Source organism: Arachis hypogaea, chromosome 18 (genome assembly GCF_003086295.3).
Source record: "Arachis hypogaea cultivar Tifrunner chromosome 18, arahy.Tifrunner.gnm2.J5K5, whole genome shotgun sequence".
Taxonomy (NCBI): Eukaryota; Viridiplantae; Streptophyta; class Magnoliopsida; order Fabales; family Fabaceae; genus Arachis; species Arachis hypogaea.
Genome location: NC_092053.1, coordinates 104,368,807 through 104,440,895, shown reverse-complemented (window position 1 = coordinate 104,440,895; position 72,089 = coordinate 104,368,807). Strand labels below are relative to the sequence as shown.

Sequence of the window (72,089 nt, the reverse complement as noted above, 5' to 3'; positions counted from 1 at the left end):
GGAAGCTCTAGATGATCCCAACTGGAAAATAGCAGTGATGGAAGAGTGGCATACACTCAAGAAGAATAAAACTTACGAGATTGTAGATCTGTCACATAATACAAAATTGGTTGGCTGCAGTTGGAATTTCACCATCAAGTGCAATGCTGATGGAAGCATAGAGAGTTATAAGGCTAGGTTAGCAGCTTGGGAATTTACACAAACTTATAGAATAGACTATCGAGAGACTTTTTCTCCAGATGCTAAACTCAGCTCTGTGAAGATTATCTTATCTCTTGCTGTGAATTACAATTGGCCTTTACATCAATTTTATGTAAAGAATGCTTTCTTGAATGGGGAGCTAGAGGAAGAGATGTTCATAAAACTTTCACCTGGATTTGAGGCTAAACTATGAAGGAATAAAGTGTGCAAACTAAAGAAATCTCTCTATGGATTGAAACAATCCCTAAGAGCTTGGTTTGAACGACTTAAAATGGTGGTGAAGGGACTTGGTTATACTTAAAGCCAAACTGATCATACACTTTTCTATAAACACTTTTCTGTAACTTTAATAAATTAAATTACTGTCTTATTATTTTTCAAAAATTCCGTGTCACTTTTTAGTATATACAAAGCGTGGCGCTTGGCACTGATAATTGAAGCCCAACACCTTTAATGCATATATAATTTTTAGCAAGTCACAGGCACCTAACGCCAATTTTTGACGTCCAGCGCCTGTAGGGATTGATCACATGGCGCCCAACACCCATAATATATATAAGGAAAATAATATTTGTACACTAAAATCAGCCACTAAAGTATTTGTGTATAAATACATGTGTAGTTTAATTTATTTTCAACGTGTATTTATATTCCAACATGTATTTTATACTGGTGGCTGACTTTGGTGGCTAATTTTGGTGTATAAGTAGCATAACCCTATATATATATTGGGGTGTCCAGCGCCAGAATCACTTTTATTCATAATTAATACACTACAAGATTTATATTTAATTGAGGGGGTTTATTAGTATAGATTTTTAAAAACCTCCAAAATACATTTTATTTATGGCAATTTTTAAAACTCCCTCTAATAGTTAATTCATAATTGAGATTTAACCCCACAAACCCCCCTCTTCTTCTTAGTTTTTACATAATGAGACTGAGGGAGAGAGAAGAGAAGAGAATGATGACAAAACTCTAAGTTCTCCACCGCCGATTTCGCTACCGTTGCAGTCATCGGTTTTGCCACTATTACAGTCGCTGGTTCAGCTGCTGTTTCTGCCACAGTTGTTGCAGGAAGCTTCTCAATCGATCCACCTGCTCTATCAACATTATGTGTAACACCCTAACTACCAAAGCTCACGCTTCCGGCTGCGCGACTCTGATAGCTCGGACATTACGACGACTTTTATACTATTTAATACTAAAATATGAGCCTGTTTGAAACTTTAAACCGCAATACCGCTCCCAAAAATACTTTTGCTATACAACGTACATCAATACATACCATACAAGTTGTAAAAACTCATAAAGAGTACATCCATATATATACATACATATATATAAGTAATATTACAAACATAATCCAATACAATTCCTATCCCTCTTACAGATTATATCAAGATAAAGGCGAGGGTACAATAAACCATAACTAAAACAATATAGAGCATCACAACAACAATTAAATAAGCTCTTCGTAACTTCTGCGCCCATATCCTGAAAGGGGAAAAATGTAGGGGGGTGAGAACATCATCCTCGAAAGGGTTCTCAGTAGAGGGTTTTTGGAAATTACTGTAATAGGATACATGAAGATAACCGCACCAGTAATTAATAACTGTCTTATGCCTCTTTTCAAAAACAACAGTTTTCAATAAGGTAAAGTCGAAAATCTTTTCTGAAAGAGGAACCGTTCAATTCTCAAAAACACCAAAAGCCTTTCAAAAAGGTTTATCTATACTGAACCAAAATAGCATTTCATACTTTTCCAAACCAGAAACACAAAAATCGAAATCAACCATCGGTTCACCTCATTCTAACCACGGCCTTAGGCCCAAACAATCCAACCAGCAACCAATCACCACAGTCCAACAGAGTCCCAGTAGCAAACACAAATAGAAAGATGCAAGAACAAACAAACAGTCATTGCAAGTAGAACAATTAGCAATTAATCACATAGGCAAACCAAGTATAATATGCAAACCCAAACAATGTCACATAAATGCATATGATGCATGCCTGTCCCTAGTGGCTGATGATATCACCTGTCGGTTATAGAGCCAACCCGACAAGTCCTGATAGCTAACCATTGGATAGTCCCTCTGTCGCGCATCCCCAACTCGAGTTATACTCATCATAAACTTGATCATAATCATGATCCATATCCATCACCCTCACTAGTGAATATTTACGGGGGCGAGCTCATCCGGGACTTTCACAGTGCCCGGCCACACTTACGACATAGGGTCAACAGAGCTTCGAGTCTCAACCTGGAGCACGTGGTGGCTAGCCACTGCTTCCTCCCAGGGAAACCCTCATCTCCGATAGTGGAAGTGCAAAATCACAATTATCAATAATTCAGCATATACATGCATTCATTCTCATTCATGGATCAACATCCATCTCAGCCATCCGGCTTACGGTTCAGTCCAGAACCAGCCAATATTGATAATCACACACAGCCATTCCGGCTCATGGTTCAATCCAGAACCAGTCAATATTCATAATCATACATAGCCATTCCGGCTCATAATAAAACAGCACTTCCACCATTCAAAATCATCAGATTTATGAAATCGGCATTTAAGCCATAAATCATTTTCTCAATTCATTTCACTTTGAAATCAAGTTTTAACTCTTTTCAGCCTTGGCTTTAAAGATCTCATTTCTCAAATCATCTCAGGCTCATAAGCCACTTTTACTCAAGGTAAATTCCCCTTTTAAAACAATGCCACTCTTGGCATCCTCTTTCCAAAACTTCCATAATCATGGTAAGTTAAAAGCCTCTTTGAGATATTCAAAATCACCCATCCAACAATGGGATTTTATAATAAAAGTTTCTCGGCAGAGTCCCAAGTCTTTAGGGGAGAATAACATAACTCATTTCGCCAAATTCATTTAAAATCATTAAAACATTGGCTTTCCGATTTGAGTAATAAAATAGGATCTAAGCCAAATCGAGTCATGTAATCATTTACTTCTTTCAAAGCCGTTTCCTTTACTTAGGCAAAACCAACTTCAATCCCCGTGATAAGTTCTAGACCGTTTCAACTGTTCAAAATTGTTTTAGTCTTGCAAGAATTCAGAATTCAAGGAGTACTTAAAACCTTTCTCAAAACATTTCAAAATGAAGCTTGTCAATAGACATTCAGGTTCTTTCAAAGTCATTGAAACTTCTTTAATTGAAACCCCCAAGTCAAATTCAAAGACATAAACCCTTTTCACATTCGAATAGCTTTAAAACACAAGTTTCATCTAAATAACTTTCTTCTGAAAGAGATACAATGCCTTTCTTAAGAAGCAAGACTAAGTCACAATTTCCTCTTTAATAATTCATTTCAAAAGCATGAATCCTTCTTTCCTTGATAATTCAAGTAAAATAGTAGAAGTCTTTAACTCATCATTTTCCCAGACAACATTCCATAAAGACTCGGATTTTATAGAAATTTCGGCAGCACCTCCCTTAAAACTTGGACTTTGCCACCCGGTTCGGGTCCCAACTAAACTGTTTCACAATCTCTTTCAACAGCCCAATTTCCAAAATCAGTCCAAGGCAAGCCAAAATCCAATAGTCATCTCAATTCCATATTTCAAGAAAATCGTTTCAACATCAAATCATTATCAGCCGAATAAACTCATTTCTAAAGCTTTAAAGAAAAGGTTCAGCAACAATCATTTATCAAAAGCTAGATCATTTAAATCCAGCCAGGCTGAAATTAAGAGTGTATTCTATTTTACACATTCTCAAGAAAATCTATTCAATTCAAATCAATTTCCAACGATTCAACTCGATCTCAAAGCTTTAAAAGAATCAGTTTCAAAAGTATTTCGTTTCACAAAGCCACCCAACAGTCGAGTCAAACAAACACCCATAATCATACGAAACAACCAAACAATACATAGGACTGATACAATCACCAAATACACATCCTCACATCAGTACCCATATGTAATAATTTCAATATACAAAATATAGTTTCGGAAAGTGCCCCTACCTCAAAACGGAAACCATAACCTAAACTTGTTAACTGATTCCTTTTTGCTCAGCCTGAAATCACCGACAATTAAAACCTCGACCCTGCTTGCTCCCTCTCGAAAGCAGAAACAGCTACAAGCGGCATAAACAAACCGTATTCTACCTCCTAAAACCATTAACATCGCAATCACTTTACTACACGGAACATAACACCAACGCAGGGCTTTCGAAAATTGAACATGCTTACCGGAACGAATAAAGAATGCCTGAACTGAACAGCGGCGGTCTACGAACCGGTTTGGTGGCAGCTTTAATCGTGACCCGCAATTACCGGAGCTTGACCCTATGATACAAAACCTCAGAATCTCTGGCCAAACATTACAGCATATTGATTTTCAAGAGCTCCGGAATGAAAATGCTTACCGTGAGAAAGGATTAAAGACTGAATCAAACTGCAGAAGCTCCGGTGATGGTTCCGGCGACCACAACAGCTTATCCGGCAGCGACAACGTAACTTATGACAGCCACTTCATTAAATACAACAGTTTCAATGACAGATTCAGAGTAATATTGAATTGGCAGAACTAGGAGGAACCAGAAATAGGGCAAGCTCACCAAAACGGCAGCGACCAGAAATTCTGGTGGCGGCAGAGCAATTCCGGCGGCATAAACCGCAGTAACGGCGCAGATCTCCCCTCCAGTGGTGACGCAGGTAGCTTCCGCGCGACTCATCCCTTTCCCTCTTCTCTGTTCGCAGCTTCAACGGCGGCGGCAAGGGACGGATTTGACGGCGGCGACGCGACGGGCTGGTCAGTCAGTGACGACAGCGGACATGCACGGCAGCGCAGCTCCGCGCGGTGGGTCACACTCCCCTCGCATGACAGAGACGCGACGTCTTTGATGGCAAGCTCGAAGGGTGACTGGCGCGGCGGCGGTGATCGCGAGACGCGGTGGGACGAGGATGGACGGCGACCCAGCAGTGGCGGCTCCGTCTCGCGTGCCCTGGCTCGCGCTCTCTCTTCCACCCGTGACCATGGTCCACGGCTTCCTCTCCTTCGGCGGTAACACGACGGCGCGGCGGCAGTGCTGCCCACCGGCGCCTTCCTTCCTCTTCCCCTCTCCCTCTTCCCGTTTTCCTCCTAACCTTTTCTTTCTTCGTTCCATTTCTTTTTCAGCTATTGTTGCTGTGTTGCGGCTGGGTTTGGGGGGATTGAGTGGGGTTGATAGAGAACCGGGTCGGGTAATGGGTTACCGGGTTAGGGTTTCCTCATTTTAAAAATTAGGGTTAAGGGCATTATGGTAATTTCACATAAAATTGGGAATAATATAGTAATTGAAACCCAAATTAAATCCAACACTATTTGTACATAGAAAATACTATTTGCTCATCAATTTCACAAATTATTTTCAATAAAATGCCCAAATCTAAAATTTAGAAATAATATACTTAATTTCTTCATTTTCCAAAATAGCAGTAATAATATTTAAAATATTACTTATCTAATCCAAATCATATAAAATCCTTATTATTTCATAACTATCAACCTTATACTTTAAATATAGAAAATAATCCAATAATTATAAAATTGGATAATAATCATAACTTATCTCAAATCCAATAAATCAAAACTTGCCTTAATTATCTTTAATAAAATAATCTCTGAAATTAAGGCTATAAATAGCTATATGATTTGAGACTTGATCATAATAAGACTTTTCAAAAGTTCTGGGTCCTACATTATGGTTTTAGATCTGTTTGCTCTGTAGCTACGATTGTCGCTACAGTTTTTGCCGCCATTGCTGCTGCAGTTTTCTCCATCGTTGCCGCCGTAGTTGCCACGTCGAAAGCTTCTGAATTGAGCCACTATTTCAAATATGTTTTCTTTTCTTCTTTATTTTTCATTTGTTTTCGTGTGGAGTGATTCCTGTGGTTAAAGTTCTCTGACTCCACTTAGTTATTAGATAAAAGCAAAGTTATTGAACTATTTTATTTATGTATCTTCCATTTTGGTTCCTTACTCTCAAAATTAGATTTGACAGAAGCTGGTAACCGGAGTTAAATTTTGGAGCTGAGCACTTTCATTTCTTTTTGTTTTTACATCTATATATTTTCAAAAATTAGGTTAAAATACATATTCAAGAAATGTTCACATCAGAACAAAGTTAAATATTCACATTTTTTAAAGTGATAATTGTAATATTTAAGTATTTTTTTAATAATTTGAAGGGTATGAACATTACAACTAACCTATAATTGTTTATGCTTTCTTTGTAGCTTCAACATGAAAATAGATATTATAGAAGTGATATGAAAGGAATAAAAAGTAAGTTGAAGATAATGTCTGAGAAGTTCTTAGTACTATAACTAAAACATCCTTTCTTTCTCAGGGGAAAGCAGTAATGACATCAAAGAGCTTTATGCTTAAAACATAATGCAAAAAGCAAAGGTAAGATAATATTAGAATAGTAGTTTAACGTGAAAGTACTACTAGAAAACAGCAAATAAAAGGATGGATGGTGATGGCTTGGGGAGAGGTGTCTCCAATGGTCTTGCAAGTTCCACTCCCTTGTGTTCTTCCTTGACAACTTCCACTTCCATGCAAGCTTCTTCAATTTCAACCTCTTCCGCTTGGTAGTTTTCTTCCAGTTCAATCTCTTCTTCATTACTTTCCAAGGGTATGAGAGGTTGTGCACATTCTTCTATGATCTCAATTTCATGTCCAATGCGAGAGGATTCAATTGTAGATAGAAACTCATCAATGATTGAATCCATCTCTTAATCAACCTCTTCAAAGTCTTCAACTATGATATGTTTTGGAGGTTGTACACCCTCCTCAACTTCAATATTAAGCTTCTTAGAAGAGAGCTTTGTAATTCTACATTCCCATGGACTTTCAACATCTCCTAAATCTTCAACCACTTCTTCCTCTTCTTTAACAATCTCGGCATCTTCCTCTTGTTGCACTTCTTACCTCAACTCCTCTTCTTCACCTTGAAGTTCCAAGTTCGCTCCCTCACTATGCTCCTTGGATGATCCTTCACATTCGTCAATGGGAGTACTTCGGATGCATGAGCTTAGGTGGGAGGCCATGTTGTTAATGGCTTCTGCCATGGTAGCAACCATGACTTCTAGCTTCTTTATCTCCTTTTGCTTCTCTTCTTTCCTTTGGATATAAGAGCTAATATCTCTTTGGTGTTCTAGCATCAAGGCATGGAGAGTTTCATCCATTGGAGGAGGTGGTGGAAGAGAGGGTTCATTATTTGGGAGAAATTATTCATAATTGGTAGGTAGTTCATCTAGGTAAGGGTATGGAGATGGTGTATATCAAGGTGATTCTTGGGAGTAATGGTGGTTCTATGTATGGTTCATATGGCTCATAAGGTGGTTGGTATGGTGGATAAGGATTAGGATCATATGGAGGTGTTTGGTGGTAGGAGGCTTGTGAGTTTGGTGGATCAAAACTATATTGAGGAGGTGGTTCCATAGGCATATAGTGATTGTGGTTGACAACCATAATGAGGGTCACCATATCCATTAGGTTGATATGCATTAGGAGTTGGATTATACCTGTAAGAAACCGGAGGAGGTTATTGCCAAGAAGAGTGACAATTCCTTGAGGCTCCTCCCATCATTGATTGTTCCATCCTTGATGCATGTTGTCATTGTAGTTTCCATTTTCTATAACATAGTTTGAACCAAACTCATAGCCAAAGGGGTGAGAATTCATAGTGGGAAAAGAAAAACAACAACAAAAACTAAGAAGAGATAAAGAAAACAAACTCCTAAACCAAAACTAGCAAACAAACCAAAAATCAAGCTATTCACAATATTGACATATATACAATAACCAATAACAAGCACACATTGCAATTCCCTGGCAACGGCGCCAAAAACTTGAAAGAGTATTACTCTTGGTTAAGAATTTCTTCTCGGTTAGAGGAAATAACTTCGTTGCAAGTATAGTTCCAAACCGACAAGTAACGCTCAATTAAAGTTTAATTTTAGTTGTCACAAGTCTAACCCAATAAATAAAACCGAGAGTATTAGTCTCGGGTCATTCTCCCTAGGAATTGCAATCGAATGCTCAATTATTGGTTATGAAATGCAAGGGGGCTGGGTTGATAAAACAAGAAATTGAAAAGGCAAGAAATGTAATCAAACAACTGAATATAACAAGTACTAAAAGGAGGAATTCATGGCAAGGATTGAGAATTAAAGCGTTCTATCCTAGTCATTAATTACCATACAATGATTAACAAGAGCTAATCCTATTAAGTCATCTCCAATATCAGAAGAAGGTACAATGTTATCTTCACATTGAGAGAAAGTCAAATAAGACTTGTTAATATCAATCCAAAAGTCCTAATCAACTCATTAATTGATTAGCAAGAGATTAGAGTCAATGGAAATAATATTAACTAACAACTCTAGATCACCAATCTAAATTGGGTATTGATGACTCAATATTGCCTAATTTCTCTTTCCAAGCCAAGAATGCTCAAAAAGCTACTCTAACATCCAACCAAGCATTTTGTCAAACACTTGAAAGGCATAAAAGAAAAGCATCATAAATTGCAAGAATAATAAAATCTACAACTACCCAATTGCAAGAAAACAATAACAACAACTCAAATTAACAATAAAGGAACATAAAACATAAATTACATTAAAGGAAATTAAAATCAACAAGAGTGCTCATAAACATAAAAATGACATAAAAGGAAAATTAACAAGAGAACTAAGAAGAACAAAGATGTAAGGACAAGAAATTGTAAAGAAAACAAGATGAAAATAAGAATTAAAACCTAAATCTAAGAAGAAATTAAAATAAGAACCCTAATTTCTAGAGAGAAGAGGGAGCTTCTCTCTCTAGAACTAACCTAAGGCATGCTTCCTACACTAACTAATTGCTCTCCCCTTTTGACCTATCTTGAGTTCTACATCAAATAACCTCATAAATGTGTTGGATTTGGGCCTGAAAAGCTCAAAAATTGCCCCCAGTGTTTTCACGTTAATGGGGTCACGTGATCAGCATCACGCGTGCGCGTGGATGACGCGTGAGCATCGCTGGCAGATTCCCTTCTCACGCGTACGCGTGGGTGACACGTGCGCTTGGCTTGAATGTCCTCTTCACGCATACGCGTGGGTGACGTGTGCGCGTGGCCTTCAATTCTCCAAATGCTCATTTTTTCATGAATTCTCCACTTTGCATGATTTTCTCTTCACCTCTTCCATCCAATACTTGCCGTATGAATATGAAATCACTCAAAAAATATATCAAGACATTGAATGATATTAAAGTGAATAAAAATTGGCATTTTAAAGGCCTAAAAAGCATGTTTTCACTCTTAAGATCAAATTAGGAGAGATTCACAAAATCATGCTATTTCATTGAATAAATGTGAGAAAATTTGATAAAATCCACCAAATTCAACACAAGATAAACCACAAAATTGGAGTTTATCACTCTTACCAAAATCTCTCTAAAACATATCAACCTTTTACTTCAAAAATTACAAATCTGTTTGAGCCTAGGAACATAGAGGAAGCACTAGATGATCCCAACTGGAAAATAGCAGTGATGGAAGAGTGGCATACAATCAAGAAGAATGAAACTTGCAAGATTTTAGATCTATCACATAATACAAAATTGGTTGGCTACAGGTGGAATTTCACCATCAAGTGCAATGCTGATGGAAGCATAGAGAGTTATAAGGCTAGGTTAGCAGCTTGGGAATTTACACAAACTTATAGAATGGACTATCGAGAGACTTTTTCTCCAGATGCTAAACTCAGCTCTGTGAGGATTATCTTATCTCTTGCTGTGAATTACACTTGGCTTTTTCATCAATTTGATGTAAAGAATGCTTTCTTGAATGGGGAGCTAGAGGAAGAGATGTTCATAAAACTTTCACCTGGATTTGAGGCTAAACTATGAAGGAATAAAGCGTGCAAACTAAAGAAATCTCTCTATGGATTGAAACAATCCCTAAGAGCTTGGTTTGAACGACTTAAAATGGTGGTGAAGGGACTTGGTTATACTCAAAGCCAAACTGATCATACACTTTTCTATAAACACTTTTCTGTAACTTTAATAAATTAAATTCTTGTCTTATTATTTTTCAAAAATTCCGTGTCACTTTTTATTATATACAAAGCGTGGCGCTTAGCACTGATAATTGAAGCCCAACACCTTTAATGCATATATAATTTTTAGCAAGTCACAGGCACCTAACGCCAATTTTTGACGTCCACCGCCTGCAGGGATTGATCACATGACGCCCAACACCCATAATATATATAAGGAAAATGCTATTTGTACACTAAAATTAGCCACTAAAGTATTTCTGTATAAATACATGTGTAATTTAATTTCTTTTCAATGTGTATTTGTATTCCAACATGTATTTTATACTTGTGGCTGACTTTGGTGGCTAATTTTGGTATACAAGTAGCATAACCCTATATATATATTGGGGTGTCCAGCGCCAGAATCACTTTTATTCATAATTAATATACTACAAGATTATATTTAATTGAGGGGGTTTATTAGTATAGGTTTTTAAAAACCTCCAAAATACATTTTATTTATGGCAATTTTTAAAACTCCCTCTAATAGTTAATTCATAATTTAGATTTAACCCCACAAACCCCATCTTCTTCTTAGTTTTTATATAATGAGACCGAGGGAGAGAGAAGAGAAGAGAATGACGACAAAACTCTAAGTTCTCCACCGCCAGTTTCGCTGCCGTTGCAGTCGTCGGTTTTGCCACCATTACAGTCGCCGGTTCAGCTGCTGTTTCTGCCACAGTTGTTGCAGGAAGCTTCTCAATCGAGCTACCTGCTCTATCAACATTATGGTTTTAGATCTGTTTGCTCTGTAGCTACGATTGCTGCTGCAGTTTTTGCCGCCATTGCTGCCACAGTTTTCTCCATCGTTGCCGCCATAGTTGTCGCGTCGAAAGCTTCTGAATCGAGCCACTATTTTAAATCTGTTTTCTTTTCTTCTTTATTTTTCATTTGTTTTCGTGTGGAGTGATTCCTGTGGTTAAAGTTCTCTGACTCCACTTTGTTATTAGATAAAAGCAAAGCATTTAATTTACTGAACTATTTTTTTTATGTATCTTCCATTTTGGTTCCTTACTCTCCAAATTAAATTTGACAGAAGCTGGTAACTGGAGTTAAATTTTGGAGCTGAGCACTTTCATTTCTTTTTGTTTTTACATCTATATATTTTCAAAAATCAGGTTAGAATATATATTCAAGAAATGTTCACATCATAACAAAGTTAAATATTCACGTATTTTAAAGTGATAATTGTAATATTTAAGTATTTTTTTAATAATTTGAAGGGTATGAACATTACAACTAACCTGTAATTGTTTATGCTTTCTTTGTAGCTTCAACATGAAAATAGATATTATAGAAGTGATCTGAAAGGAATAAAAAGTAAGTTGAAGATAATGTCTGAGAAGTTCTTAGTACTATAACTAAAACTTCCTTTCTTTCTCAGGGGAAAGCAGTAATGACATCAAAGAGCTTTATGCTAAAAACGCAATGCAGAAAGCAAAGGTAAGATAATATTAGAATAGTAGTTTAACGTGAAAGCACTACTAGAAAACAGCAAATTACAGACAGATTTTTCCGACAAAATTTCACTGTCAAAAATACCAACGGATTTTCGATAAATTTTCCGTCGGTAAAAGATGTAAAAATTTGTCACAGAATTTACCGACAGATTCTAACATCCCTTGGTAATTTTGTCGATAAAATTAAAATTTAAATTTAAAACTATCACCGACAAAAAATCCCTCTGTAATCATCTCATAAATTCTTCGAAAATTGGAATTAAGTTGCCCTAGTTGCATACATACAAAATCCGTTGGCACAAAACACTAATATGATGAAACTTCATTCAACACAAAATCATCGTTCATCTACTCCGATCCTTCCTTCAAGCTTGCTCGTTCCCTCTCTCTCTCTCTCTCTCTCTCTCTCTCTCTCTCTCTCTCTCTCTCTCTCTCTCTCGTTGAAAATAGGGCAAAACTCGCATTGAAAAGGGGTCTTCTCCGTCGCTTCTGCATTGTCACCGCTCGCGCCACACGAGCTCTCTCCATGACTGCTCACTTGCACGAGCTCCCTCCGCCGCTGCTCGCTTGCATGAGCTCCCTCATCTTCTACGTGCTCGGGTTACACGAGCTCCCTCTGCCACCTCTCAGCTTATGTCTCTCTCTGTCTCACTCCATCCATCCATCTATATGTATGTATTTATCTATTTTAGATTCTGGAATTTCTATTGATCTATATTTTGTTTTGAATTCAAATGTTCATATGTTATTATTGCATCTAAAACTCAATCTGTTCCACTTTTATTTTATGGTTTAGACTTTTGTTCTTGAATCCTCTTCAAGGTTTTGAATTTGATTTTGAAAGTAGCTCCATTAATTGTTATGACTAAAAGTTTGCGTTGAAGATAATCTATTATGCCTTTTATAGTTCTACTTCTAAGGTAACTATAATTACCAGTTCATGAAATGCAATATGCTAAGTACATAGATTAAAATTACTCGGTGACTAATTAGAATGAGATTTTTAGAGGAGTGATGTGTACTAAATAAAATAGTATCACTTAAAGAGAAAAAGTGTTACACTGGTATTGTTTATAATATATATTTATTTCACATTTTGAAAATTCGAATCATTGATTTACTAATTTATGTTGTTTTGCATCATTATTTTCTTGTTAGATAGGATTTTTTTGGGGTAATTTATTACTATTAGATGGAGTCTCGTAAGTGACTGAGATTATTGTATTAAGATTATTGTATTAAATTGTACTGTTATGCTTTGTAGCTTGATTTTGTCATGAAGTATGAACTTTTTAGAAGGATAAATAAATTCAGCTAGTATTGCACTCTGGAAATGTTGGTTCTTTTTTTATTTCTTAAAAGTTTTCACATTAAAGGAAGTTTATCCCAATAATATTATTATGATATTATTATGCTCATGGTTAAGAAGCATATTCTAGAGGGTTTGATTAGTAACTCAGTGTTTGTTAGTTCTTTAATTCTCTGAATACGATCCAAGTTCTCAATATTTTTGGAAATGTGTGATTGAATATTAACCTTGTCAAAAGTTAGGTCTTATTAGACATCAACCTTCAATAATGTGATTTTTTTATTGTTGAAATATTTAGTTTAACTCATTATTTAATGGTCATCATTCTTTTCTTTCACCAATCACCAGAACCCTTTTCGACATACAATGCTACTGTGGAACCTCTCTAACTAGAAGATGATACTATATCAGTTTTTTCTATATAATATAATGAACATATTCCTTTAATTGCACAAACTCTGTAGATTCTAATAAAGATTATCTGCATGCTTGCTGCTGTTATAATTGCATCAGACTTATGTTATTCTTTTTTCTTTAGCAGTTAAATCACTGTATTCTGAAAAATTTAATGACTCTATTATATAAACGAAATGGGAGGATGAAAAAGGAAACAAAAGTTAGTTGGATAATCTAATTCCTACTTTTGAGTTCTGATTTTGGGCTCTGCTCCTAAATTTTGGAAGGCTGAGTCAGAAGAGATTAGGAAGAAAGGGTTTGAGGGAGTTGAGAATGGGGATAATGCTGCTGATGAAGAAGGTCAGATGCTAGTTCAAGAGAACAAAGAAGAGAATGAAAAAGGGTTGAAGAGTCTTGAGCCTCTTCTTGCTACTGAAGAGGATAGAAAATTTAGTATCCCTTGGTTGAAATTGGGGGTGTTGCTTTTAGTCTGGTTCTATTTCTTCTTCCTCTATCTTCTTCGTGGCAATAAATATGGACAAGTAACAGTTTCTTTCACTGTTTTTATTATAGCCATAAGCAATTTCACTCTAGCAGATTTATTTAATCAGATACTTTATTTAATTGGCATACTTTGAATAGTGAATTTGTGCAGAGTATAATTCCAATGGAGGCATGTGGTGTAGGATATTGAATTCTCTCATTAGCTCAAGTACCTCTGGCTATAGTTTTCACTGCCTGGATTATGCTTAGAAAAGAAGTTAGTGAACATCTGATGAGTATTTTGGTGAAAAATAAATTTCTCCCAAAACACCCAAATCTAACCGGCAAGTGCACCGGGTCGCATCAAGTAATAATAACTCACGGGAGTGAGGTCGATCCCACAGGGATTGATGGATCAAGCAACTTTAGTGGGTGATTAGTTTAGTCAAGCTAACATTGATGTGAATTGTGTGAAATTGTAACCAACAGAAAGTAAATGACAATGAATTTAAAGTTGCAGAATGTAAATTGGCAAGTAACTTAAAGAGCAAGAAATGTAAATTGCAAGAATTTTAAATGACAAGAAATATAAATTGCATCAAATGTAAAGGGAATTGGGAATTGGATTTGCAGAAATTAAACAAGGAAAAGTTAAATTGCAACAAGCAGAGAAGTAAAAGATGGATTTGATTGATTCGGAACCAAAACAGAAATGTAAATAAACATGAAAAGCAATAAACAGAGAATGTAAAATTGGAATTAAGATCTCAGGACCCAAGAGACTAGATAACCAAGTCTAGATCTCAATGCCTTCCTAGATCCAACAAGAGCAATTGCAAGAGAAATTAAAGAAAAGTAAATTGCAGAAGCCAAGAGAAGGTGAAGTAGTAAACAGGAATGGAAATTCAATTATGCAGAGAAAGTAAACAAGAAAATTCTCAAGGTGAGATTGAAACAGAATTTCTTCAATTATCAACCCAAGATTCAAAACGAAATTGAAAACTAAGAGAGAGCTCTCAAATCCTAATGCTCCCTAGTGGAGCCAGCCTCCTCACTAATATGAAAATGATGCCTTATATAGGCTTTACAAAATGAAAATGAAATTCAAAACAAATTACAATTAAAATGAAATTCCTATTCTAACTATCTCTTGTGCCTTTGAGTGATGATCATGGGCCTTTGCTCTTGGTGGAATTGGGTTGAAAGAGGCCTTGGTTGATTGCTCTTGGAGTTTGAAGAAGAACCAAAGTGAACCAATTGGACCGGGTTTGAGGTTAGCCAAAGTTGGACCTAAAGTTTGAGCCAAAGTTAGACTTTTCATATCAGTTGGCACATTTCTCTGGTTTGAACGTTTGTGCCAACGTTAGGGGTCTAACTTTGACCCTAACGTTGGCCTCCCTTATGCACATTTATGGCGCCAGCTTTGTCCTCTTGTCATGTTGCCAATTTTATGCCCAATATAGACTATCATACATGGTTGGAAAGCTCTGAATGTCAGCTTTCTAACCCACTTGGAATCACTTCAATTGGACATCTACAACTCAAGTTATGATCATTTGAAGAGGGCATGGTCGCTGGCTTTGGTGTGCAGCGTTTGAGGTAACGTTAGCCTCAAACGTTGGCGAAAACGCCAGTTCTGGAGGCTCAAATGTATTGTCCACCCCATACTATTATACATTTTTGGAAAGCTCTGGATGTCTACTTTCCAATGCCATTGGGAGAACATCAATTGGAGCTCTACAGCTCGAGTTATACTCCATCGAAGGTGCAGAGGTCAAGTGGCCTCACTGCAGGTTGCCACCATGTTCATTTATGCACATTGCGGGGCAGTTTTCTCCCTCAATTTTAGTGTCCACCATGCAGTGCCATATGTGCTTGGAAAGCTCTTGATTCCTACTTTCCAATGCTTCTTGAATCACCTCATTTGGAGCTCTGTAGCTCAAGTTATTCTTGTTGGAAGTATACCCCTTCAAGCTGTTGTGGTGTGTGGCGCCAACGTTAGCCTCCAAGTTAGGGGGCTAACGTTGGCGCAAACGTTGGTGCCCAGGGGAGATCTTCTCAAGCTCCAACGTTAGCCTCCAACTTAGGGGGATAACGTTGGGGCTAACTTTTGCTCCTCTTCCTTGAATATACATGTGCCAACGTTAGCCTCCAAGTTAGGGGGCTAACGTTGGGGCTAACTTCATGCTTCCTGGTTCAATTTCACTTGTTCCATTGTCCTCTCTTCACTCCTAGCCATTCCTCTTTGCTTCAACCTTTCTCCAAGCCTTCTTCACCTATCATTAATCAACCAAACACATCAAAGCTATGCTCAAAATCATGAGATATTCATTCTTTCATAATATGTGACAATTTTAGCATAAAACCTCATGAAATAGCATGAATTCATACATGGTTGATTAAATCAAAGGAAACATGAAAATCTACCCAATTGGCTTGCTTATGGATCAAGAAAGTGCATAAAACCTATTGAAACCAAAGGAAAAAGCATAGAAAAAACATGACATGGTGACATGTCATCACAACACCAAACTTAAACCTTGCTTGTCCCCATGCAAGAAAAGAATCATGCAATAAAGATTGACAATCCAAGGTAAGAAGAATAGCAACTCAATGTTCATGGTAAGCTAGTTTTCTAAGCATGCTACAATCACAAAAGAAATGTAAATGATTGATGCTTCCATCTAGCTCAATTTATGAATTCTTTCTTTTATATTTCTTCCTTGAAACAAGCTTTTGATTTTTTTATTTAGCTTCTCCTTTTGGGTGCTTTGCCCCATGAGTTGATAACAAAGCTACGACTTCTAAATGCTTTGTTTTCAAGTATTACCACTTGATACATAAGCACCACAAGCATTTGATTAGAGGACTTCATTAAGCTCATTTTTCTTTTCTTTTCTTAACTCTCTAATCATTGATGCTCAGAGCCTTGAGCTTTGAGGGAGTGCTTTTGCACTTTGAGCCTAGCCTTGACTTCTAAGTGTTTTGTTTTCAAGCATTTGGCTTGATACATAAACACCACAAGTACTTAGCAAATAAATTGCCATTGGTACTCAGAGCCTTCAGCTTTCTCATTTTTTCCCTTTTTCTTTTCTTGCTTTATTTTGCATTTGCTTCTTCAAGGTTTTCATGATTTTCAAAAGATTTCACAAAATGTCCTAGATGAAAACTTCAATTAAATAAAATCCAATGCAATTAAGCAACAATCAAACATACTAGCTTACCAATACTTTTATGCACATGCTAAAATCTTCTTTAATGCCTTGTTTGTTTATGATCATGATACTTTGTTGCTTTTGAATTCACAAAACTCAAGTTGGAAATCATAATGACATAGCACCATGTTGCAATTTAGAAATCAAACTATGCCTTTTCATACACACATGCATACAGAGAAGGTAAAGACAATCATGCAGTTTATAGTGCTTGAAACAAATGAGAGGAAAAGGAACTTTACAACCTTGTAGTTCATCTTCTCTATTGTTGTCATTTTCCTCCCATTCTCCTCCTTCCCATACCAAACTCAGAATGCTTGCTCATTCTCAAGCAACTATTAGAACCGTGGCTATGGGGCTAAGATGGATCATGAATGTCTTTCACAAGGAATGTTAGTAGTACATGTGTTTCAAGCAAGCAAAATTAAAGATAAAAATCAAGGCACAAGAGACAGAGACATTGTGATTGCAAACTTAAGAAGGTGAGCATAATACTTTGCATAAAAGATAAGTGGCACACCAAACTTAGTGTGACACTTTCACTTGGAATTAATGCAAGTATCTTGTAAAGATTTGAAGCAAATTGTGTTGCATAGCAACACCAAACTTAGAATGCAATCCTATGTCCATTTATTTGAATTAAAACTAAGCAAATGAAACTGTTCTTTATTAAATACAATCACCAAATGAAGAGTCTGTTATGAATAAGGATGTCTTGGTGATGTATTAACAGAAACAGTTAATGAAGGAAAGTATTAAAAACAAGTAAATAAATGAAACAAAGGGAAAACAAAAATTATCCAACTAAGAAGAAAAATAACACTGTAAAAGGCAATATGATTATGCAGACAAGTGATGTTGCTGGATTGAATTGCATAGAAAAATAGGTGGCACACCAAACTTAGAATCTTGGTGTGTCACTTTCATGTAAAATTGATGCAATCATCCATGAAGATGGAAAACAGTTTGTTGCAGGGCAACACCAAGCTTATAATGTGATCATATGCCAATTTATTAAAATTTAAACAAAGCAAGGAGAAGAAATGTACCTACTGTCTACCTGTTCTTTACTTTCTTCCTCTTCTTCCAATTTGTTAAGAGAAATGACTTCAAAGAAGGAGAAGTTTCAGCTACTGTCCCTTGCCTTGGTCTCTCCTCAGCAAGCTTCCTTGTGAAATTGGCTTGATTGATCTTGCTTGCTGGATCAGGGGGAGGATTGTTTGCAGTTGACCTTCTCATGAATGTTGTCCTTGGTGTCTTGGTCACAATCCTCTTCTTGGTGCTTTTGTTAATTGCCTTCACTTCTTGGATGTCAAGACATGGTTGCTGTGTGATTATTGGAGTGATTTCTTCATTCAGGGCCTCTTGTATTGGTGGTTCCATGAACTCCTTCTTTATGTACTTCTCTGCATCACTTGAGTTTGGAATGACTTCTTCACTTTCTTGCTCCTCCACTTCCTCTTTTACACCCAACATTTGTTTCAATCGCTCTATCATGGGGGAGGTTTGTCGATCTTCCCAACATTTCTTCATCTCCTCGTCATACCTTTCAATCATGGATTCAAATGTTGAGGCGTTTTGGTCCAGGGAGGTTTGTGAGAGTTGTGAGTCTTCATGTTCTCTTGTCATCTCAAGTGCAGTTTCAGGTTCAACCACCTCATTCTTCATTGAAAGTTCTCTTGATGCAGTGGCCTCCTTATCTTGCTTTTCCACTTCCTCACCCACACATTTGTCTTCATCCTCACTGGTTGATGGTTCTAAGTTTCCCCTTGTTTGCTCTAAGGATCCATTTATCTGCTCGAGGATGGTTTCTTCCCAAGATGGGGATTTTGTGTAAAATTTCACTAGTTTTCTCTGTATTTCAATGCCTTCACGGTATTCCTCATCTGTTAATTCAATGCCTTCAAGGTATTCCTCATCTTTTAATTCAAGAGATGAAGGTCGAGAGTAATTTTGGTGAAGTGAATGTGTTGTGGTGAAGTTGTGTTGAGGGGTGTGGAATGAGTTGTGTGATCGATGGGATGACTGGTATGGATTTTGGAGGAAACTTTGTGTTGAGGCATAATCAAGTGATGAAGAACTTTCAAATGAGAAACTGGGACGTGAGGGTGGATGCTTTTCCATTCTTTGGCGATGCTTCCATCTTCCATGAGGATAATGATATGAATCATTTTGTGGTGGTGGTTGGTATCCCATATGATTCTCTTGCTCATCTTGTGTCTCTGAAGCCAATCTCCATGAATTGGAGTGCTCAGGATTTGTAATTTGTTGGTGATATTCCCAACCACCATTAGAGATTGGTGATGGTGGGTGATATCCCATAGAATTTGTTTGATCATAAGATGAGTTGAACTCCATTTGAGTTTTGTAAAACACACAACCAAGGAAAATTGAAATTACTCATATCAGAGATGAGAATTTCTTAGTGAGGCAAAAACTCAAACACCTTGGTTTCACTTTGAAACAGAAAACAAAAATAAAGAAAATGCTTGATCTAGACTTCTCACCCACATAAACATTGTTGATCTAATCAATCCCCGGCAACGGCGCCAAAAACTTGATGAGTATTTTGGTGAAAAATAAATTTCTCCCAAAACACCCAAATCTAACCGGCAAGTGCACCGGGACGCATCAAGTAATAATAACTCACGGGAGTGAGGTCGATCCCACAGGGATTGATGGATCAAGCAACTTTAGTGGGTGATTAGTTTAGTCAAGCTAACATTGATGTGAATTGTGTGAAATTGTAACCAACAGAAAGTAAATGACAATGAATTTAAAGTTGCAGAATGTAAATTGGCAAGTAACTTAAAGAGCAAGAAATGTAAATTGCAAGAATCTTAAATGACAAGAAATATAAATTGCATCAAATGTAAAGGGAATTGGGAATTGGATTTGCAGAAATTAAACAAGGAAAAGTTAAATTGCAACAAGCAGAGAAGTAAAAGATGGATTTGATTGATTCGGAACCAAAACAGAAATGTAAATAAACATGAAAAGCAATAAACAGAGAATGTAAAATTGGAATTAAGATCTCAGGACCCAAGAGACTAGATAACCAAGTCTAGATCTCAATGCCTTCCTAGATCCAACAAAAACAATTGCAAGAGAAATTAAAGAAAAGTAAATTGCAGAAGCCAAGAGAAGGTGAAGTAGTAAACAGGAATGGAAATTCAATTGTGCAGAGAAAGTAAACAAGAAAATTCTCAAGGTGAGATTGAAACAGAATTTCTTCAATTCTCAACCCAAGATTCAAAACGAAATTGAAAACTAAGAGAGAGCTCTCAAATCCTAATGCTCCCTAGTGGAGCCAGCCTCCTCACTAATATGAAAATGATGCCTTATATAGGCTTTACAAAATGAAAATGAAATTCAAAACAAATTACAATTAAAATGAAATTCCTATTCTAACTATCTCTTGTGCCTTTGAGTGATGATCATGGGCCTTTGCTCTTGGTGGAATTGGGTTGAAAGAGGCCTTGGTTGATTGCTCTTGGAGTTTGAAGAAGAACCAAAGTGAACCAATTGAACCGGGTTTGAGGTTAGCCAAAGTTGGACCTAAAGTTTGAGCCAAAGTTAGAGGTAACTTTTCATATCAGTTGGCACATTTCTCTGGTTTGAACGTTGGTGCCAGCGTTAGGGGTCTAACTTTGACCCTAACGTTGGCCTCCCTTATGCACATTTATGGCGCCAACTTTGTCCTCTTGTCATGTTGCCAATTTTATGCCCAATATAGACTATCATACATGGTTGGAAAGCTCTGAATGTCAGCTTTCTAACCCACTTAGAATCACGTCAATTGGACATCTACAACTCAAGTTATGATCATTTGAAGAGGGCATGGTCGCTGGCTTTAGTGTGCAGCGTTTGAGGTAACGTTAGCCTCAAACGTTGGCGAAAACGCCAGTTCTGGAGACTCAAATGTATTGTCCACCCCATACTATTATACATTGTTGGAAAGCTCTGGATGTCTACTTTCCAATGCCGTTGGGAGCACATCAATTGGAGCTCTACAGCTCGAGTTATACTCCATCGAAGGTGCAGAGGTCAAGTGGCCTCACTGCAGGTTGCCACCATGTTCATTTATGCACATTGCGGGGCAGTTTTCTCCCTCAATTTTAGTGTCCACCATGCAGTGCCATATGTGCTTGGAAAGCTCTTGATTCCTACTTTCCAATACTTCTTGAATCACCTCATTTGGAGCTCTGTACCTCAAGTTATTCTTGTTGGAAGTATACCCCTTCAAGCTGTTGTGGTGTGTGGCGCCAACGTTAGCCTCCAAGTTAGGGGGCTAACGTTGGCGCAAACGTTGGCCCTTCTCCCTTTGTAATTCATGTGCCAACGTTAGCCTCCAAGTTAGGGGGCTAACGTTGGCGCAAACGTTGGTGCCCAGGGGAGATCTTCTCAAGCTCCAACGTTAGCCTCCAAGTTAGGGGGCTAACGTTGGGGCTAACTTTTGCTCCTCTTCCTTGAATATACATGTGCCAACGTTAGCCTCCAAGTTAGGGGGCTAACGTTGGGGCTAACTTCATGCTTCCTGGTTCAATTTTACTTGTTCCATTGTCCTCTCTTCACTCCTAGCCATTCCTCTTTGCTTCAACCTTTCTCCAAGCCTTCTTCACCTATCATTAATCAACCAAACACATCAAAGCTATGCTCAAAATCATGAGATATTCATTCTTTCATAATATGTGATAATTTTAGCATAAAACCTCATGAAATAGCATGAATTCATACATGGTTGATTAAATCAAAGGAAACATGAAAATCTACCCAATTGGCTTGCTTATGGATCAAGAAAGTGCATAAAACCTATTGAAACCAAAGGAAAAAGCATAGAAAAAACATGACATGGTGACATGTCATCAACATCACATAGTGGAAACTAGTTCTTAACTAATTGAATTCATGAAATATTGATTAGAATTTAGAATAGAAGCTTCTCTATTCAATTAAGTTACTCAACTTCACTTGAAATTTGATTATGCAGGGTCCATGCCTAAGCAGAAGTGGGAAACCAAATAAGCTGATTTTTCCAATGATGGCACTACTAGCAGGGATGCTGGGTGGTGTATTTGGAATTGGTGGTGGAATGCTCATAAGTCCATTTCTCATTCAGGTTGGAGTACCTCCTGAGGTAAATCTCACTTATGACATTAATTATGATTAATCTGACTTTAGAGTTTTAATTTTGATTATATGCTCGTATCTGTATAACTTTTAAGAAAACATAGTTAGACAGATATTTTTTCTGATATGACAATATACGATATATGATATATGTGTAAAAGACTATATTGGTTGTGCAGGTAATAGCAGCAACATGCTCATTCATGGTGTTCTTCTCATATACCAAGTCAACATTGCAATATGTAATGTTAGGAATGGAACACATAGAGACAGCAGTAACATTGGCCGTAATATGTTTCATTGCATCACTCCTTGGGTTATTAGTGGTGCATAGAGCAATAAAAAAATATAGCCAAGGTATATCTCCCACTTCTATATCTGTTTATCCACATGGTTATTTGGTTTCTTGTTACTCAAGACATTTACCACGCTTTATGTTGTTTCAACTTATCAGATTTTTCTGTGATGAAAGAGTCTGCCTAATTTTCTTGAATAGATACTCAGAGCTTAATTCCTTGCCATTTGTATATTTCAAATAGTTAAGGATGAATTCGGGTATATGTTATGTGATATTTTAAAGCAGAACTTTGTTGATACATATGGCGTGCAGTTTGACTCTGAAGCTAGAACTGCATTAGCTTTTGTCATGCTTAGAGCTGATGCTGAGCTCAAGTTCTTATTTTTCCAGAACCCTAGTGCTGATATGCTTCTTCATGAGTCAGAGATTGACAAAAATATCATATAGAAGGTGTTTTCTTAATTTATGTTTGTGTTCATAAAAATTTTAGCCCAAGAATTTTGGTTTTAGTCAGCATACTAATACTAATCTTAATGGCAAGCTAAAATATTCCATTATGGTTCTATTAGCTTGATTCATGATCCATCCAAGTCAGCTCATCTTGCCGCGTTGAAAATCGCTAAAGAATCTGGTTGTATTCTTTCATATGATCCAAATTTGAGATTGGCGCTATGGCCATCAGCTGAGGCTGCTCAGAAAGGCATAATGAGTGTTTGGGACAAAGCTGATATCATAAAGGTATTATGTTATATAACACTTTGCATTTCCTTAATTTTGTTCTTCTTTTGATTTCTTTTTTCATTTTCAATTTGTATCTATTATTGGGTTTCTTGCTTTCAATTCGACAGAGGGTGATGATCCTAACGATGATGATGTTGTATTAAAGAAGTTTTTTCACCCTAATCTCAAGCTATTAATTTTGACACAAGGTTCAAAGAGTTGTAGATATTACACCAAGGTAAGCTTACTACCAAGTCCATTTGAGAGTGATGGCATAAGCACTTGTTTCATTGTTGATTATGTGTGCAGAAATTCAAAGGCCAGGTGCGTGGTAGATGTTAAAGTTAACCCCATTGACACAGCTGGGGCCGGTGATGCATTTGTTAGTGGGATTCTCTACAACATTTGCTCATAAGCAATGTGGAGCTTGATGCTGCCAACGTAACTTGGTTATCTATTAATATTTTAGATTATCCCATCTTTAAGTGCTAAGTGTAATTTGTGACATCAGTTAATGAAGGAGATCCATGTAACATTGGGATGGTCATCTTATTTTTTTGGGTATCTTTTTATTGAGACGGTGAGATATTGGCCAATGATGTTGAAAAATAACATCCAATTTTATAGGTATCATGTAATAAATATTATGTTTATCTATATGATTTTTGGCTTTCCTTTATTCAATTTACAGTGTGTTTGATGGAGTAAATTTAGAAAATAAATCTAAAGTATTCATTTTTGTAATGTTAAAATCTAAAAAAATTTCTATTTTACCTTACTGACGGATTTACAGACGGATTTTCTGTCTATATTTAGAGGTAGGGATGGTTTTCGAAGGTTCAAATTACAGATGAAAAATCTGTTGGAAAATCTGTTTCCAATTACCGATGGAAAATTCGTCGAAAAACTTGTCTCTAATTACCGACGAAAAATCCGTCGGAAAACCTGTCTCTAATTACCGACAGAAAATTCGTCGAAAAATCTGTCTCTAATTACCGATGAAAAATCCGTCGAAAAGTTCGACGTTCCATGGAAATGGATGAGAGAATTTATTTAGAAAAAATCTGTCGATAATTGGTAAAAATCTGTCGGTAAATTACCGACGGAAAAAAATCTGTCGGTAATTTTGTTGGTAACCAAAAAATCGTCTGTAATAAAGGCCAAATCTGTCTGTAAATCTGTCTATATTAAGCAATTTTCTAGTTCTGAAGAATTTTAGCAGGATCAATTAACAAACTTAATATTGTGAATTTCTGGAAAAGAATCTAAAGGGTAGAGAGAAGTAACAATTCTTAATTTGCATTTTATTTAGGGGGTCCAATAGACTTTCTCAGTTTGAAATATGCTTGAAATGACCATATTCTGCATGCTCCGAAACCTGGCTGAATTACCTTGAACTTTCAACTTAAAATCTAAGTATCATTAGATAAGGAATCAAACTCAAATGGTTTTAAATTGTGGTTGAGATTTCGGTTGCTTAAACTTCAAGCATAAAGGTGTGATTGTTTATGTTCACAACTTGAAATTTAACTTGTTACCGCTTTGATATGGCCTAAAATGCTATAATTCATCTGAAGTTCGTAACCCTTGAAACAAAGGTTATAAAGTCATCATGTTATGGATTAATAGAATGGTTTTTAGGATATTATACTTCATAGTGTACCATATATGTGTGGATTATTTACACATTCTACTTCTTCTTAACTTGATCCTATGACAAGCAAGTACTAGATAGAAAAAGAGGCAAGCAAAAGTCTTGGTAATAAGTCTTATATTATGATTTTTCTTTCCACAAAAAAACCATGTCCTGGATATGATTATTTTGTTATCAACATTAGTTGAATACTTTTTTCATGTGATGAGTTTCTTGAAGGAGTAAGCAAAAGTGAGAATGATTTGTTTTCAAATGGTATTTATCTTTAAATAGTCATTTACTTCCTTGAATACTTTATTAATGTTTTCAAAGTATAGAATTTACTACCTCCCTCAATCACACCCCAACATTATAAAGGAATATCCAAACTAGAATTAACCATGAATTAACATTTTCCATTTCATTTTTTATATCAATATTCATGCATCAATATCCACAGACCACGATATATACATTGTTTTATCATGGTAGTTTATCAACCAACAGTTTGTGCTATTCTATGAATATCAATGTTGCAAAATATTACAGTAGCCATCCTTTAGCCAGACATTCAACATCTAATTTTTCACTTTTCTTTTTCTACTATGACTTGTAGCTTACATGATTCAGGATCAAGATATGCATGCTGCTAAGGTAAACATAACATCGTCTCTAATGCGCATCTTCATGTCTTCTTCACGTATTTCCTTCCTTTCTTGCTGGCTTGGTACAATTCTTATGTGCTAATAATGTGTTCACCTTTTTCAACTCAGTTGGAGTGCACTTTCATTGCCATTAAGCCTGATGGGGTGCAGAGATGCCTGGTAAATTGAGTATACATTTTTCACAATTTTAATTTGTCCCTACATGACACAAATAGGTCCCCACTTAATTAGTATAAGGTGTTCTTTTTGTGCAGATCTCAGAGATCATATCTCGTTTTAAGAGGAAAGGATTCAAGCTTGTGGGAATTAAAGTAATCATCCCTTCAAAGGAGTTTGCCCAAAATCATTATCATGACCTCAAAGATAAACCATTCTTCAATGGGCTATGTGATTACCTAAGCTCTAGTCCTGTCATTGCAATGGTTAGTCACAAACTTAGAATTGACTAAATCTATGTCCTTGAAAAACGAATACAACCACGCTAGTGTTCTTAACATGTTTTTCAAAAAAACACATGGATATGATATATAGGTGTGGGAAGGACAGGGAGTTATTACCTATGGCAGAAAACTGATTGGAGCCACAGATCCTTAAAAATCAAAGCCTGGAACTATTAGGGGAGATCTGGCTGTTGTCGTTGGAAGGTACTATTTTTTTCAAAGGAACTTACTACCTAGTTTTTCTTTGTACATTTTACAGATGCAACAATATATTCTCCATAATAATGTGACTTTGCAGAAATATCATCCATTATATTTGAAACAGAATTAGTTAAAAAAAATACATGAATGTAACGATAACTAAATAGCAAGTTTAATATTTATAGAGGAGTAGGCACTGGTGATTTCTACCTATTAATGTAATTTTTTATTACTTTGTCCTTACAGAATTAACTAAGGTTCATTGCTTGGCATTTATAGTAGCAATAGAAATTAAGTGGGTCATATAGAGTTTTCAATTTTGCATCTGCAAAGAAAGTCTCATCTTTTTATCTCTAGTCCCTACCCCTCTTCCCACCATCACCATTCATAACATGCATAAGATTTGGACAAAACAATTTTTTCTAATGTAACCATTATCTATATAGCCTCATAAGTAAACTCATAAATAACTATTATGATTGGTGTATTATATTGGGTTGTTTTATACTCTAATTGAATGGAGATCTTAAATTTCAGTTTACTGATTTATTTGTTCGTAATATTATTTACGTGTATTTTACCTGGTTGATCCGTTTTATTTGGAAGAAAATACATATTCTAAAATCGCTTTAGATTTTTTTATCCTTATTATTCATCATCAAGTTTTTACTTTAGATGTATGAAAATGAAAGGACATTTTCCAACATATACTACCATCCTCCTCTAGTTCTTATCAAATAATAAATTCAAAAGTAGTAGTAGCAATAATAATAATAATAATTACTTTCTTGGGTTGCTCATTTTCTTGGATTTTGGAAATTTGATAACTTTAATGAAGTTATGGGAGGATCCAATAATAAAACTCTCCATGAGAATCATTGCAAAACACACTAACTAGCTACTACTGAATGGAATGAATGAATGAATGATGTAGACTCTAAAAGGCTTCAGCTTTTTAACCTTTTTACTTGTTTTAGAATTGGGTCAAAAAACAAAAAGCAACATTAGTTTTTGGCAGTAAAATTGAAACGCACATGGTGCAAGTGCAGGTTTTCCAGCTACTATAATTTAATTTGAGAAGTGTGAGGATGGTGTTTGTGGTAATAATTTGAGAGAGAGAAAGAAAAAGAAGGGTTTATGAAATGATGCTTCTATGAATGTATTATTAGAGTGTTTGATCAGAGAGAGAAAGAAAGGACAGAAAAGAACATGCTTCCCTTTTCTTTCTTTCTTCATTTCTCTCAACAAAGGACCCCTCTCTTTCATCTCAGGAAATTGGTGAGCGAATTGAAGGCAAATCAAAATAGCAATAAATAAATAGTTTTTTCACCAAAAAGAAAAAGAAGAAAAAACCTTAATTTCATTAGTGTGCCTGTATGATTGGTTTCTGGTTAGAGAACTAACATTACATGTAGGCTTGGCATTATGGAGATCATATCTCTCTAGGATTTTATCTGGTTCTAGGTTCTATGGTTGCCAAAATTTACTAATCAATTAGTATTCCAACTGATTTATTTGTTGCAGGATTATATTAAAGAAAGTGATAATTTAATCTCTCTCCATGATCAAATTTGTGATTGCGATAGTATTTTGTCATATATGGAAACTCTTCTAAGTGGATTTCAGGTGTGTTGCTCGACCGTTTGAGCACTTTAGAAACTTATTGTATTTATTTTGGATACATGTGACAGAATCTATTTTGAGTGCATGCAGTTGGTAAACAGTTTATTTCACCCATAAGGCAGTTGCATTAATCTTGAGGGGTCATCTCTGTTATCTTGCTTATCTTAATTTTTGTTACATTAATTGACTGCTCTATATAATTGTGATGATTATCTACAAGTCTTTGAGTATATAATGGCAAAGAAATAATTGAAATATGAGGTAGAACCAAAGTACAAATCGGCTAAGTGCCTGCAATAAATAGATGGTTCTACTTTAGTGCTTTTCCCTGCTCATAGTAATATGAATGTCTCGGATTAAACTTTGAGATGATTTTACCCCTGCCTAATAATGTCTTCTTAGTGATAAATCTTATTTGGATTTTGGTTTAAGTGTTTGAAATGCTTTCTGCAGAATTTCTTTCCAGCTATGACTAAGATTGTTGGCACACTCGGTCCAAAGTCTCGTTCAATGACACTATTTCGTGTTATCTTGATGCAGGAATGTCTGGTATTCTCCATTGCAACCCTTGATTCTTTCCAATATTTGTTTAGAAAATTGATTGTAGATATATTTAGTTGTTTGTCAAATTGTCCTGATTCTTAGCTATTGATAAAGAACAATTTTCGGCTAGTTCGTTTATTTTCTTGGTATATTGTTAAAAAGCTTAGAATCAACAATGCATTTAGAGTTGAACAAAATTGTGTTTGCTTTTCTTTCTTTATCATTTGGAATTACTACTTCTATCATCTCATTCTTCTTTTATTACCATGTACTAGTTGCAAAGTTTGATTTCTCGTGGGGAGATTCAGAATACCACCAAGAGACATTGGAAAACTTGAGGGCTGCTATCAGACATTAGAAAAATTTATATCCAGAATACCATCATGTAATACCACCTTGTATCACATCTTTAGACTATCATTTTTCCTAATGTTTGATCACATTGAGAATTTTTTTATATATAGAGTTATGTCTTATATATTGAGGAATTGTGTTATAAAAGATTTAATTTTTAAATTTTGATATTAAAAAATAAATTTTTAATTTAAAAGTATGTAAATAAGATGAGATTAATGAATGTTTTGAAATTAAAAATAAATATATAATTATAGACTATGTGGAGGTTTGAAAATCTCACAAAATAATTAATTTTTGTTAAATTAGAAAATCAATTTGTGGGGGTTTTAAATTGTCACAAAAGTTCAATATAAACCTCCCACTAAACACACACAAAACTCCCACTGAATAGATCGTGGAGGTATTTAAAAATCCCTACAAAAGACCTCGTGGCACCTCAAATTTTGAGAGTTTTAGAAATTCTCACAAACTATTTAGTGGGGGTTATAAACCTCCACAAATAAGAGAAAAAACTGTCACAAATAAACAAAAATCTTGTAGTGATATATATTAATGATTATATGGTATATATAATATAAATATGCTTATGATTATTATATATATAATATATACTATATATAATATATACTTTTATCTTATATTATATGGTATATATACAATATATACGTTACCAATTATTGTAAGGGCGTCCAGCGCCTTTCAATTTAATTATATGTAATATATAAGGTAAATGCTAACCTATCTTTTTTAAAATAATATGTAAATTACCTTTTGTGATGTGTCATTTTATGATTGAATGCTATGTCAATTATAGTTAAATTATTTTGTAATTAAAAAATAAGTTAATAGGGGTGAATGTATAATTTAATAAAATATTAAAAATTGAATTCTAATTTTTTTATTTCAAATCAATATGCAGAAAATGTATCTTAAGTCCCTAACTCTTGGTAAAAAAATATATATTTACTTTTTATATTTACAAAAATTATATGATTATCCATCTTAAAAAAATATTTACAAAATAGTTCTACTTTAGTTAAGATGTTAATTTTTATTGAGTTAAATTAACTCAAATTAAAACAAAACATCCAATTAAAATGTGCCATATCATAGAGGGTAATGTACATGTTGATTTAAAAGGGGTTGGGTAGCATTCACCAATATATAATACATATGACCTAGGTTAAGAAAACCAAATAATTATATATAACTTAGGTAAGTTTTAAATTCTTTTATAGTATATATATAAGAGTTAATAGCCAAATTTGTTCTTGAAAGATCACCTATTCTTTAAATTAGTTCTCAAAAGATTTTTTTAGTTATATTAGTCCTTAAAAGATAAAACATAAGTCAAATTGGTCCTTCATTCTGTTAGTTAGATGATGATGGCATGATGACGTAGTAGGTTAACGCCACGTGTCACAATATGATTGGTTGACGTGTCACTTGACGTGTCAAAAAGTTATTTATAATCAAAATTGTCCCTGAAAGTTTAGACGTAAGTCATTTTCATCCTTAAAATTTTAAAAATTAATCAAATTAGTCTTTATATAAATTTTTTTATTTTTTCTTCATAATATTAAATTTGAAGTTTCTTTTATAGTACTAATTTTAATATTATTTTTTAGATCTTAATAAATAAAATTTTCTTTACATAAAATAATAAAAATAATTAAATTATTATAAACTTATTTTGTCATTTGTATTTCAAATTTTATATTTTCAAATTGTAATTTTTTTTATAGTGAAATTTTTTTATTTAAACGAATTTATCAAATTATTGTTGGTTATATATTTAAAAATTTAATATTTTCAATCTTTCTACATATTATAATATTTACTTTAAAATTTAAATCTTTTAAATTTTTTAAAATTATAATTTTTATTATTGTTTAATATATATAGTAAAACTCAATAATTGAAAAACTGATTTGTGGGATCACTTGTTGAATCTTAATATTTTAATATATTTTTTTAAAAATAACTACTATATTTATTTAGTGAAATCCAAAATATAGTTTTAATATTTTAGATTTTACTAAATAAATATAGTAGCTACTTAAAATATTTTAATCTTTTATATCTCACTAAATAAATATAGTAGTTATTTTAAATATTTTAATCTTTTATATTTCACTAAATAAATATAGTAGTTATTTTAAAATATTAAAAAACTAGAGTTTTAATATTTTAAATTTTACTAAATAAAAATAGTAGTTATTTTAAATGTTTTAATCTTTTATATCTCACTAAATAAATTTAGTAGTTATTTAAAAAAACTATAAATTTAAAATATTAAATTTTTAAATATATAATCAACAATAATTTGATAAATTTGTTTAAATAAAAAAATATCACTATAAAAAATTACAATTTGAAAATATAAAATTTTAAATACAAATGACAAAATAACTTTATAATAATTAAATTATTTTCATTATTTTATGTAAACAAAATTTTATTTATTAAGGTCTAAAAAATAATATTAAAATTAGTACTATCAAAAAATGTTTCAAATTTAATATTATGAAGAAAAAATAAAAAAAAAATTATATAAGGACTAATTTGATTAATTTTTAAAATTTTAGGGATAAAAATGACTTACGTTTAGACTTTCAGGGACTATTTTTATTGTAAATAACTCTTTTACACGTTAAGTGACACGTCAACCAATCATCTTGTGACACGTGGCATTAATCTACCACGTCATTATGCCACATGGCACTTAACGTGATACGTCATCATCTAACTAACGGAATGACTAATTTGACTTACATTTTATCTTTCAAGGGCTAATATGACTAAAAAAAATTTTTAAAGACTAATTTGAGGAATGGGTAATCTTTTATGGACGAATTTGACTATTAACCCATATATATAATTAGCTTTCAAAGCGAAGGCGCTTAGCGCCCATATAACATATGGTTGGGCATTAGCAGCCATTATATCATAGAGAGGACGCCCAGCACTCTTAGTTGTTCAAAAAGTGGACGTCCAGCGTCTAGTGTAGTTTTCAGAATGTGGACGCTCAAAGTCCAATTTTTCTTATTCTTAGAATCATCAAAATATCACATAAACACAGTTTCATATATCAAACAAATCATCTATCAATCAAGCATAAAATATAATTAATTTACCAAACTTTACCTCTTTGTTTCAGTTCACAAAAATCTATTCCTTTAAGACGATTGTTAGCTTATTTTTCTCCTCTTTCACTCTGAAAATAATGGATGCTTTCTTCTTAAAATTTAATTTTATGCAGAGTTCCTCGACAAAATAGATATAGTTATGTAGAGAAAAAAGAGGTGAACATTTTAATCAGTTTATAATTTTGTGGGAGTTTTAGAATCAAAGAACTGAACCTTAAAAACTTACTGACTATGAAGCTTCAGACTTTCTCTCTCGTTCTCCATCTCAAACTTGCGTGCGTAAGAAAAAAGAAAATAAGAGGTGGCTCTCGATGTCATTTACGGAGAGATGAAAATAAGCAGGAGGTGGCAAATTCCCCATGGGTTGAATCTCGAGATGATTATTCACCAATGTTAATTAATATATGTATATATAGGAGATAATTACTAAAACTAGATATAAGTCACAGTTATTATATTCTTTGAGTAAATATATGAGCTACTAGTATAAATGATATTAGTAATATGATTATCTCTGATTCAATTAGAACGGGTAAAATAATAATTATTAATAATGTCACATTATCATTTTTGTTCTCTTAGGATTCAAATTTGACTTGTCGAAAACGAGTCAAATTGCAAAAATCAGAATCTTAAAATTTCTAGCCCAGTGGCTCAAAAAACAAAATCTTTGCTAGTTAGTAATTGTTGACGTAGCAAGGTGCTTGCTTAAACTAGGTCATTATAAAAGATGATGGAGGCGTGGAATGAAGCACTGGAGAAGATGGTGAGATTGGGCTCAGGGTTGTGCATGGTTGTTGACAATCACGAAGGTTGGGGTTGGAAGATGGCACCTTGGTAGTGCTATGTAGTGAGCTCTGCTAGGGTTAGTGTTAGGAGGGAAAATAGAAATGGTGATAGAAGTGAAATTAGGACTAGATAAAAGTTACATATATGTACACATATTATATTTTTATTTTTTATTTAATATATTAGGTAATCGGATAATCGGGTCAGTTCAGATTTTATGATCTCAAATCTGATATCTAAATCAATTAAGGTAAGGTATAATTAAATTTTATCTAATTGGACTCGATTTACCATCGATTACAGTACGCAATATGATCGAGTCAAGTTAGATTTGATCAAGTAGTCAGATTTTTATATCCACTTACACCCCTAATAAGAATCGTCATATATATGTGTATGGTTGCACTATAGCAACCAGAAATCGGAGCTAGCGATTTCATCAGAGTATTATATAATAGTAGGACGTCCCTTTTTTCCTAAATTTATAGTATTTTATTGCAATAAAGAGAAGTACAGTTGTAAACCATTACACTTTACACCTGTGATTTCCAAGAGAAATAACATTAAAAAATTCTAAAGAGTTCAGTAGTCTGAAGAAAGGAAAGGAAGTGGATAAGTAATTGAAATCTTCGTGTCACTATAGAGAAGGAGTAGAAGTGCAATGTTGGGGTTTCAATCACCGCCATGGATGCAAGCTCGTTGGTATCTTCCAAATTCTTCTGCCGCACGGTTTGCTTGAGACAAAATTTCTTCAAGAATGATTCTTCTCTTCTTAAAAATTTAAGCATTTCTAGTGACGTGGATTTTACAAAACCATAAACGATCAGCAAGTACACTGAGTCATACCAAGTAATACCACAGGAGTGGATTATCGTTCCTACAAGGATTAATGGATTAAACAAGCAATAGACAACTGATTAATCTAGTAAGACAAACACAACTTAGGGTTTTACTAGCAACTAGCACGAAAACAGAGAATTAAATAAGAGAAAACTAAAATTAGTTAAGAAAGTAATATGATTAAGAGAGTTAAGGTTTCAGAGACGTTGAGACTTCTAGAAAAACACTTCTCACTTTTTACCTTGATCATGCAAAGATGTATCTATGGTAAATCATTAGTAATCAAATCTTAATCCCTTGGTGATTTAATTTTTCTTTAACCTAATTAATCGCTAATCCCTTAGTCAATTATTTAATAAAAGAGGTGAAGTGCTCTCACTGATTTCATAATAACACAATTATTTTAAAAACATAAAAAACCAAGTGCTCATCACGCATGGTTGGTTTCTCAGAAATTTGCTGAGCTAATTGACCCATTTGGACTTTCAAGTTTCAAATAGAGGCTTTAGTTTCCAGCATAAAATTTTGAGTATTTTGATAAAAAGTGGAGGTTTGTGGGCGAGTCTTTCTTTGGCAATTTTCTATATAGGAAAACTTTTGAGGAATTTGGGAGTCTGGGTGATGGTTGTGGAGGTTATGAGGATTGGTGGTTGTAAAGATGGTTGTTGATTTGATGATGAGGGTTGAAGTTATTTTGGTGATGGTTGTTATTAAAATTATTTTGTCTCTGTCCTTGATTACCCCATCCAAAGTTAGGGTGATTTTTTCATCTAGAATTGTAGGTTAAACTTAGAGAATGGGTCATTTTGAGGTGGCCCAGAAGAGTTTTTCATGTAATTCACTTGCTCTAGGAAAAATTGGCCATATTCAAAGCCTTCAGCTTGTGGTACTCCACCACTAAGTCATAGGAAGCATCTTGGGTGTTCATGGATGAGACTTGCATATTTCCAAGTTATTGAGTAATGGAATTAATTTGTTAAGACATGGCTTTATTTTGAGCAAGAAGAGTGTCCAGTGCATCCAACTCCATCACTCTTTTCCTCATTGTTCTTGCGGAGGAGTATAAGTATTGATTAATATCCACCATTTCAATCAACTCTAATGCTTCATCAATATGGTCTTCTTCATATGAAATCCTTGAAGCAGGAGTAATTCCATCATAGAAAATCCGGAGTTACACCTAGCCAAAAACATGTCCGAAGGACACTTCCGCAACATCTCCTTGTACCTCTCCCAAGCCTCATAAAGAGTATCTTCTTCTTACTATCTGAATGTCTGAATGTCGGTTCAAAGCTTTGTCATCCTTTGAGGTAAGAAGAATTTGGTTAAAAACTTACTTACCAAATTCTCCTAAGTTTCTATACTCTCCTTAGGTTGTGTTTCAAGCCACTGTTTGGCTCAGTCTCTCACAGAAAATGGAAACAACAATAGCCAGCAGACACTAGCAGGGACTCCATTCGTCTTGATTGTGTCACAGATTTGGAGAAAGTTAGAGATGTGTAAATTGGGATCCTCTTGAGGACTTCTACCAAATTGACAATTTTTCTGAACTAAAGTAAAAAGTTGAGTTTTTAACTCAAAGTTATTAGCATTCACAGTAGGAGTGACAATGCTATTGCCACAATACCTAGGATTTGGAGTAGTGAAGGAGCTAAGAGTCCTGCTAACTTTGCATTGAGAGCATTATGACCAATAACATTATTATTGTTCTCTGCCATGTCAAATTCAATTCCTTCTTCAATTTCCACTTCACTGTCTTCTTCAATCCTCTATTCTTTAGCTTGCTTTCTTTGTCTCCAAAGAGTCCTTTCAATTTCAGGATTATAGTGAAGAGGCTCTTTATCTTTATTTCTCTGCATAAACAAACAGAAAATAAAGAAAAAGTGAAATTTCCTACATCAAAGAGAGGGGAATTCCAAGTGAGGTAACTAACAAAAATTAAATAAGCAGAAATAAAAAATAAGTCTAATCTAGGTAATCAATTAACTGGTAGTTGCTAATCACAATTAATCCCCTGCAACGGTATCAAAAACTTGATGTGAATTTTACAAAACCACAAATGATGGGCAAGTACACTAAGTTGTACCAAGTAATACCACGGGAGTGCGTTATCGTTCCCACGAGGATTAACAGATTAAGCAAGCAATAGTCAACTGATTAATCTAGCCAGACAAACACAACTTAGGATTTTACTAGCAAATAACATGAAAATAGAGAATTAAATAAGAACAAACTAAAATTGGTTAAGAAATTAATATGATTAAGAGAGTTAAGGTTTCAGAGATGTTGAGACTTTTGGAAAAATACTTCTCCCTTTCCACCTGATCATGCAAAAAATGTATCTATGGTAAGTCATTAGTAATCAAATTCCAATCCCTTGGTAATTTAATTTCTCTTTAACCTAATTAATCGCTAATTCCTTAGTCAATTATTTAAGAAAAAAGGTGAATTCCTCTCACTGATTTCAAAACAACACAATTCACAAGAATTATTCTTAGTTGATTCGATGTCACATATGAAATCTAGTTTTTAAACTTAAGAATTATGAGAAGAGGTTTTGAAGCTTAATTCAATTAATTCACTTTTCCAAGAAATTACAGGAATTCAAGTCAGAGAAGAATTGTTTTCCAACACATTCAAATCTTTTGGATGAAGAACGAAAACTTTTTCTTAAGAAAACATCAATGCATCAATCAAAGGTAGAAAAGCTAGAATATTAGTCCATAGGAATCAACAGAGCTCCTAACCTTAACCAAGGAAATTAGTTGCTCATGCTTCAAGAGAAAACTAAAAACTTTGAATTGTAAAGACTGCTGAAGAAGAGAGCACGTGTGTGACTTCTCTCCTTATATACTAACCCTAAACAAATTCAAAATTTAAAACTTAAAATAGATCAACTTAAAACTAAATCAAATTTAACTAATTAATATTTTTCTTCCCAAGTCATACTCTAGATCTTTCTCCTCATGATACTCAATCAATACTAAAATTTATGGGCTTGAGTTGAGCCTTGAATTAATCCTGTAAGTGTTGAAGAATTGGAGGACTTAGTGGATGAATTAAGGTCTCTGGGGGGAGACACATAATACCACGTTATACGTGAGGTGAGTCCCTTCACGTTGTGTGTGAAGTAAAATCTTAGTCCAATTTGCTCTCTGTCTTGATCTTTATCCTTACATTAGACGCGAAGATTTCCACATTGAACGTGACTTCATTTTGCTTCAATTCAGTCTCTGTTTGCTTTTCTTTACGTTTCACATCTGGAAATTTATGTTGCAAGCCAATGTTGTCATGCGTACGCATGCCAGATGCGTATGCTGATGTCTCTTTTCGCACTGGTCGTGCTTGAGATGCATACGCACAATACCCCCAAGTCCAATGGTTATGTTTTCACGTCCCACGGCTGCACTTCACAACTTAAGTTTTGCTCTTTTTTTTGCTTCAGGCATTGTACGGCTACACTCCCATGTCCCACGTTGAAATGGAGTCATGCGTAGCATGGGAGATGCGTACACATGGTATGCAAAATCTCACCATTTGTGCGTATGCATGTTAGATGCGTACTGATAAACCCATATTTTATGATATATTTTGTGCCTAATTTAAGTGATTTATTCAATCCTTCACTCACTTATTCATGTTAATTGCATGGTTTTACTTTCCCTTCCTTATTATGTGATGTATGTGAAAAACATGTTTCATATGCTTTAAAAGTAATTATTTTAATTACCTTTTATTTCCATTCGATGCCGTGATTCGTGTGTTGAGTAGTTTTAGATCTTCTAAGGCATGAATGACTTAAAGGATGGAAAGGAAACATACAAAAATGGAAGGAAAGCATAAAATGGAGTTTTTGGAGAAACTGGCAGTGACGCGACTGCGTGATTGATGTGACCGCGTGATTGACGCGGACGCATGACTGAAGCGACAGCGTGATAAGGAAAACTCCAAATGACGTGACCGCGTGACCCACGCGGATGCGTGACAAAGGCCATGCACCAAAAATTACAGAAAATGCTCCCAGCGATTTCTGAAGCCCTTTTTGGCCCAAATCCAAGTTCAGAAGGCACAGATCAGAGGTTATGAAGTGGGGGAATACATCCATTCAGGGAGAGTCTCCAATTAGTTACTTTTCATGATTTAGATGTAATTTTTAGGGAGAGGTTCTCTCCTCTCTATTTTAGGATTTAGAATTAGGATTTCTTTTGCTTTCAGGATTATCTCTTGTTATCAGGTTCAATATTCCTTTTTACTTATTTTCTCAATTTAATTTATGAATTCTTCTATGTTACAGATTATTCTTTGAATTAATGTTATTTGAGGTATTTCAGTTTATGATTGCTTTCTTTTATTTATATTACTATTGCTTCCAATCTGAAGACATTTTTATTCAAGTAGATTTATTTTTTCCCTTTTGGTCTTGGTTAAGAAATCAGTAACTCAGGAGTTATCAAACTCAACATGATTGATAATTGTTATCTTTGCTAATTGAATTGAACTTCAATAATCCCAATCTTTCCTTAGGGATTAACTAGGATTTGAAGATCAAACTAATTAGTCACTTGACCTTTCTTTGCTTTAAGTAAAGGCTAACTAAGTGGAATTAAGATTCAATCTTCATCATCATTGATAAGGATAACTAGGATAGGACTTCCAATTTCCCATACCTTGCCAAAAGTTTATTTTACAGTTATTTATTTATTTTTCTTGCCATTTAAATTATTTGTTCCTCATCTTCAAAACCCCAATCTACAATCTTCATAACCAATAATAAGAACATACTTTCCTGCAGTTCCTTGAGAAGATGACCCGAGGTTTAAATACTTCGGTTATCAATTTTTAAAGGGTTTGTTACTTGTGACAACCAAAACGTTTGTAAGAAAGGTTGATTGCTTGGTTTAGTAACTATACTCGCAACGAGAATTTACTATAACTTCTAAACCATCAATCTTCAATTCTTCAAAATGGCACCGTTGTCGGGGAACTGCAATCGTGTGCCTTATTATTGGTTATTGTAAATATTTTTCTTTTACTTGTTTATTTGTCTTTATTTTCTCCTTTTATTTCCATTAGCTACTATGAATTCTCACCCCTCTCGCTTTGAGTTTGGTTCTAATATTGTTGAAAGGAGTGAAAGTTATAACAGGAACATGCATCAAGGTCAGAGCAATCAAAGATGATGGAGCCAAGAGGATCTGATCAACCCTGTAGGCAACAACACCCTCCAAGATATCATGGACAAAGACTATTCTACAATGCATACCAAGCCAATGGACATGCTGGACAACCTTGTAGTTACCAACAAGCCCCACCCTGTGCTTATAAGCCATCCTCTCAACATAACTTCGAACCACCACACTCACAAGCTCCTTTTCACCATTCACCACCATATGATCCTCATTTACCCCAATTCCAATCCAATTACTCCCAAACACCACCACTTCCCCATGTACCACGTCCAAATCCATCACCCCGAGAATCAGAGGTTCGCCTCAAGGAAACAGTAGATCAACTTCAAACAACCCTTCATCAATTGGAGCAAGCAGTAAGTCAATTATCTTCTAGATGTTCGAACATTCAAAGACCTCCCACAGCCCCATGTGGACAATCTAATGAAGAGCATAGTATGAAGGAGATACTAGAAACTCCAGTGGACAGAACAGGGCATGACTTCGTACTGGAACAAGTAGAGGAAGCTGTCATTATAGAAGAAGAAGAGTTGGTTGAAGACTTAGGAGAAGATGAACTTCCAAGGGAATCCAGAATTGTGGAAAATTCTATCAAGGACATTACAATTGATGTTAAGGAGGATAGTGCACAACTCCCACAGCAACTTGATGAGCGGATAATTTATACGCTTTTTGACATTGTTTTTAGTAAGGATCTAGTTACTTTTAGGGATGTTTTCATTTGTTTTTATGTTAAATTCACATTTTTAGACTTTACTATGAGTTTGTGTGTTTTTCTGTGATTTCAGGTATTTTCTGGCTGAAATTGAGGGACTTGAGCAAATATCAGATTCAGAGGTTGAAGAAGGACTGCTGATGCTGTTGGATTCTGACCTCCCTACACTCAAAGTGGATTTTCTTGAGCTACAGAACTCGAAATGGCGCGCTTCCAGTTGCTTTGGAAAGTAGACATCCAGGGCTTTCCAGAAATGTATAATAGTCTATACTTTGCCCAAGTTTAGATGACGCAAACTGGCGTTCAACGCCAGCTCTCTGCCCAATTCTGGCGTCCAGCGCCAGAAACAAGTTGCAAAGTGGAGTTCAACGCCCAAAATGGCACAAAAGCTAGCGTTCAACTCCAGGAATAACCTCTGCACGTGTAACATTCAAGCTCAGCCCAAGTACACACCAAGTGGGCCCCGGAAGTGGATTTATACATCAATTACTTACTTCTGTAATCCCTAGTAGCTAGTTTATTATAAATAGGACCTTTTACTATTGTATTAGACTCTTTGGACGCCTGGTTCTTAGATCAGAGTGGCTGGCCATTCGGCCATGCCTGGACCTTTCACTTATGTATTTTTAATGGTAGAGTTTCTACACTCCATAGATTAAGGTGTTGAGCTCTGCTGTTCCTCAAAGATTAATGCAAAGTACTACTGTTTTCTATTCAATTCACTTGTTCCGCTTCTAAGATATTCATTCGCACTTCAACCTGAATGTGATGAACGTGACAATCATCATCATTCCCTATGAACGCGTGCCTGACAACCACTTCCGTTCTACATTAGATTGAATGAGTAACTCTTAGATCTCTTAATCAGAATCTTCGTGGTATAAGCTAGATTGATGGCGGCATTCATGAGGGTCCGGAAAGTCTAAACCTTGTCCGTGGTATTCCGAGTAGGACTCTGGGATTGAATGACTGTGACAAACTCCAAACTCGCGAGTGCTGGGCGTAGTGACAAACGCAAAAGGATAGTAAATCCTATTCCAGTATGATCGAGAACCTCCAAGATGATTAGCCATGCAGTGACAGCGCATCGGACCATTTTCACAGAGAGGAATAGGATGCAACCAACGACAAGGGTGATGCCTCCAGATGATTAGCCGTGCTGTGACAGAGCATTTGGACCATTTTTCCGAGAGAGATCGAAAGTAGCCATTGGCACCGGTGACATCCTTACATAAAGCCAGCCATAGAAAGGAGTAAGATTGATTGGATGAAGACAGCAGGAAAGCAGAGGTTCAGAGGAACGAATGCATCTCCATACGCTTATCTGAAATTCTCACCAATGAGTTACATAAGTATTTCTATCCTTATTTTATTAATTATTTTCGAAAACCACATTACTATTTTATTTCCGCCTGACTGAGATTTACAAGGTGACCATAGCTTGCTTCATACCAACAATCTCCGTGGGATTCGACCCTTACTCACGTAAGGTATTACTTGGACGACCCAGTGCACTTGCTGGTTAGTTGTGCGAAGTTGTGAACCATGGTATTGGCATCGTGTTTTTGGTGCCATTGCCAGGGAAAGAAAGAGCAATGAATTTTACATAATCAAAGTGTAATCACAATTTCGTCCACCAAGTTTTTGGCGGTGTTGCCGGGGATTGTTCGAGTTTGGACAACTGACGGTTCATCTTGTTGCTCAGATTAGGTAATTTTCTTTTTGTTTTGTTTTCAAAAAAAAAATTTAAAATAAAAATGTTTTAAAAAATAATTTATTCTATGGCTTCAAAACTTTCAAGAATGAATTCTAGAGTTTCATGGTAACATGTTGAATCCTATCTGGCTGAAAAGCCATACCCAAACTCCTTTGGGATTGGTCTTCAACTAATCACCTCAATGGATGTAAATCCATTCTAAAGCTTGAATGGCTATTAAGCCATGTCTGACCCTTTGATTGGAGCTTTAGACTAAAGAGCACAAGATTCCTGGAATTCATATTAAAGATTTTGAAATCCTTATTTTTGTTTTTCAAATAATTTTTGAAAAAATACAAAAAAAAAATTAGAAAATCATAAAAATCAAAAATATTTTTTGTGTTCTTGTTTGAGTCTTGAGTCATGTTATAAGTTTGGTGTCAATTGCATGTGCATCTTGCATTTTTCGAAAAAATCATGCATTCATAGTGTTCTTCATGATCTTCAAGTTGTTCTTGGTAAGTCTTCTTGTTTGATCTTTGCATTTGCATGTTTTGTGTCTTTTCTTGTTTTTCATATGCATTCTTGAATTCTTAGTGTCTAAGCATTAAAGAATTCTAAGTTTGGTGTCTTGCATGTTTTCTTTGCATTAAAAATTTTTCAAAAATGTGTTCTTGATGTTCATCATGATCTTCATAGTGTTCTTGGTGTTCATCTTGACATTCATAGCATTCTTGCATGCATTCATTGTTTTGATCCATAACTTTCATGCATTGCATCATTTTTCTTGTTTTTCTCTCTCATCATAAAAATTCAAAAATAAAAAAAATATCTTTCCCTTTTTCTCTCTTAAAATTTCGAAAATTAGATTTGACTTTTTCAAAAATTTTTAAAATCTAGTTGTTTTTATGAGTCAAATCAATTTTTCAATTTAAAAAAAAATCTTATCTTTTTCAAAATCTTTTTTCAAAAATCAAATCTTTTTTCAATTTTTTTTAGTTATTTTTGAAAATTTCAAAAATATTTTTCAAAAATCTTTTTCTTAATTTTACATCATATTTTCGAAAATAACATCATCAATTAATGTTTTGATTCAAAAATTTCAAGTTTTTTTACTTACTTGTTAAGAAAGATTCAAACTTTAAGTTCTAGAATCATATCTTGTGATTTCTTGTGAATCAAGTCATTAATTGAGATTTTAAAAATCATCTTTTTCAAAAACTAATTTCTATTATATCTTTTCAAAAATATCTTCTTATCTTACCTTTTTCAAAAAAGTGATTGCAAAATATCTTTTCTAACTTCCTAACTTCTTATCTTTTCAAAATTTGTTTCAACTAACTAACTAACTTTTTGTTTATTTCTTACCTTTTTCAGAACTACCTAACTAACTCTCTCTCTCTAATTTTCGAAAATATCTTCCCTCTTTTTCAAAATTTCTTTTTTTATTAACTAATTATTTTAATTGTTGATTTTAATTTTCGAAAAATTACTAACCTTTTTCAAAAAAAATATTTTCGAAAATCACTAACTCTTTTTCAAAAAAATAATTTTCGAAAATCCTTCTCCTTCATCTCCTTCTAATTATTTATTCATCTACTAACACTTCTCTTCATCTCACATCTCTGCTCCTATCATCACCTTTGTGTTTGGATTCTTCATTCTTCTTCACCCCTATTCCTTTTCTTCTTCTACTAACAATAAGGAACCTCTTTACTGTGACATAGAGGATTCCTCTTCTTTTCTTTTTCTCTTCTCTTTCTTATGAACAGGGACAAAGAAAAATGAATTCTTGTTGAAGCTGATCCAGAACCTGAAAGGACTCTGAAGAGAAAACTAAGAAAAGCTAAATTACAACAATCCAGAGACAACCTTATTGAAAATTTTGAAACAAGTAAAGGCGATGGAAGCTGAACCCAACAACAATAATGCAAGGAGAATGCTTGGTGACTTTACTGCACCTAATTCCAATTTACATGGAAGAAGCATCTCCATTCCTACCATTAGAGCAAACAATTTTGAGCTGAAACCTCAGCTAGTTTCTCTGATGCAGCAGAACTGCAAGTTTCATGGACTTCCATCTGAAGATCCTTTTCAGTTCTTAACTGAATTCTTGCAGATCTGTGATACTGTTAAGACTAATGGAGTAGATCCTGAAGTCTACAGGCTCATGCTTTTCCCTTTTGCTGTAAGAGACAGAGCTAGAATATGGTTGGACTCTCAACCCAAAGACAGCCTGAACTCTTGGGATAAGCTGGTCACGGCTTTTTTAGCCAAGTTCTTTCCTCCTCAAAAGCTGTGGAAGCTTAGAGCTGATGTCCAAACCTTCAGACAGAAAGAAGGTGAATCCCTCTATGAAGCTTGGGAAAGATACAAGCAGCTGACCAAAAAGTGTCCTTCTGACATGCTTTCAGAATGGACCATCCTGGATATATTCTATGATGGTTTATCTGAGCTATCAAAGATGTCATTGGATACTTCTGCAGGTGGATTCATTCACCTAAAGAAAACACCTGCAGAAGCTCAAGAACTCATTGACATGGTTGCTAATAACCAGTTTATGTACACTTCTGAGAGGAATCCTGTGAGTAATGGGACGCCTATGAAGAAGGGAGTTCTTGAAATTAATACTCTGAATGCCATATTGGCTCAGAATAAAATATTGACTCAGCAAGTCAATATGATTTCTCAGAGTCTGAATGAAATGCAAGCTGCATCCAACAGTACTCAAGAGGCATCTTCTGAGGAAGAAGCTTATGATCCTGAGAACCCTGCAATAGCAGAGTTAAAATACATGGGTGAACCATATGGAAACACCTACAATCCATCATGGAGAAATCACCCAAATCTCTCATGGAAGGATCAAAAGCCTCAACAAGGCTTTAATAATGGTGGAAGAAACAGGTTTAGCAATAGCAAACCTTTTCCATCATCCACTCAGCAACAGATAGAGAATTCTGAGCAGAATCCATCTAGCTTAGCAAATTTAGTCTCTGATCTATCTAACGCCACTGTGAGTTTCATGAATGAAACAAGGTCTTCCATTAGAAATTTAGAAGCACAAGTGGGCCAGCTGAGTAAAAGGATCACTGAAATCCCTCCTAGTACTCTCCCAAGCAATACAGAAGAGAATCCAAAAGAAGAGTGCAAGGCCATTGAATTAATTACCATGGCCGAACCCACAAGAGAGGAGAAGGACGTGAATCCCAAGGAGGAAGACCTCCTGGGACGTCCAGTGATCAATAAGGAGCTTCCCTCTGAGGAACCTAAGAAATATGAGACTCATCTAGAGACCATAGAGATTCCATTGAACCTCCTTATGCCATTCATGAGCTCTGATGAGTATTCCTCTTCTGAAGAGAATGAGGATGTTACTGAAGAGCAAGCTGCCAAGTTCCTTGGTGCAATCATGAAGCTAAATGCCAAATTATTTGGTATTGAAACTTGGGAAGATGAACCTCCCTTGTTCACCAATGAACTAAGTGATTTGGATCAACTGACATTGCATCAGAAGAGACAGGATCCTGAAAAGTTCATAATACCTTGTATCATAGGCACCATGATCTTTAAGGCTCTGTGTGACCTTGGTTCAGGGATAAACCTCATGCCCCTCTCTGTAATAGAGAAACTGGGAATTTATGGGGTGCAAGCTGCTAAAATCTCATTAGAAATGGCAGACAATTCAAGAAAACAGGCTTATGGACAAGTAGAGGACGTGTTAGTGAAGGTTGAAGGCCTTTACATCCCTACTGATTTCATAGTCCTGGATACTGGAAAGGAAGAGGATGAATCCATCATCCTAGGAAGACCTTTCCTAGCCACAGCAAGAGCTGTGATTAATGTGGATAGAGGAGAATTGATCCTTCAATTAAATAAGGACAACCTTGTGTTTACAACTCAAGGATCTCTCTCTGCATCCATGGAGAGGAAGCAAAAAAAAAAACTTCTCTCAAAGCAGAGTCAACCAAAGCCCCCACAGTCAAACTTTAAGTTTGGTGTTGGGAGGCCACAACCAAACTCTAAGTTTGGTGTCAAACCCCCATATCCAAACTCTAAGTTTGGTGTTGGGAGGTCTCAACAAAGCTCTGCACATCTGTGAGGCTCCATGAGAGCCCACTGTCAAGCTATTGACATTAAAGAAGCGCTTGTTGGGAGGCAACCCAATGTTTATTTATCTAATTTTATTTTTGTTTTTCATGTTTTCTTAGGTTCATGATCATGTGGAGTCACAAAATAAATGAAAAATTTAGAAACAGAATAAAAAATAGCAGAAGAAAAATCACACCCTGGAGGAAGCACCTGTCTGGCGTTCAACGCCAGAACAGAGCATGGTTCTGGCGCTGAATGCCCAAAATGGGCAGTATCTGGGTGCTGAACGCCCAAAATGGGCATCATTTGGGCGCTGAACGCCAGAATTGCACCCTGGAGAGGAGCTGGCGCTGAACGCCCAGAACAAGCATGGTTCTGGCGTTCAACGCCAGAAATGGGCAACAAATGGGCGTTGAACGCCCAAAATGGGCACCAACCTGGCGCTGAACGCCCAGAGTTGTGTGCAAGGGCATTTTACATGCCTAATTTAGTGCAAGGTTGTAATTCCTTGAACACCTCAGGATCTGTGGACCCCACAGCATCATCTCAGGATCTGTGGACCCCACAGCATCATCTCAGGATCTGTGGACCCCACAGGATCATCTCAGGATCTGTGAATCTCACAGGATCCCCACTCACCTAACCCTCTCTCTCTCTCCATTCATGGTCATCCCTTCTGTTTTCCATTCACCACTCACATCCATACACACATCCCTCTATCTCCTCCATATCTTCTTCTTCTTCATCTATTCTTTCTTCTCTTGCTCGAGGGCGAGCAATATTCTAAGTTTGGTGTGGTAAAAGCATAAGATTTTTTTTCCATAACCATTAATGGCACCTAAGGCCAGAGAAACCTCAAGAAAGAGGAAAGGGAAGGCAATTGCTTCCACCTCTGAGCCATGGGAGATGGAAAGATTCATCTCACAAGCCCATCACTAAGAAAAGAATGGAGCAAGTAAGAGAGCCCATTCATGGATCTCAAGAGGCGCATGAAGCTCATCACCATGAGATCCCGGAGATGCCTCAAATGTATTTTCCTCCACAAAATTATTGGGAGCAAATCAACACCTCCCTAGGAGAATTAAGTTCCAACATGGGACAATTAAGGGTGGAACATCAAGAGCACTCCATCATCCTTCATGAAATTAGAGAAGATCAAAAAGTAATGAGAGAGGAGCAACAAAGACAAGGAAGAGACATAGAAGAGCTCAAGGACATCATTGGTTCCTTGAGAAGGAAACGCCACCATCACTAAGGTGGACTCATTCCTTGTTCTTACATTCTCTGTTTTTCGTTTTCTCTATGTTAAGTGCTTATCTATGTTTGTGTCTTCATTACATGATCATTAGTAGTTAGTAACTTTGTCTTAAAGTTGTGAATGTCCTATGAATCCATCACCTCTCTTAAATGAAAAATGTTTTAATTCAAAAGAACAAGAAGTACATGAGTTTCGAATTTATCCTTGAACTTAGCTTAATTATATTGATGTGGTGACAATGCTTCTTGTTTTCTGAATGTATGCGTGAACAGTGCATATGTCTTTTGAAGTTGTTGTTTAAGAATGTTAAATATGTTGGCTCTTGAAAGAATGATGACAAGGAGACATGTTATTTGATAATCTGAAAAATCATAAAAATGATTCTTGAAGCAAGAAAAAGCAGCAAAGAACAAAGCTTGCAGAAAAAAAAAGGCAAGCAGAAAAAGCCAAAAGCTCTTAAAACCAAGAGGCAAGAGCAAAAAGCCAATAACCCTTAAAATCAAAAGGCAAGGGCAAGCAACAATTTAAGTTTGGTGTTGTGATGAGCGGATAATTTATACACTTTTTGACATTGTTTTTAGTATGTTTTTAGTAAGGATCTAGTTACTTTTAGGGATGTTTTCATTTGTTTTTATGTTAAATTCACATTTCTGGACTTTACTATGAGTTTGTGTGTTTTTCTGTGATTTCAGGTATTTTCTAGCTGAAATTGAGGGACTTGAGCAAAAATCAGATTCAGAGGTTGAAGAAGGACTGCTGATGCTGTTGGATTCTGACCTCCCTACACTCAAAGTGGATTTTCTTGAGCTACAGAACTCGAAATGGCGCGCTTTCAATTGCGTTGAAAATTAGACGTCCAGGGCTTTCCAGCAATATATAATAGTCCATACTTTTCCCAAGTTTAGACGATGCAAACTGGCGTTCAACGCCAGCTCTCTGCCCAATTCTGGCGTCCAGCGCCAGAAACAAGTTGCAATGTGGAGTTCAACGCCCAAAATGGCACAAAAGCTGGCGTTCAACTCCAGGAATAACCTCTGCACGTGTAACATTCAAGCTCAACCTAAGCACACACCAAGTGGGCCCCGGAAGTGGATTTATGCATCAATTACTTACTTCTGTAAACCCTAGTAGCTAGTTTATTATAAATAGGACCTTTTACTATTGTATTAGACATCTTTGGACGCCTGGTTCTTAGATCAGAGGGGCTGGCCATTTGGCCATGCCTGGACCTTTCACTTATGTATTTTTAACGGTAGAGTTTCTACACTCCATAGATTAAGGTGTGGAGCTCTGCTGTTCCTCAAAGATTAATGCAAAGTACTACTGTTTTCTATTCAATTCACTTGTTCCGCTTCTAAGATATTCATTCGCACTTCAACCTGAATGTGATGAACGTGACAATCATCATCATTCCCTATGAACGCGTGCCTGACAACCACTTCCGTTCTACATTAGATTGAATGAGTAACTCTTAGATCTCTTAATCAGAATCTTCGTGGTATAAGCTAGATTGATGGCGGCATTCATGAGGGTCCGGAAAGTCTAAACCTTGTCCGTGGTATTCCGAGTAGGACTCTGGGATTGAATGACTGTGACGAACTCCAAACTCGCGAGTGCTGGGCGTAGTGAAAGACGCAAAAGGATAGTAAATCCTATTCCAGTATGATCGAGAACCTCCAAGATGATTAGCCATGCAGTGACAGCCATCGGACCATTTTCACAGAGAGGAATAGGATGCAACCAACGACAAGGGTGATGCCTCCAGACGATTAGCCGTGTTGTGACAGAACATTTGGACCATTTTCCCGAGAGAGATCGAAAGTAGCCATTGGCACCGGTGACATCCTTACATAAAGCCAGCCATAGAAAGGAGTAAGATTGATTGGATGAAGATAGCAGGAAAGCAGAGGTTCAGAGGAACGAATGCATCTCCATACGCTTATCTGAAATTCTCACCAATGAGTTACATAAGTATTTATATCCTTATTTTATTAATTATTTTCGAAAACCCCATTACTATTTTATTTCTGCCTGACTGAGATTTACAAGGTGACCATAGCTTGCTTCATACCAACAATCTCCGTGGGATTCAACCCTTACTCACGTAAGGTATTACTTGGACGACCCAGTGCACTTGCTGGTTAGTTGTGCGAAGTTGTGAACCATGGTATTGGCATCGTGTTTTTGGTGCCATTCCCAGGGAAAGAAAGAGCAATGAATTTTACATAATCAAAGTGTAATCACAATTTCGTCCACCAGAACTCTTTTATGAAGAACTAGATGGAATAATCCAAGAAGCAAGTTTCCTTGATGATGATAATCTCAAGTCAAGTTCTCCTAGTAATGAACTTGCATCTGCAAGTGAATTCTCTGAGATCGAAGAATCTTCCCCAAGTGAATACGAAGATGATGCGGAGGTAGATTTCTCTCAACCTCCCGTTTATGACTTAAGTGACGCGGAAGACATAGAAGGCTTTGCTCAGGACATGGATGCATTTGAAGAAGTCTGCAAGGAAGTGAAGAAATTCACAGAAGAGCACAAGGGAGTAGAACTTACAGAACCACTGGAAACACCCATTCCAAGGCCATTACCACCCAATACAAGCTTCAAGTGGGTACAATCCTTAACCTTTAGCTTTATTTTTCCACTTGAATATGGGTTGCTTGAAACAGATGGCTAGCTTAGAGCTCTCTACGACTTTAAGAGTAAGAGGGAAATGGCTCGTACTTAGAGCTGGTGCACAAGGTTCAATAAGGTTCCACACTTCAACTCGAAGTGCACGGATTAGCATCATGATCAATCGAACGGATCTCGGAAAACGTTTGGTCATCTTGGTGAGAATCTAATTTTTAAACCACCCGAATGGAAAAATATAGATCAAGACAAAGGCGGATTTAAAAGCAAAGTTTGGGATCCTGGAATCTATTCTGACATTCATCACCACGGGAGCCTGAGAATCTATTTGAAGCTGCTCAAAAGCTTTACATGCCTAGTTTGGGACCCCAGAGGCTATTGGCATTCCAAGCATTGGTGGAGATTTCAGGATGAATTTAAACATAAGCCGCCATAACAGGAAGCTCATCCAATGTCCAACTTAAGGACTTTAACTAAAAGTGCTAGGTGGGAGACAACCCACCATGGTATGGTCGTTTCTTTTTCAGTTTTATTTCGTGTTATTTATTTTTATTTCCTTTTCAATTGAACCTGAATATTATTCACTCGCATTGCATACTGCATAATTGCATACCTGCATAAAAAAACAAAAAAAAAAAGAGAAAGGGCGCGCGATGCGACCGCATCACTCATGCGATCGCGTCAGTTGCGAAAAACACTTCCCACGCGTTCGCGTCATTCACGCGGCCGCGTGACCTGGAAATCGGCGTAAAGATCCAACGCCCAAAAATTTGGGCTAGAATCATGCGGCCGTTGTGCGTTTCGCACAAAACGACCCACGCGACAGCATGAGCGACGTGATCGCGTCGTGTGGATTTGCACAACACCCCAAAGGAGACAGAGAGTTGCGCTGAAACGACGCTGGAATTGTGCGTTTAGCACAAATTCCAGTGACGCGATCACATGCCTCACGTGACCGCGTCATTCATCCTTTCACCCATTCCATGCGATTGCATCACTCACGCGATCGCGTCAACCCCTATTCCACCCTAGCCACGCGACCGCGTGCTCCACGCGATCGCATGAATTCAAATTTATTAACCCCCTGTGATGCGAACCCTACCCCATCGCGCCCCCAACCCCTTTCTTCTTCCTCTTCTCTGCAACCCTTGCTGCTCCTCCACCACCCGCGCCACCCTACGCCACCGCACCACTGTCAACCACTCAGACCACCACCACAGAGACTCCGGCTGCCCATTTTTCCAGTGATGACACCCCTTCTCACCCTACTTGAGTGAGCATCAGGGACGATGCTTCATTTTAAGTGTGGGGAGGTCGCCATCTCTGGTGTATTTTTTTGGTGAACCACTACATACTCTTTTACTTTATTTTGCTACTTTTCTGTATTTTTTTTTATCTTTTATTTTCTCAGTATTTATACATTGCTATTTTCATGTATTTTTACTATATTTCTGCATGTTGCACTTTAGTTCATATTTTAGCCATTTAGTTTAGTTGCAATTCTAACTTATTAGTTATAGAAAATATGGATTAATTAGTATAGTTTACCCTTTTTAGCATAAGATAACCTAGTTTAAATTGAAAATATAAAAAGGAAGTAAACTAGAGACTTTAACATAATAAAAACAATCTACACACCTTGTATATAGCATTACATGTTAGTTAGTTAACAACATTTCATCAAGGAGAAACATTAAAACTTTAAAGCCACCTTAAGATTTAAATTGAGAATAATGGGAACTCTTAATTTTTACTTGCATGACATATATAACTGATATATGATTTTTGAGTTGGAGAACACACAGCCTGTGAGTTTTGAGCTTAATTGTATGGTTACATTCAAACCATAATTTTTATTCCTGTGTGTTTGATGAGCGGATAATTTATACGCTTTTTGGCATTGTTTTTAGTATGTTTTTAGTATATTTTAATTAGTTTTTATTATATTTTTATTATTTTTTATTTAAAAATCATATTTCTAGACTTTACTATGAGTTTTTGTATTTTTCTGTGATTTCAGGTATTTTCTGGCTGAAATTGGGGGACCTGAGCAAAAATCTGATTCAGAGGCTGAAAAAGGACTGCAGATGCTGTTGGATTCTGACCTCCCTGCACTCAAAGTAAATTTTCTAGAGCTACAGAAGCCTAATTGGCGCTCTCTTAATTGTGTTGGAAAGTAGACATCCTGGGCTTTTCAGCAATATATAATAGTCCATACTTTGCCCGAGATTTGATGGCCCAAACAGGCGTTCCAAGTCAGCTCAAGAATTCTGGCGTTTAACTCCAAAACTGGCACAAAAGCTGGAGTTAAACGCCCAAACTGGCACAAAAGCTGGCGTTTAACTCCAAGAAAAGTCTCTACACATGGAAGCTTCAATGCTCAGCCCAAGCACACACCAAGTAGGCCCGGAAGAAGATTTCTGCATTAATTACTCATTTCTGTAACCCTAGGCTACTAGTTTTCTATAAATAGGACCTTTTGCTATTGTATTTTCATCTTTGATAAGTCTTATGCTATCTTAGACACGTTTAGGGCTGGCCTCACAGCCATGCCTGGACCTTGTTCTTATGTATTTTCAACGGTGGAGTTTCCACACACCATAGATTAAGGTGTGGAGCTCTGTTGTTCTTCATGAATTAATACAAGTACTATTATTTTTCTATTCAACTCAAGTCTATTTCTTCTCCAAGATATTCATTCATTCTTCAACTTGATGAATGTGATGATACGTGACACTCATCATCATTCTCACCGATGAACATGTGCCTGACAACCACCTCTGTTCTACTAGCAATGGCTTGAATGCGTATCTCTTGGGTTTCTAATCTAAGATTGGAACCTTCGTGGTATAGGCTAGAATTAATGGCAGCCATTCTTGAGATCCGGAAAGTCTAAACCTTGTCTGTGGCATTCCGAGTAGGATCTGGGAAGGGATGACTGTGACGAGCTTCAAACTCGCGATTGTGGGGCGTGTGACAGACGCAAAAGGATCAATTGATCCTATTCCGACATGATCGAGAACCGACAGCTGATTAGCCGATGTTGTGACAGAGCATCAGGACCATTTTCACTGAGAGGACGGGATGTAGCCATTGACAACGGTGATGCCCAACATAAAGCTTGCCATGGAAAGGAGTATGAATGATTGGAAGAAGGCAATAGGAAAGCAGAGGTTCAAGGGGAACAAAGCATCTTCATACGCTTATCTGAAATCCACCAATGAATTACATAAGTATCTCTATCTTTATTTTATGTTTTATTCATCTTTTAATTATCAATCCTCCATCACCATTTGAATCTGCCTGACTGAGATTTACAAGATGACCATAGCTTGCTTCAAGCCGACAATCTCTGTGGGATCGACCCTTACTCACATAAGGTTTATTACTTGGACGACCCAGTGCACTTGCTGGTTAGTTGTGCGGAATTGTGACAAAGTGTGATTCACGTTTGAGAGCTCCAAGTCCTTTGGCGCCATTGTTGATGATCACAATTTCGTGCACCAGTGTTCCGCCCTTCTTTTTTATTCTGGTGTTCTTTACTTTGTTTTAATCTATATGTCCGATTATAGAATATAGATACATACCAAGAAAGTGATTGAGGCCATTGTTTGATTCTAGCTCACTTATCCCAAATTAACCTACCTTTTACATCACCCTTGTTAGCCCCCTTGAGCCTTTAAATCCCCTCTTATTCTATAAACCACAATACTAGCCTTAAGCAGAAAAATAAAATAAAAATCCCAAGTTGAATCCTTGGTTAGCTTAAGATAGAAAGTGTGTATTGTTTAAGTGTGGGAAACCTATTGGGAACATGGATGATAAAAACAAAGGGTAGAAAGTTAAAAAGAATAAAATAATTCAAAATAAAAATTTTGGGAAGCAAGCTCATGTGAAATGAAAATAATTGAATTACCATGTGCATTAAAAAAAATTATTTGAATAAAGGGGATACAAAAGAATTCCCCAAATGCAAAATAAAGCAATGCACATGGGACAAAATTAAAACTAATGCATGAGCATGTAACATCAAAAGTGGGAAAATTTGGGTGAGTAGGTAAAGAAATTCTTGCTTTACAAAGTATGTATGTTAGGTGAGATCCTAGACTAATCAAGGATTCACTTATTAGCTCACTTAGCCTTATACATATACCCTTACCTTTACCTTGGCCCCATTACAACCTTAATTAAAGACCTCATGATTTTTGTATGCCTATATTCTATAATTGTTGATTGGTTAGATGAAGAACAAAGTTATGAAAAGTAAGGATAAAAAGAAGAATAGAGTGATTATCCCAATAAACACTGAGTGACTAGAGAGTAAACACAAAATCCAGTGAGGGTTCAATAGCTCATCAACATATATCTCTGCTTAAATTGCTAATTGTCTTGCAAGTTTTTAAAATATTTTTCTTTCCCATCTCAATTGTAAAAGTGCTTTATCATTATCTAAGGTTTGGCTATGCATATATGATTCCTTGAGAATGTAAATTAATTTAACTACATGTAAGCTTTATATACAAGTGAATAAAATTTAGAATTGCATGATTCATTTAGGTAGTTGCATTTAGAATAGATTGCATTGCATGAGATTCCACCACTTCAACCTTACCTTACTCTTTATCTTGGATTTAGCATGAGGAAATGCTATTGTTTAAGTGTGGGGAGGTTGATAAATCCGTATTTTATGATATATTTTGTGCCTAATTTAAGTGATTTATTCAATCCTTCACTCACTTATTCATGTTAATTGCATGGTTTTACTTTCCCTTCCTTATTATGTGATGTATGTGAAAAACATGTTTCCTATGCTTTAAAAGTAATTATTTTAATTACCCTTTGTTTCCATTCGATGACGTAATTCGTGTGTTGAGTAGTTTCAGATCTTATAAGGCAGGAATGACTTAAAGGATGGAAAGAAAACATACAAAAATAGAAGGAAAGCATAAAACGGAGTTTTTGGAGAAACTGGCCGAGACGCGATCGCATGGACGACGCGGCCGCATGCCAGCGCGAAATGGCAGTGACGCGACCGCGTTATTGACGCGATCGCGCGCCTTAAGCGAAATGCATATAACGCGGACACATGACTGAAGCGACAGTGTGATAAGGAAAACTCCAGATGACGCGACAGCATGACCCACGCGGACGCGTGACAAAGGCCACGCACCAAAAATTACAGAAAACGCTTCCAGCGATTTCTGAAGCCCTTTTTGGCCCAAATCTAAGTCCAGAAGGCACAGATCAGAGGTTATGAAGTGTGGGAATGCATCCATTCAGGGAGAGTCTCCAATTAGTTACTTTTCATGATTTAGATGTAGTTTTTAGGGAGAGGTTCTCTCCTCTCTCTTATAGGATTTAGAATTAGGATTTCTTTTGCTTTCACGATTATCTCTTTTTATCAGGTTCAATATTCCTTTTTACTTATTTTCTCAATTTAATTTATGAATTCTTATATGTTACAGGTTATTCTTTGAATTAATGTTATTTGAGGTATTTCAGTTTATGATTGCTTTCTTTTATTTATATTACTGTTGCTTCCAATCTGAAGACATTTTTATTCAAGTAGATTTACTTTTTCCCTTTTGGTCTTGGTTAAGAAATCAGTAACTCAGGAGTTATCAAACTCAACATGATTGATAATTGTTATCTTTGCTAATTGAATTGAACTTCAATAAGCCCAATCTTTCCTTAGGGATTAACTAGGATTTGAAGATCAAACTAATTAGTCACTTGACCTTTCTTTGCTTTAAGTAAAGGCTAACTAAGTGGAATTAAGATTCAATCTTCATCATCATTGATAAGGATAACTAGGATAGGACTTTCAATTTCCCATACCTTGCCAAAAGTTTATTTTACAGTTATTTATTTATTTCACTTGCCATTTAAATTACTTGTTCCTCATCTTCAAAACCCCAATCTACAATCTTCATAACCAATAATAAGAACATACTTTCCTGCAGTTCCTTGAGAAGACGACCCGAGGTTTAAATACTTCGGTTATCAAATTTTAAGGGGTTTGTTACTTGTGACAACCAAAACGTTTGTAAGAAAGGTTGATTGCTTGGTTTAGTAACTACACTCGCAACGAGAATTTACTATAACTTCTAAACCATCAATCTTCAGTTCTTCACGTACAAATGACACCATTTTATTTTCCCGACGTGCCACGCGTAGGATGCCACGTTCCACGCCCAGTATTCTTTGTTTTCAGAGAGCTCTCTGTTTGCTTCCTTTTCATGTGCTTCTTGTTTATGATGACTCCTAGTCTCTACTTCTTCCAATTCCCTTTCAAATTTCTCCTGTAACAAATGAATTTCAACTAACTCAAAATATTATTCATTTAACCATGAAGTAATTGCTTATCTAACAAGAATTCTTAGTTTATTGACTGAAATTTTAAAGAAAAATACAAAAGATACGAATGCATCATCTAGTTAGCCATGATTGCCATATCAAGTTTTCCATTCTAGGGCTCCGATCTTTGAATTCTGGTTGTTTCTTCATTGTATCTATCGCTTGATTCCACCAATTCCATGTTTTCAGTTATGGGTCTCGAGAAGTTGTACGTGCCAGTTATGAATGATTCCAAGAGTTTACACTGAGGGGCAAAACACTGTAGCATGAAGAGGGTTTTTGGAGAAATGAGATAAAAAGGGTAGATTTTGCAGACGTGAGGTAGTATTCTATGTATTTTTTTCCATTACTAATATACCTCCATGAATGAGCTTTCACACAAAGTTTTTTTCTTCGGCTGACATTGTAGCTTCCATGTACTTCGCCAAAAATTCTTGTCTTAAAATCGATCATGGAGAATCTGACCAGTGGGGGTGTAGAATTGGTATGCTATTGGTACACGAAATTACAATCACACTTTTGTAACTCCGCACAACTAACTAGCAAGTGCACTGGGTCGTCCAAGTAATACCTTACGTGAGTAAGGGTCGATCCCACGGAGATTGTCAGCTTGAAGCAAGCTATGGTTATCTTGTAACTCTTAGTCAGGATATCAATAATTCTTAGATTTAATTGTAAAAAGTAAAAGGACATGAAATAAATACTTGTGATGCAGTAATGGAGAACAGGTTTAGGTTTTAGAGATGCTCTGTCTTCTGAATGTCTGCTTTCCTACTGTCTTCTTCTTCATGCACGCAAGGTTCCTTCCATGGCAAGCTGTATGTTGGTGGATCACCGTTGTCAATGGCTACCATCTGTCCTCTCAGTAAAAATGGTCCAAATGCGCTATCACCGCACGGCTAATCATCTGTCGGTTCTCACTCATGCTGGAATAGGATCCATTGATCCTTTTGCGTCTGTCACTACACCCAGCACTCGTGAGTTTGAAGCTCGTCACAGTCATCCCTTCCCAGATCCTACTCAGAATACCACAGACAAGGTTTAGACTTTCCGGATCCCAGGAATGGCCGCCAATAATTCTAGCTTATACCACGAAGACTCTGATCTGAATCAGGAGGCTATGAGATAAGCACTCAATCTAAGGTATAACAAAGGTGGTTGTCAGGCATGCGTTCATAGGTTGAGAATGGTGATGAGTGTCACAGATCATCACATTCATCAAGTTGAAGTACGAGTGAATATCTTAGAATAAAAACAAGCGTGATAGAATGGAAAACAGTAGTAATTGCATTAATTCATCAAAACACAGCAGAGCTCCTCACCCCCAACCATGGGGTTTAGAGACTCATACCGTAGAAGATACAATATGAAATGTGTAGAGTGTCATGAGGTACAAGATGAATCACTAAAAGTAGTTTTTATAATAAACTAGTGACCTAGGGTTACAGAAAATGAGTAAGCTAGAATAGTTAGTGTAGAAATCCACTTCCAGGGCCCACTTGGAGTGTGCTTGGTCTGAGCATTGAAGCTTTCACGTGTAGAGACCTTTCTTGGAGTTAAACGCCAGCTTTTGTGCCAGTTTGGGCGTTTAACACCAGCTTTCATGCTAGTTCTGGCGTTTTGACGCCAGAATTTCTATGCTTGGAACGCCAGTTTGGGCCATCAAATCTTGGGCAAAGTATGGACTATTATATATTGCTGGAAAGCCCAGGATGTCTACTTTCCAACGCAATTGAGAGCGCAGCGCGCCAATTGGGCTTCTGTAGCTCCAGAAAATCCACTTCGAGTGCAGGGAGGTCAGAATCCAACAGCATCTGCAGTCCATTTTCAGACTCTGAATCAGATTTTTGCTCAGGTCCCTCAATTTCAACCAGAAAATATCTGAAATCACAGAAAAACACACAAACTCATAGTAAAGTCCAGAAATGTGATTTTTATTTAAAAACTAATAAAAACATAATAAAAACTAGGGTAAAGTATGTTTTTTGTCCTTGAAGTTTGACAAAAGTTTCAAAAATACCCCTGAGTTTTATTTTGTTTCAATTTTGTCCTAAAAATTTTCGATTTGCATCAAATATACCCCGAACGGCTAATTTTTCAAAAAATTTAAGACCAATTCAACAACAATTTCATAAGAACAACCCTCAACACAAGCAAATCAAGCATAATTTTCATGCATTATTGTTAGATTAGTCTTAATTTTTTTGAAAATTTAGCCGTTAGGGGTATATTTGATGCAAATCGAAAACTTTTAGGACAAAATTGAAACAAAATAAAACTTAAGGGTATTTTTGAAATTTTTGCTAAACTTCAGGGACAAAAAATATACTTTACCCTAAAAACTAACTAAAATATACTAAAAATATACTAAAAACAATGCCAAAAAGTGTATAAATTATCCGCTCATCACAACACCAAACTTAAATTGTTGCTTGTCCTCAAGCAACTAAAAATTAAATAGGATAAAAAGAATAGAATATACAATGAATTCCAAAAACATCTATGAAGATCAGTCTTAATTAGATGAGCGGGGCTTTTAGCTTTTTGCTTCTGAACAGTTTTGGCATCTCACTTTATCCTTTGAAGTTCAGAATGATTGGCATCTATAGGAACTCAGAATTTAGATGGTGTTATTGATTCTCCTAGTTCAGTATGTTGATTCTTGAACACAGCTACTTTATGAGTCTTGGCCGTGACCCAAAGCATTTTATTTTCCAGTATTACCACCGGATACATAAATACTACAGACACATAACTGGGTGAACCTTTTCAGATTGTGACTCAGCTTTGCTAGAGTCCCCAATTAGATGTGTCCAGAGCTCTTAAGCACACTCTTTTTTGCTTTGGACCACGACTTTAACCGCTCAGTCTCAAGCTCTTCACTTGACACCTTCACGCCACAAGCACATGGTTAGGGACAACTTGGTTTAGCCGCTTAGGCCAGGATTTTATTCCTGTGGGCCCTCCTATCCACTGATGCTCAAAGCCTTGGATCCTTTTTATTTTACCCTTGCCTTTTGGTTTAAAAGGCTATTGGCTTTTTCTGCTTGCTTTTTCTTTTTCTCTTTTTCTCTTTTTTTTCGCATATATTTTTTTCTACAAGCTTTTCACTGCTTTTTCTTGCTTCAAGAATCATTTTTATGATTTTTCAGATTATCAAATAACATTTATCCTTTTCCATCATTCTTTCAAGAGCCAACAATTTTAACATTCATGAACAACAAATTCAAAATATGTACTGTTCAAGCATTCATTCAGAAAATCAAAAAGTAATGCCACCACATCAAAATAATTAATCTGTTTTAAAATTTGAAATTCATGTACTTCTTTTTCTTTTTGCAATTAAAAACATTTTTCATTTAAGAAAGGTGATGGATTCATTGGACATTCATAACTTTAAGACATAAACTTGAAATTTTATTAATCATGGAATGAAAATAAGACTCAAAAATAAATAGAAGAGCAAACCAATAATAATAGAAGACAAAAAACTAAAAACAGAAAAATAAATGACTCTTAAAATAGATTCCTAATAATAAAGGTTATCACAGAGTTAGGACTCAACAACCTTGATTTTGAGCAGTGGATGCTCCTTCAATCTGGGGGTGCTTGGTCCTTCAAGGGAGAGCTTCTGGCGCTTCAGCTCCTGTAGCTCACGCCCCTGCTTCTCCTGTTCCTTAAGCAACTTACATAGCATGCAGTTTTGATTATGCTGTTCTTCTCTAAGTTGATCCACAACTTCTTGCAGCTTGGTGACGGATGCTTCTAGGCGGGTCCAGTAGTCAATTTCAGGGATTTCTGGGAGGAACTCCTGCGCCCTCCTCTTGATGGAGTTGTCTTGCACTTGTTGTCCTTCCATTGACTTTTTGGTGATTGGATGTTCGATTGGGATGAATTCATCTACTCCCATCCTCACCCCAGCATCTTTACATAGCAGAGAAATTAAGCATGGGTATGCCAATTTGGCTTCAGTGGAGTTCTTGTTTGCAATTGTGTAAATCTCACAAGAAATCAGATGATGAATCTCCACTTCGTTTCTCAGCATAATACAATGAATCATCACCGCTCTTTTGACAGTGACCTCAGAGCGGTTGCTAGTGGGCAGTATGGAGTGCTCAATGAAGTCCAACCAGCCTCTTGCGACTGGTTTGAGATCTCCTCTCTTGAGTTGATTTGGGACAAATTTGAATTGGTTATCCACTTAGTTCCAGGGAGGCATATGTCCTCTAGAACTTGGTCCAACCCCTTATTTTCTCTCACCATTCTCCTATTAAAGGATTCTATATCATCTTGTAGTTGAGGCAATTTGAAAATCTCTCTTATTTTGTCCAGATGGAAGTAAATAATCCTTCCTCTGACCATGGTTCGGTAGGTATGAAAGGCGGTTCCAGTTATTCTCTGCTTATCTGTCAGCCACAGATTTGAATAGAATTCCTGAACCATGTTTCTTCCAACCCTTGTTTCAGGATTAGCTAGAATTTCCCATCCTCTGTTTCGAATTTGCTCTTGGATCTCCGAATATTTGTCTTCTTTCATATCGAATTTAACTTCCGGGATCACTGATCTTAGACCCATTATTTTATGGTAATGGTCTGCATGCTCTTTGGTGAAGAACCTCTCTTGATTCCAAAGACTCTTTGGAGTATTCTCTTTCTTGCCTCTTGAATTGGTTTGTTTTCCCTTAGGAGCCATGATCTTGATGAGTCTTAGCTCAGTGATCATGGAAAAACACACCAAACTTAGAGGTTTGCTTGCCCTCAAGCAAAAGAAAGGAAAGAGGAGAGAGAGGAGGAGAGGCAAATTCGAATGGTGGAGAGGAGGGGATGGCCGAATATGTATTTATAAGTGGAGGGGAGGGATTTCGAAAATTTTGAAAAAGATATGACATAAAGATATGATTGGTGGAAGAAAATAGAATCATGATATGAAAAAGATGAGATTTTTAAATGAAAAAGTTATAAAGAGGTTAAATCTGAAATTTTGTTTATGCATCTAAGAATTAAGAGATGATATGATGAGTTGGAAAGGATTTGGAAAGAAATTGAAAAGATACTTGAGTTTTTGAAGAAGATATGGGAAGGATTTGAAAGAAATTTGATAAGAGATTTAAAAAATTGTGGAATTTTTGAAAATTGAGGGTGAATGATGAAAGTTTGAAACATGTTTATGCAGAAAATTATGAGTCAAAACATGAAAATTTGAAAAATTTTGAAGTGGAAAACAAAATCCTCTTCCCCTGACTTTCTGGTGTTAAACGCCCAGAATGGTATCCATTCTGGCATTTAACGCCCATAAGTTGGCCATTGTGGGCGTTTAACGCCCAGCCAGGTACCCTGGCTAGCGTTAAACGCCAGAAATCTTTTTTTACTGGGCGTTTTTCTGAACACCCAGGATGCTGCAATTCTGGTGTTAAACGCCCAGATTGGTACCCATTTTGGCGTTTAACGCCCAAAATGGTACCTTTACTGGCGTTAAGTGGTTTCAGGATATAGAGTAGGAATGGACCGAAAGAGAGGAGGAAGACGGGTACAAAGGAAGGAAGCATGAGGATTAAGCTTTGGAAATTTCCGCATGGGCGCGTGCGCGCACCTTGCGCGCCCGCGCGGATAGGGCAACGTGGAGCCAAAGCCAAGAGCCGGCTTGAGAAGCGGCTAAGCCAGGATCTTCATGGGCGCGCACGCGTACATCACGCCTCCGCGCACATTACAAGACGTCTCAACGGCGCGTGCGCGTACCTTGCGCGTGCGCGCCGATTTGCGAATATGATTTTTTTAAGAAGTCACGTGACTTAGGCGTGGAGGTAGTTAAGGATCCCACTTTTGGGGAAACACCTTGGCGGGAAAAGCTTAAGAAGACCAAAGGAGCAAGGGTTAAGGACACTTAGTTAGTTCATTTTCTAGAGCTAGATATTTTGGGGAGAGAGGAGAGTTAGTTACACTTTGGGGAAAAGAAGAGGGAGATTCCAAGCTTCACTAGGGTTCATCCTCATCTAATTTCTGAATTTTCAATGACTTTTTGGTGAGATCCACTACAATTCTCACTCCACTTTGTTCATGTCATAGATTTTCTTCTCCAATTTCAAGTAGTAGATGCAATTGATCAATTCTCATAGATCTAGAATTCAACTTTGTAATTTTGGATTTCTTTGAGACTTGTTGTTAGATCTTTGTGTTGCAATACTTTCAATTTGACTTTCCTTCTCATTTTACTATGACTTTCCTTATTGCTCATCACATGTTTGATAAAATGACAACACTAGCTATGGAGTAGAATTTTCACACTTGGCATAGGGTTTGGTCCTTGGAAGAAGTTGAATAGTTGTATCAATAGTTGATTTGGAATTAGGGATTGCTAGTTGGCTTGGAGTGCACTAAAGCTAGATTCCCATAAGGTGAAGCTAGGACTTGTGACTCAAGTTGATTGCTTTCATTTGACCTCCCTCTATACCTAGGGGATAACTAAATGAAGCAAGGCCTAATTGTTGTCAACATTGAATGGACTATAAGGATAGAATTTCTAATGCCAACCCTAAGCCAAGTCTTTTGGTAATTGATTGTTTGTTTCTCATTACTTTGCTAAAACCTTCAAAGAATTCCAACAAAGCTTACTAAATCAATAAGATGCACACTTTGGCAATTCCAAGGGAGAACAACTCGGGAGACTAGTACTCTCGGATATAGATTGTAGATTTGTTTGATGAAGGATTTTGCGTCGGTTTAGACTATACTACGATTGATCATTTGATAATTTCTATACCGGCATAAATTCATTTGTCAAAATGGCGCCGTTGCCGGGGAGTTTGCTTAGTGTGCCATGTTATTGTTTTGGATTAAGCGTGTATATATGTACATAGTTGCACTTCATTGTGAACTACTCAATTGACTAACTCCTCATCGTTACAATGAATCCCATTTCCCCTTCATTGCATGACGCGTTCACAACCGAATCCGAGCTTAGCCCCTTATGATCCGGAAATAGAACGAACTTTGTTTCATATTAGACAAGCTCGGAGGCGGCTAAGATTTGGAAAAGGGGAAGAGGTTTTCACCACCTCAACCACCTTACTAGAAGTGAACATTGAACCGTCACTCAAAGAAGGCATTAGTCATACTCCCATCAATCTCACTAACAATTCTTCTTTTGTTTTAGGTACTAATACCATGGACGCTCCAAGGAGAGTTACCATCAAGGAAGCGGGTGCACCGGATTATGTCCTTCAACTCCTTCATGTAACTCACCCCAATTTGAATGCGAACTTTGAATTGAAGACCGCTTTGATCAACCTCCTACCCAAGTTTCACGGGCTTCCCACACAAGACCCTATTCGACATCTCAAGGACTTCCATCGCATATGCTCGACCACTAGACGGGAAGGGTCCGATGAAGTTGCTATATAGTTGTTTGCTTTCCCTTTCTCTCTTGAGGACAAGGCCAAAGAATGGTTCTACACTCTCTCTAGTGAAGTTACCTCCGATTGGGACCTACTTAGAAGGGGGTTCTTGGATAAATTCTTGCCCCCGAAAAAGATGGATAGGCTAAGGAAGGAAATGTCTTGTATTGTGCAAGGTGAGACGGAACCACTCTATGAGTATTGGGAACGGTTTCGCAAACTACTAGATGCATGCCCCAATCACATGATCGACACTCAAGTATTGCTTGGATACATATGTCAAGGGATGCGAGAAAACTTATATCAAACTTCTACAAGTATTAATGAAAACAAATAACTTGCTAATGGCTGGGTTGCCTCCCAGCAAGCGCTTCTTTATTGTCTTTAGCTGGACCTTGACTGAGCTTTATTCAAGTCTCAGTTTTGAGCATTCTTGCTCAAAATTGCTTTCAAGATAATGTTTGATTCTCTGTCCATTAACAATGAACTTTTTATCAGAGTCAAAATCCTGAAGCTCAACATATCCATATGGTGACACACTTGTAATCACATATGGTCCCCTCCACCGGGATTTCAATTTTCCGGGGAATAGTCTGAGCCTAGAGTTGAAGAGCAGAACCTTCTGTCCTGGTTCAAAGACTCTAGATGACAGTTTCTTGTCATGCCACTTTTTTGCTTTCTCCTTATAAATTTTAGCATTCTCAAAAGCATTGAGTCTGAATTCCTCTAGCTCATTTAACTGGAGCAATCTTTTCTCTCCAGCTAACTTAGCATCCAGGTTTAGGAATCTGGTTGCCCAGTAGGCCTTATGTTCTAGTTCCACGGGCAAATGACAGGCCTTGCCATACACAAGCTGGTATGGAGAGGTTCCTATAGGAGTCTTGAATGCTGTTCTGTATGCCCACAGAGCATCATCCAAGCTTTTTGCCCAATCCTTTCTACGGGTAATTACAGTCTGTTCCAGGATTCTTTTTAGTTCTCTATTAGAGACTTCAACCTGCCCATTTGTCTGTGGGTGATATGGAGTTGCTACTTTGTGGCTAATTCCATATCGGACCATAGCAGAGTATAGTTGTTTATTGCAGAAATGAGTGCCCCCGTCACTGATTAGTACTCTGGGGATGCCAAATCTGCTGAAGATATGTTTCTGGAGGAATTTTAGTACGGTCTTAGTATCATTAGTGGGTGTGGCAATTGCTTCTACCCATTTAGATACATAGTCTACTACCACCAGAATGTAAGTGTTTGAGTATGATGGTGGGAAGGGACCCATAAAGTCAATACCCCATACATCAAACAACTCAATCTCTAAGATCCCTTGTTGAGGCATGGAATAACCATGAGGTAAGTTGCCAGCTCTTTGGCAACTGTCACAATTACGCACAAACTCTCGGGCATCTCTATAGAGAGTAGGCCAGTAAAAGCCACATTGGAGGACCTTAGTGGCTGTTTGCTCACCTCTGAAATATCCTCCATACTGTGATCCATGGCAGTGCCATAGGATCTTCTGTGCCTCTTCTCTGGGTACGCATCTGCGGATCATTCTGTCTGCACATCTCTTAAAGAGATATGGTTCATCCCATAAGTAGTACTTTGCATCTGAAATTAGTTTTTTCGTCTGTACCCTGCTGTACTCTTTAGGTATGAACCTTACAGCTTTATAATTCGCAATGTCTACAAACCTTGGTGCTTCCTGAATGGCGAAAAGTTGCTCATCCGGAAAGGTTTCAGAGATCTCAGTAGGAGGGAGGGACGCCCCTGCTACTGGTTCTATCCGGGACAGGTGATCAGCTACCTAGTTCTCTGTCCCTTTTCTGTCTCTTATTTCTATATCAAACTCTTGCAGAAGCAACACCCATCTTATGAGCCTAGGTTTTGAATCCTGCTTTGTGAGTAGGTATTTAAGAGCAGCATGGTCAGTATACACAATTACTTTTGAACCTACTAAATAGGATTTAAACTTGTCAATGGCATAAACCACTGTAAGTAACTCTTTTTCTGTGGCTGTGTAATTCTTCTGTGCATCATTTAAAACACGGCTAGCATAGTAAATGACGTGTAGAAGCTTGTTATGCCTCTGTCCCAACACTACACCAATGGCATGGTCACTGGCATCACACATTAGTTCGAATGGTAATGTCCAGTCTGGTGCAGAGATGACTGGTGCTGTGACCAGCTTAGCTTTCAGGGTCTCAAACGCCTGCAGACACTCTGTGTCAAACACAAATGGCGTGTCAGCAGCTAGCAGATTGCTCAGAGGTTTTGCAATTTTTGAAAAATCCTTTATAAACCTCCTATAGAATCATGCATGCCCCAGAAAGCTTCTGATTTCCTTAACAATGGGAGGTAGTGGTAATTTTTCAATTACCTCTACTTTAGCTTGATCCACCTCTATTCCCTTGTTTAAAATTTTATGCCCAAGGACAATTCCTTCAGTCACCATAAAGTGACATTTTTCCCAGTTTAAAACTAGGTTGGTCTCTTGGCAGCTTTTCAAAACAAGTGCTAAATGGTCAAGACATGAGCTGAATGAGTCTCCAAATACTGAAAAGTCATCCATGAAGACTTCCAGAAATTTTTCTACCATATAAGAGAAGATAGAGAGCATGCACCTTTGAAAGGTTGCAGGTGCATTGCATAGACCAAAGGGCATCCTTCTGTAGGCAAATACTCCAGAAGGACATGTGAATGCTGTTTTCTCTTGGTCCTGAGGATCTACTGCAATTTGGTTGTAACCTGAATAGCCATCCAAAAAGCAGTAATAATCATGACCTGCTAATCTCTCTAACATCTGGTCTATGAATGGTAAAGGAAAATGATCCTTTCTGGTGGCTGTATTGAGCCTTCTGTAGTCAATACACATACGCCACCCTATAACTGTTCTTGTGGGAACCAGTTCATTCTTTTCATTGTGAACCACTGTCATGCCTCCCTTTTTGGGTACAACTTGGACAGGGCTTACCCAGGGGCTATCAGAAATAGGATAAATAATCACAGCCTCTAGTAACTTAGTGACCACTTTTTGCACCACCTCCTTCATGGCTAGATTTAGCCGCCTCTGTGGTTGAACCACTGGCTTAGCATCATCTTCCAATAGGATCTTGTGCATGCATCTTGCTGGGCTAATGCCTTTAAGATCACTTATGGACCACCCAAGAGCTGTCTTGTGTGTCCTTAGCACTTGAATAAGTGCTTTCTCTTCCTGTGGATTTAAAGTAGAGGTTATGATCACTGGAAAAGTGTCACCTTCTCCCAGAAATGCATATTTCAGGGATGGTGGTAGTGGTTTGAGCTCGGGTTTAGGAGGCTTATCCTTTTCCTGAGGAATTTTCAGAGGTTCTTTTATTTCCTCTGATTCCTCCAGATCAGGATGAACATCTTTAAAGATGTCTGGTGCACGAAATTATGATCATCAACAATGGCGCCAAAGACTTGGTGCTCTCAAACGTGAATCACACTTTGTCACAACTTCGCACAACTAACCAGCAAGTGCACTGGGTCGTGACAAACCCCAATTTGAGGGTTTATCTTGTGCTGATTTCAGGGGTTTTATCAATGATTCCACACACTTTCTATATGGAAATACAAGATTTTGCATTCCTCCCCTAGTTTCGCCTCATGAATGAAAACATGCTTATTTCGCACTAAAATAGATACATTTCTAATCTTCTCTTGATGCCATTCGATGCCGTGACTTGTGTGTTAAGTGGTTTCAGGATATAGAGTAGGAATGGACCGAAAGAGAGGAGGAAGACGGGTACAAAGGAAGGAAGCATGAGGATTAAGCTTTGGAAATTTCCGCATGGGCGCGTGCGCGCACCTTGCGCGCCCGCGCGGATAGGGCAACGTGGAGCCAAAGCCAAGAGCCGGCTTGAGAAGCGGCTAAGCCAGGATCTTCATGGGCGCGCACGCGTACATCACGCCTCCGCGCACATTACAAGACGTCTCAACGGCGCGTGCGCGTACCTTGCGCGTGCGCGCCGATTTGCGAATATGATTTTTTTAAGAAGTCACGTGACTTAGGCGTGGAGGCAGTTAAGGATCCCACTTTTGGGGAAACACCTTGGCGGGAAAAGCTTAAGAAGACCAAAGGAGCAAGGGTTAAGGACACTTAGTTAGTTCATTTTCTAGAGCTAGATATTTTGGGGAGAGAGGAGAGTTAGTTACACTTTGGGGAAAAGAAGAGGGAGATTCCAAGCTTCACTAGGGTTCATCCTCATCTAATTTCTGAATTTTCAATGACTTTTTGGTGAGATCCACTACAATTCTCACTCCACTTTGTTCATGTCATAGATTTTCTTCTCCAATTTCAAGTAGTAGATGCAATTGATCAATTCTCATAGATCTAGAATTCAACTTTGTAATTTTGGATTTCTTTGAGACTTGTTGTTAGATCTTTGTGTTGCAATACTTTCAATTTGACTTTCCTTCTCATTTTACTATGACTTTCCTTATTGCTCATCACATGTTTGATAAAATGACAACACTAGCTATGGAGTAGAATTTTCACACTTGGCATAGGGTTTGGTCCTTGGAAGAAGTTGAATAGTTGTATCAATAGTTGATTTGGAATTAGGGATTGCTAGTTGGCTTGGAGTGCACTAAAGCTAGATTCCCATAAGGTGAAGCTAGGACTTGTGACTCAAGTTGATTGCTTTCATTTGACCTCCCTCTATACCTAGGGGATAACTAAATGAAGCAAGGCCTAATTGTTGTCAACATTGAATGGACTATAAGGATAGAATTTCTAATGCCAACCCTAAGCCAAGTCTTTTGGTAATTGATTGTTTGTTTCTCATTACTTTGCTAAAACCTTCAAAGAATTCCAACAAAGCTTACTAAATCAATAAGATGCACACTTTGGCAATTCCAAGGGAGAACAACTCGGGAGACTAGTACTCTCGGATATAGATTGTAGATTTGTTTGATGAAGGATTTTGCGTCGGTTTAGACTATACTACGATTGATCATTTGATAATTTCTATACCGGCATAAATTCATTTGTCAAAATGGCGCCGTTGCCGGGGAGTTTGCTTAGTGTGCCATGTTATTGTTTTGGATTAAGCGTGTATATATGTACATAGTTGCACTTCATTGTGAACTACTCAATTGACTAACTCCTCATCGTTACAATGAATCCCATTTCCCCTTCATTGCATGACGCGTTCACAACCGAATCCGAGCTTAGCCCCTTATGATCCGGAAATAGAACGAACTTTGTTTCATATTAGACAAGCTCGGAGGCGGCTAAGATTTGGAAAAGGGGAAGAGGTTTTCACCACCTCAACCACCTTACTAGAAGTGAACATTGAACCGTCACTCAAAGAAGGCATTAGTCATACTCCCATCAATCTCACTAACAATTCTTCTTTTGTTTTAGGTACTAATACCATGGACGCTCCAAGGAGAGTTACCATCAAGGAAGCGGGTGCACCGGATTATGTCCTTCAACTCCTTCATGTAACTCACCCCAATTTGAATGCGAACTTTGAATTGAAGACCGCTTTGATCAACCTCCTACCCAAGTTTCACGGGCTTCCCACACAAGACCCTATTCGACATCTCAAGGACTTCCATCGCATATGCTCGACCACTAGACGGGAAGGGTCCGATGAAGTTGCTATATGGTTGTTTGCTTTCCCTTTCTCTCTTGAGGACAAGGCCAAAGAATGGTTCTACACTCTCTCTAGTGAAGTTACCTCCGATTGGGACCTACTTAGAAGGGGGTTCTTGGATAAATTCTTGCCCCCGAAAAAGATGGATAGGCTAAGGAAGGAAATGTCTTGTATTGTGCAAGGTGAGACGGAACCACTCTATGAGTATTGGGAACGGTTTCGCAAACTACTAGATGCATGCCCCAATCACATGATCGACACTCAAGTATTGCTTGGATACATATGTCAAGGGATGCGAGAGCAAGATAGAACCCTCTTGGACACTTCTAGCAATGGTTCTTTGTCCAAATATAAAACCGCGGAGGAGGCATGGCAACTTATTATTGACTTAGCCGAATCCAATCAACATATGAGGCGAAGAGTCAACCGTCCAAGGACCGTGAACGAGGTATCAACTAGTAGTGAAGCCACCGCGCTAACTCAATCCTTGAATGAGATGACATCCGTTTTGAGGCAACTCCAATTGAACCAACAACAACCACAACAACCTCAATCATATCAACAACACCCTCCACCACCTCAACAACACAACCAACAATTGGTCCCTCAAAGAGTGTGTGGCATTTGCTCTTGCTACTCTCACCACACGGATGAGTGCCCAAGCCTTCAAGAAGATAACACTTTGGCGGCTACCCATAATTTCTATGACCGCCCTAATCAAGGGTACTACCAAGGAGGTAATCCTAACCAAGGACACCCTTATCTAGGAGGAGGCTACAACCAAGGAAGTGGACACAATAATCAAAATTGGAAAGGCAATCATCAACAAGGGAATAGGGACAACAACAACAATGGAGGAGGTCAAAGATGGAATAACAACTCGCAAAATTTCTCACAAAACCGACCATACAACTTCCAAAATCAACCATACAATCAACAAAACCCACAAAGAAACTACCAAACATATCAACCACCACATCAAAGACCACCACCCAACCAATCACAAACTCCTCAACTCACATATGCAACCACCCCCTCCAACCAAGACGAAACACTCCGGACCATTATCCAAGGCCAAAAGGAATTACAAAACACACTTGCTTCCGGCCTCACCGGCCTCACCTCTACACTACAAGCTCTTCTTGCACGCATGGACACACCATCAACCCCCACTCCTCAACCCCCAATCCAAAGTGTCATTCCCTCTCAACCTCAACCAAACCCAAAAGGGGGCATCAATGCCATCACCCTTAGATCCGGTACACAACTAAAAGAAAAGGAAGCAAAGGACCCAAGTCCTATCACAACCGCCCAAGAGGAAGAGAGAATAGACATAGAAGAGATAGTGGAAGAGGAGACACCACAAGCCATAGTTGAGGATGAAGCCCAACCAACAAGGGAGACAACCAAGGCCAAAAGAACCTTGGAAGAAGAAATTGCTCAACCACTTCCATTTCCAACACTTGCAAAGAAAGCTAAAAAGCGCATGGAAATCGACCCCAAAATGGTAGAAATGTTCAAGAAAGTTGAGGTAACCATCCCCCTCTTTGATGCCATCCATCAAGTTCCTAGATATGCCAAATTCCTCAAAGATTTATGCATAAACAAGGATAGAATTCTTGAATTGGAAACCATCCCATTGGGGAGTTCTATTTCCGCTTTGATGGGAACATTACCGGAGAAGTGTGATGACCCGGGCCCTTGTATGGTCACTTGCACCGTCAATGGAGTTCAATTTAGAGATTGTATGTGTGACCTCGGAGCATGTGTTAGCATCATGCCGCTTTCCGTTTACCGGGTATTGAAGTTGCCACCACTAAAAAGGTCGACGGCAAGATTTGTCCTAGCGGATAAAAGCATAATAACCGTAGTGGGTGTTGCGGAAGATGTATTGGTGAATATAAAGGGGTTGGTATTTCCAATTGACTTCTATGTCCTTGAAATGCCGTCAAGCGAAACCGAGAGAGCATCATCTATCCTACTTGGAAGGCCATTCTTGAGAACTTCTAGATTTAAGCTTGATGCTTACTCGGGGAACTACTCATTTGAAATAGATGGGAGAATTGTAAGCTTTAGCCTAGAGGAAGCAATGAAGCATCCACCGGAGAACCACTCTCTATTTCGGTGTGACCCAATCGATAACATAGTAGCCGAAGTGCATCTTGCAAGATTAGATGAGAAGTGCATGGTCAAAGAAGCAAATGAAGAGTCAAGCGAACTAAATACCATACATCATACAAGCCATCCGGAGACTCAAACTTCAAGGAATGACAAGAAGATGGAATTGAAGCCACTACCACCTCACTTAAGGTATTCATACCTTGATGAAGCCCAAAAGCTACCCGTGATAATTGCACAAGAGTTAACTCCTCAACAAGAAGAAAAATTGCTGAATGTATTGAGGAAAAACAAAAGGGCAATTGGGTGGAGTTTGGCGGATCTAGTGGGAATAAGCCCCCAAGTATACGAGCACCGCATATTTCTTGAAGAAGGAGCAAGACCGGTCCGACAACCTCAAAGAAGACTTAATCCAACCATTCTTGAGGTGGTAAAGAAAGAAGTCACTAAGCTACTTGAAGCGGACATCATCTATCCTATCTCGGATAGTGAATGGGTAAGCCCGGTCCAAGTAGTGCCAAAGAAGTCCGGAGTGACAACAATCAAAAACGAAAGTGGTGAACTTATAGCAACAAGAGTGCAGAATTCTTGGAGAGTATGCATAGACTACCGAAGATTGAATGCGGCCACAAGAAAAGATCACTTTCCACTACCGTTTATCGATCAAATGCTTGATCGGTTAGCCGGTAAATCATACTATTGTTTTCTTGATGGCTACTCCGGATACTTCCAAATTCATATTGCTCTAGAAGACCAAGAAAAAACCACATTTACTTGCCCCTTTGGAACGTATGCTTACAAGCGTATGCCATTTGGCCTATGCAATGCACCGGCAACGTTTCAAAGATGCATGATGAGCCTATTTGCGGATTTTCTAGAGCAATCGATGGAAGTTTTCATGGATGATTTTAGTGTGTATGGTGAGTCATTTGAGCATTGCTTTGGTAACCTTGAAAAAGTCTTAGAAAGATGCACCAAAACAAACCTTGTCTTAAATTTTGAAAAATGTCATTTCATGGTTAAACAAGGCATTGTTTTGGGACACATAGTATCAAAGGAAGGCATCTCCGTAGATCCGGCAAAAATAAATGTCATATCCAGTTTACCTTACCCCTCCTCCGAGAGGGAAGTCCGTTCTTTTCTTGGACATGCAGGATTCTACCGGAGATTCATCAAGGACTTTAGCAAGGTGGCCTTACCCCTCTCTCGATTACTACAAAAAGACACCGAATTTGAGATGAGCAAGGAATGTATGGAAGCATTTGACAAACTCAAGGTAGCATTGACACAAGCCCCTATTGTACGAGGACCCAATTGGATTCAACCCTTTGAAATCATGTGTGATGCTTCGAACTATGCGATAGGAGCCGCGTTGGTACAACGCGAGGGTAAGATTCCCTATGTCATAGCTTATGCTTCCAAAACATTAGACGGAGCCCAATCCAACTACACTACTACCGAAAAGGAACTCT

General features: G+C 37.1%; 2 long non-coding RNA genes and 1 other non-coding gene across 3 annotated transcripts; 2 read left to right on the top strand and 1 right to left on the bottom strand.

Annotated features, from left to right (window-relative positions):
• The first annotated feature begins 25,658 nt into the window (after positions 1-25,658).
• On the top strand, positions 25,659-26,353 carry LOC112771712 (uncharacterized). The gene is made up of 3 exons (XR_011876454.1): positions 25,659-25,772; positions 25,868-26,035; positions 26,145-26,353. It is a non-coding gene; the product is annotated as an uncharacterized lncRNA (long non-coding RNA).
• Positions 26,354-27,199: 846 nt separating this feature from the next.
• Positions 27,200-28,832, top strand: LOC112772002 (uncharacterized). The gene is made up of 3 exons (XR_011876585.1): positions 27,200-27,880; positions 28,331-28,426; positions 28,696-28,832. It is a non-coding gene; the product is annotated as an uncharacterized lncRNA (long non-coding RNA).
• A 14,625-nt stretch (positions 28,833-43,457) lies between these two features.
• On the bottom strand, positions 43,458-43,565 carry LOC112774005 (small nucleolar RNA R71). Its single transcript, XR_003188520.1, has one exon. It is a non-coding gene; the product is annotated as a small nucleolar RNA R71 (small nucleolar RNA).
• Between the last annotated feature and the right edge of the window lie 28,524 nt (positions 43,566-72,089).